The sequence below is a fragment of the Electrophorus electricus genome, chromosome 12 (assembly GCF_013358815.1).
Source record: "Electrophorus electricus isolate fEleEle1 chromosome 12, fEleEle1.pri, whole genome shotgun sequence".
NCBI lineage: Eukaryota > Metazoa > Chordata > Actinopteri > Gymnotiformes > Gymnotidae > Electrophorus > Electrophorus electricus.
In genome coordinates this window covers 11,013,384-11,083,187 of record NC_049546.1, presented here as the reverse complement: position 1 = coordinate 11,083,187, position 69,804 = coordinate 11,013,384, and the positions used below count along the sequence as shown (strand labels likewise).

Below are 69,804 nucleotides of genomic sequence, written 5' to 3'. Positions count from 1 at the left end.
CAGCGGTCTCCCTTTCCACGAACGTCCAGCAGCGGACCAGCTCACGCCCATGCGCGGCATTTGTGGACGCGTACACCTTCCAACCCCTGAGTTTGTAACCTGTAGCTGCTTTAGTGAGGTGGCACGATGTATATTTTAAAATGTGAGGTCAGGCCATCGCTGCTTCTGCAGATGGTCAGAGCGAGGAGCAGCACTGTGCAGGCCAGCAGAGAGCAAGGACAAGGGGAAGATGCACCCTTGAAACCAAGTATATATAGCCAATTAAGGCTATAACCCCTGGATCTTTTTACCCCTTTTAATATATCCTTATAAAAGCTAAGAAAATAAACAAATATTCCAAACAAAATAAACACTTTTTAAAACAAATATTAGTAAAATGAGAGAAAAAGGCGATTCCAATTTTAAAGCGCTAAGATAAATACATGTCTAAGACAATAATTACTGTGACACTGGATGTTTGAAACAAGAGCACTGAATGACAGAGAGAGAGAGCTCTCAGCGAGAGAGCGAAGGTCATGTAGGAGTTCAAACGAGCTGGTGAATGCTGATTTTAAAGTTTCTCAGATAAGGCCTGGTTCACTCTGACACTTCCGTGTGTGTGTATGAGTGTGAACATGCATTTCTGAGAATAGTAGACCCTCCTCAACTTGGGGTGAAAGGTGCACCAGCACGGTTATCAGGAAGCGTGACTGCGAAGACATTCAATCCAAAAATAGCATAGTATGTTATCCTGTATGTGTACGTGTATCCCAGTGTGCACAACACTGACAAACGGCAGTCAGATGGAACAGGGCTTTGTCTTCTCCTGATGGTGTCTGCCTGTTTTCCACAAGGAGCTGCCCCACAGAGAGAGAGAGAGAGAGAGCGCGAGTGCTTTGGACTTCACACCATACCTCCATCTCTCTAATAAGCTAAGCTAAGGTGCTAACTTGCCATAACCCTCCTTATCAAAGGCCAGAGCTCCCTGTGGTGCCTCTCCACAAAGAGCCTGTCCTACTTCCTGCACATCCTTAACAGCTGAGCCCAGATCAACTTCTCTCATCACAGTTCGAGGGTCCTGCCGAAAGAGCCATGTGAATATGCAGGTCCGGGACCAGATGTTAAGTGAACACCCGGCAGCCTAGTGGAGATCACTGGAGCCTGCTTATAGTCTATGTGTGTGTGTGTGTGTGTGTGTGTGTGTGTGTGTGTGTGTGTGTGTGTGTGTGTGTGTGTGTGTGCGTGTGTGTGTGTGTGTGTGAGAGAGAAGATGAGATGAAATGAGATTAAATAAGATGAAACCATACATGCAGATGAGAAAACAAAGTCAGAAAGAAATTCAGGACAAAAATGAAATGTTTGATATCAGTATGCAACATGCAGGAATGACAAATTCGACAGATATGGAGATAAAGAAAGATAAGCGCAAGAGAGAGAGAGAGATGTGTATTTATCTAACCGGAGAGCAGTACTTAGTTGTTATCACTTTCATTTTATCTGCTTGCCAAATTCCTAGCTGACTTCAAATGAAATAGTAGCCTTACTACAAAATCATTTCAATAATTGCACAAACCCTTACATATTTATATAGTTGTACTGCACACTCAGTAGACTTTTTATTAGAAACACCTCGTAGGTGTGCAGAGTCTATACATTGACTATACATCTATTATGCACAATTAATTAACAATGCCATCCTCCTTCATCTGTGGTCAGTTTCCATGTGTGGGACATGTTTGGAGTGTTTGAACATGCTCAACATTTACACATCGACATACACAGGTGACACGGCTGATAAACTCATAGCAGTGTGACACCTACTGCCACTACAGTGCCACTACTGCAATTCCAAAGAAAATCTGCCGGTGATATAGAGATCATCATCCATGGGCAAAAACTGACCAGCAATGATCGGATTAGGACTTGTCTTACAAAACGTGCATGACAACAAATGACCTACAGTCTGGAATTTTAAACCTGTAACATACACCTATAAAAAAGTGTACTTAATAAATGGACTAGTGAGTGTAGGTACAAGATAGGCGTTTCTAATAAAGTGCCTTGTGAGTGTAAAGTCTTTGTGTATATAGCTAGTCTTACCATGGTGTAAAAGACTGGGTTGCAGTTGCCATGGTGACAGAGTATGGTCATCCTTGCCAAATAGATCTTATTTTATTGCTGTCCTTTTAAAACATGATGTCATGCACTCTTTAAGTTGAAGTATCATGTTATCTGTTCTGCATCTTGAGGAACATTTGAAGTGTATTAACCAAAATAAGTTTATTGTTGTAGCTTTGGGGTGAGGGAAGCCCCCCCCCCGGTGCGCCTTCTGATTTTAATATATGATGGATTGTAACCCCTTAGTGTCACTCACTCTGGGTCTTGCTTGGCATGAGTTGAAAGGCAGGGCACATGGGGAAACCCTTCTGTCTGTGCAACATGAAACATGCTTTAGGGCAAAATCAAAAATAAAGCACAGTTGGCTGTTTTTTTTTTTTTTTTTCCGACATCACCCTAGTTTGGAGATTAAGGGCAGACAGACATTTTGACTCTGAGTTTTGTGATAAATGAATCTACCACACTGCCATTTGGAATTGCCTGGGATAATTATGATGGATCGCCAAAAAAGTATATGGCCACTGGTGTGTGTCCATAACAGTGCTTGACTGTATTTTGCCTGATGTAGAAAAAAATAACTGCATTTGAAGTGACTTTTTTTGAGCATTCTTTAAATATTCTTTCTTTGGTAGTGAGGGCTCTGATAAAAGAGAAAGAAGCCAGCAACAAGTCTATTTTCAGCTCCATTTTCAGGGTAGGATGAGTCACTCTCGAGCAATGTCATTTGGTCTGATTGTCCTGTGTGGATGACATCATGCTCTTTATGAATTTGTTGTTGCAGGTAAGATGTTCAAGTCCCTGGACCTGTCTCTGATAGTGGAATTTATGCTAATGTTCTACAAGGATAAGCCCATTGATTGGCTGCTGGACCACATCATGTGGGTGAAAGTGTGCAACCCAGAGAAGGATGCGGTATGCACACACACACACACAAACACTCTCTCCCTCTCTCTTTCTCTTTCTCTGTCTGTCTCTCCCCTTTTCCTCACTGACCTTCTTTTTTCCAACTATTTTTATGGTTATTGCTCATTACTATGCATAATATTCTCCCAGCCTCGAATTTACATTATAGAATCTCTATACTCTTGCTGTCTCCTCACCGTTCTTTCATCCTTTTTTTTTTGTTTGTTTTTGTTTTATTTCTGTGTTTGTTTCTTCCTTCTTCTTTTTGTAAAAAGTAAATGCCATGGGGTTGTACAGCTCCATCTGCACCTTGCCACTGTGTATCCACCCTGTGGCAGGTGTGAGCGGTTAGCGCTCCACTCTGAGTGGATCGAGGCATGTAGCAGTTTGGAGTGGGTGCAGGTCTGACGGCACTACAGCCTGCGCACATCAGCGGAGGCACCAGAGATTGATACGTGCCGCCTGCCACACTAATCGGTTGCAATGTTTCCTGAAAAGCAGCGCTGGCAAAAATTAATGGTTAAGAAACAAGTTGAAAATTGGAAATTTTCTTCAGGAAGTGCTGCTGAAGCTGTGTGTCTGAATAGATTCTGAGTCATGTGTGCTTGTGTGTCTGTGTGTGTGTCTGTTTTCCTGTGTGTGTGTGTGCGTGTGCGTGCGTGAGTGTTGTTTTTGGCATGTTTTCCACAGAAACATTGCGATAGGCAGAAAGCAAACCTTCGCATTCGCTTCAAGCCTTCTCTCTTCCAGCATGTGGGAACCCACTCCTCTCTTGCTGGAAAGATCCAGAAGCTCAAGGTATGTACATTTTTGTGCACGTATGTGTATATGTGTGTGTGTGTGACTGTGTGTGTGCGTGTGTGTGTGTGTGCGTGCGTGCGTGTGACTGTGTGTGTGTGTGTCTGTGTCTCAGAAGAGCTATACTGCTGGGTACTGCAAAAGCCTGCTTGAAGAAAAAGATAAAAAGACACTTGTGTTTTTTGTTCATGGTATCCTTGCCTTGCTTGGCAGAGAGAGGCGCTGTGGTAGTCAGTGACTGCACAACCTCGTCCGCGCCATGTAATATTGATTTCCCTTTTGTCTGCCACCTGACTGGCTGATGATCAGGAGAATCTAAACCTTGGAGGGACCTTAGTCTATGCTGCCGCTCTCCTACAGTTCTTGCCTGTCACATGCTCAGATTTTCTGTCACTCTCTTCTTATTTACCTGTTGTTGTTGTTTTTTTTGCTAGCGCTTTCCTACATGTTCCTTCCTTGTCCACCAACTTGGATTTCCGTTTTGCGCTACATGGATCTTTCTATCTGTCCCCTAATTTTTCTGTCTTGTCCACATGATGTATAAGCAGCTCTGTCTCTGTCTTTCCTGCGCTCTCGCTCTTCCTCCACAGGACAAAGACTTCGGCAAGCAGACTCTGCATAAGGGCCATGCTAACCCGTTAGCAGAGGTCACCACTAGCCTGAAGACATATCAGCACTTCACTTTGGAGAAAGCCTACCTGGGCGAGGACTTCTTCTGGGCGTTCACACCCGTGGCTGGAGACTTCATCCGCATTCGCTTCTTTACGCCCGTCCGCATAGAGAGGTGCACATTCACACGCGCGCGCGTGCGTACGCACACACACACACACACACACACACACACACACACACACACACACACACACACACACACAGGGGCCATGCTGTAGAAAAATAGATAAGATCCTCTCATTTTCCCACAAAGGAAACACCCGCCCCCTCTCAGTTGCTGTTAGCAACCCACAATATGCTGGACCTGTTGCACAGACTGTCTTGGATAACAGACTCCTGTGTGTTCGATTTAGAATCATGCAATGCCCGACTCTAACTGAACCAACTGAAGCCAATGTAGAATACAGCAATCTGTGAATCACTCTAACAGTGGACACATGAGGCCATTCAGCTTCTAGCTCTCAATGTGATTATGATGGTACAGCTGTGGAGAGAAAGTGCCACTGTCCCCTAACTGTTGCTGAACTTGTAGGAGTAGATGGGGATGACTAGGGTCAAAGACTATAAATGATGTGAAGAGCAGCTAAATGCCATGCTAGGCTAATGGCTTATTGATCACAGTCCCAGCTCAGACAAATGTTTATTAGGATGAGTATTGTCAAACGTAGACAAGATGACAGGGTTTGCTCTGGTTTTATTTGATTTTTCTGATACAATTGTCTTTGCTCTTTGGCGTGTATTTGTGTGTGTGGGGTGGGCGTGCGGGCATGTGGGTTGCAGGTATTTCTTCCGCAGTGGGAACATCGAGCACCCTGGAGACAAGCTCTTCAACACCACAGTAGAGGTGCTGCCTTTTGATGTGAGTGTGTGAGCTTCCACCTGCCCTTACAGCAGGACACACACCTGCACACACACTCATTCTCCCCACGCCTGCCATCTGTAAAACCTCTCGCCACAACAGATGGGGCCCCATTTGCTGTTGTAAGAAATTTAAGACAGGTGAGTTTGCTTCTAGTGGGTTCTAGTATTTTTGGCCGATCCGAGAACAGCTGTTTCTCTAGTTAAGACAGCGAGTAAGTTTAGAGGTTTGAATAAGTTGATAAAGTTCTACCAGTTCATATCTCATCAGCTTTAAAGGTGATATTCTCTGGGAGCCAGTCAGGAAGTGTTGGTTCTTGGCCTCCAAAGCATCACACTAGCAGACAAAGGGCATGAAATCGGCCACTGTCACGTATTACGGGTCTTGAAGACGAGAGCGTGTGACCCCAGTATTAGAAGGCACAGCATGGCCTGAGCTCCGGGCTGGGGAGCAGGTTGCCAAGGCGAGTGTGTGGGACATGGGACCTGGGCTACACGCTCCACTGAGATGGCTCAGCCAGAGCCAGCTGGACTCGTCCTGCCTCTCTGCACCTCCAACTCAACCTCTGCTGCCTACTCCACCCCTCCAACACTGCCTGCTTCGCCCCTTTAGCCCCACCACTGCTGCTTGCTCCACTCCTCTACTCCGCCTCCACTACCTACTCCACCCCTCCAATTCCCAGTCCCCTTGTGTCTGCTGCCTGCTTTGGGAAATGTGTGGGAGATCGAAATATTTTTGTGTTTTATGAAGTGGCAAAGTTATGCTGTGGAGCTCTGGTATGGGGGTTGGGTGGTGGGAGACTCCCTGTGGGGTGTGTGCGCGCGTGTGTGTGTTTTGAAGATATTTTAGTGCGGAGGGGAAGTAGAGAAGCAGGGTGTTGCACTGATTTAAGATTATATTCGGAAACAGACTTCCCTTCAAGATTAATAGTAGGACTTACAGAGAACAAACACTGCCTCACCCTCTATGAACAGAACTCTCTCTCTCTCTTTCTCTTTCCTCCTCCCTAGCCTCTACCTCTCCTTTTTTGCCTTTTCTTTCTGGCAGTCTTTATATCTGTTATTTATCATCTCCTTTTTCCTTGTTTGCCTTCATCCCTTTCATCCCTGCTTCTTCTCCCTCGAGAGACATTTAGATTTGGTGGAATTTTGCTGGAAAGACTAAATTAGTAGGGTCTGCCCCACAGGGGTTTGTGTGAGTGAGTGAGTGTGTGTGTGTTGTGGTTATCTAAAGCGGTTCAACCGTGCGTCCCACCATGTCGCTGTTGGTCCTCCACCGCAGGCTCCGACTGGTTGTTTTTGGCGGCACTTTTGGCACCAGCGCTGCTGTTCTGTCTCTGAAGATGATGGCAGCAGTGAAATGCCCCACAGCTGTTTCCACATGCTCCACAGAGTTTTCCCATCTTCGCGAGCAAAGCCGAAGATGTTTAGACACGCACATCCACACACGCACATACATTACCACAGCCACTTTTTAAAAATTACAATCATCAGACAGGCACGTCATTAAAATCATAACCCTAAAATATTCCCAAGAGTGGAATGGGAAATGCCTGGAGCATTTTCATGACTCACTACGTCCCTACGGAAAGTGTTCCGCTATGAGGCATTTAACTGCTAGATGGCGACACACTTAAAAGATACAGCCCTGAAATGTTTGCCCTTAAAGGAAGTGTAATGTTTAAGGCAGTTTTCTCTTTCACAGAACATCCAGTCCGAAAAAGAAGCCTTGAAGGAGGAAAGAGAGCGGACCCCTAAGTACCATCGCACGGAGGACGGCTTCAGCAGAATAGGTGAGGAAAACACTACAATGCAAACAAAGAAATGGCCAACACAGAAATACAAACACCCAAGCAATGACCAATGCCTTTGAAGTGTTTAGGCAGGTGTGGTACAAGCAAATAGTCGTTTGTAACACCAGTGCTTTAAGGTACCTTGTTTGTACATGAGGTTTGAGTCCCAGCTGTGCTGCGTGCAAAAAGGAATCAGATGTTTTTCATGCTAGTTTTTACATATCACATGTAGTCTTTTTCTAAGGTGAGTGACTACCACCACTGAAAAATAGCAATGAATTATAAAATAAATAAACAAACGTAAAACATGTCAACCTTTGGAGCTGTATTTGTGCTAAAACATGGAGTCCTAGTACCACAAATAAAAAGGAGAGATATTTATTGTTCTACAGTCGCACATGCACATTTATAGTTATTTGTTTTATTTTTACCATACAGTATCTCTGCGAACTTCTAGCTGATGGATGCCACTTGGAAGTGGTGTTCACAGCAGCACACTACTGTGCGGGAGAGCGAGAGAGAGGGAGAGTCCATGGTCTCCTCCCTAAATCTGTCCCCTTGTCCTAATTATATACTTTCTTCATTTGGAGAAGAATAGAGTGATAAAGCATTGACAGCAGTCTAGTTATTGAGTCTCTTGGGTTGGTCCACCAGTCCGTATTAAAGAGACCAGCACAAGGTTTGCCCTGGGCAGTCCTGTTCCGCAGCAGATAATCAATACCAAAGTTTATGACCACTGGCATGGACTGTGGCCAGTTCTTGAATACATTATAAATCATTTATGTAAAGAGAGGTACCTGGCTGGAACAAGCCCATATTGATGAAGCTCTCTTAGTAGTAATGTGTGTGTGCATGTGTGTGTGTGTGCGCGTGCGTATGTGGTGCGTATGTGGGTGCGTGCGTGCAAGTGTGTGCAGCTTCATGGGCATATCTGTATCTAAAACTTTGAGTATTTCTGTATGCATGCATATGAGGGAATATTTGTGTTTATTTTTATGACAACCTTTAGCATTTAAATTAACAGTCTCCTTCTGACAACATAAATTACAATACATACTCGAGCCCATTCATAAATTTGTCTCAGGGTCAATATTAAGCTGGCGGCGGTTCATTTTTTGACAGAATCAATTAATACAAGGATGTAGAAAGCAGCAGGGTCTGGCACTGGCTCTCATTCTTCTGTCCTCATTAGAAGTCCGATAACTCTCAGTCCTGCACAACTGTGCGTTTGGACCAGCAGCCCAAACCAACCGGTCTTGCATTAACCCTCGCACTTCCTCAAGCATGTTACAGTTCCCTCTTCTGTATGCTCTCCTAGTCCTTGTAATGCAGTGCCTCTCAGCCAGATCTTCTGGAGTTTTTTTAAATGTAAGATCTAAACAGTGCTTCATGCTTCCCATCTCCCTGCAGGAAACTTCCAGAACGGGATTGCGGAGGGCGAGGTGGACCCCTCGTTTGGGCCGTTGGAGGCCATGCGACTCTCCGTACTGACGGACTCTCCCGTGTGGGTCATTCTCAGCGAGGTAGGCATTCCCACCTATATTACTCGACCAAACACACACATCCACTCCCCTTTTTTATAGTTAAGAAGAATTATCAAAATGATTCAGTCTCTCACAGGCTTATAAGTCATCAGAAACATTTTTTAATTATACGTGTGTGTACATGCCTACATATAGGTCATCTTTAAATCTTTTGCCATTAGATTTTCATCAAGAAAGCAGAGTGAAAGATGCCTACCACAATACCTCACGATTTCATTGGGCCTTTCGATGCAGGACGGGGTCTTCGCAGCGCCTCAACCTGAGCGTCGGCTATAAGTTTCTTAAACTTGGTCCAATAGCGCCACCTGCTGGCGGCAGGCTACCGATATAGCAGGGTAAAAGTAGAGAAGGCCAGTGATTCTGAAAAGCCGGGCAGAGAGGAAGCAAATGTGCACGCACTACCCCAGCTGGCGACGAACTGACGAGGCTGTAATTTGTAAACTGTATTCATGTGTACATACTCTAAAGGTTCATTGATTTGTAATTACACTGGTATATTGTCAACAGGGCTCGCTGGGTGGTCTTGCCCTTTCGACAGTAAAAATGTTTGACATTTAAAAATGCTGCTTTTGGATTGGAAGACAATGAATAACCTGTTGAAGATATGATTTACAAGGTTGAGTTTGTATCATTGGCTAGTGGACAAATGATTATAAGTGAGAGGTTTGCTGTTCCAAACTGTATGTATTTCTTATCATGCATACACAAAGAATGCCCACGTACACGATGGTAATAAATCTGTGTGTGCAGACATTTAGTGAATGCACCAGTGTCGTTCAGAAAGATTATAGCTATGGAAGCTATAAAAGAAAATGTTTAAACGGCACACATTTTACCTTAAATTTCAGAAGGGACTATGTCCCCTTACAAGAACCAACAACCAACAGAAGCAGATCGTCAGGAGCATTTATACTCCTGATTACCCCCCCCCCCACACCCCCCCCCCCAGCATCTCTGAGTTTTCCTTAATGTGACACAAAGCCAAGTGAACATAACATGATGAGCTGCTGGTAGGTTGGGTTAGAGCAGCCACAAAGCATCATGATAACCTTAGACTAGACAAACACACATCCCACCAAAAGCAGTTAATAATGCTACATTTAGACCTCTATGCATTTTACAGTGAAACAGAGCCGTCCCTGAACAAAGCCTGTTACCCTTCAGCGGCTGTTCAAAGCTTACAGGACCTGTAGGCAAAATAGCTTTCACTATACGTCGCTGTGAGAATCCTCTTTGTATTCAGTTTTATAAGATTTTGTTCCTCATGCCTTAAATGCTACCACTTTTCACTTATCATTAATCTCCCACCAGATAATACCCATGGAAATCAGCAGTTCATAATCCCTATGCAAAAATGGAGGGGAAAAGCATCGTTCCCTTAAGTTTTGGGTGAAAATGACTTTTAATGTGGGACCACAACATGTTTAAAGAGGGATCGAAGGCAGAGTTTGCCAGGTTATTGGTTACTGTCCGGACCTCTTTAACAAATGTGTCTGCAGTCAGATAGAGATTGATTAAATGCAGGACAGGGAAACGGAGCACAGCTTGCTTGTGGATGTGTAGTCTGAGGGGGTAACACCAGATTTGATGCCAGCATATTTGCTGTAGTATGCCCTGTTAAAGCCTACTGGTCTCTGGCCAATTGTAAGAGTTGTTCACACGTTTAAAACAAAAATATGAATTTATTTGGTAATCCTGATCATTCTTGTCATTTACACAAATTTCAACCTAATGTTTAATTCAGGATGTGATGGTCACACAATACCAAGATAAAATAATATGCCTTTGAAAGTGTATGCAAATGTTTGCTTGCTCTCAGTGGGGCTTGTGCCAAAAGAGTTTGTTGTCAGAACACTGCTGTTGCTACGGAGTTGACTTATAGGTGTTGGGGAGTACAAGAGATTACTGCTAGCCAATCAAAACATACTTTAACCCTTCCCCTACCCCCACCCTTATGATTTCCCATGCAGACAAACATGACAAACATCTTTGCCTCTGTAAGATTGTAAAATGCACTGGAATGCATTGCTATTGTGTTGGTATTTTGTATCATTTAGATAAAATATATTTAATGATGTTATCTTCTATCCACTCTGTGAATTGTAATAAAGTCAAAATTTAAACATGTTCAGAATCTTGTCTTTTCTACTTTCAAAATGTAAAAGGCAAATTTTAAAGGGTTACATAGAAGTTATTTACATATACAGCATTTGGCAGGTGCTCTTGACCAGAGGAACATACAAAGGTGCTTTGTAGTCTCTATCAAAAACATATCCTATTGCTAGCACACTTATTTAAAACTTATTTTAAAACATAAAAACATGTTGCTGATGTTTATGGATAGGTTGCCGTCTCTTTTAAGTATAGACATTAAACCAGAAATGCCAAAGTGTGGATTTTGACCTTCTCTATGACAGTTCAGAATATTGTGTTTACTACTCCCTTTCTTGCTAGGGGATTGTTTGTAGGATGTGTTAACTGCTCCATTGAGAAATGTGGGGGATGGTGTTGACACAGGTGTGACCTCTCCCTCCCTTGATGTCATTGAGCTTTCAGAAATCTGCTTCTCCTTCACAGATCTACCACAATTTGACATATAAACTGGAAAATGCAGTTATTCAAGGTTTTTTTTCTTTCTGTCCCACATTATTATGCTCAAGTAATGTTTTTGCTATGTATACAAGTCCACACACTGAGGCTGGCTTGGCAGGGTACCACCTAGAGCAAAGTGTATATTACTACCACATGAAACATAATAGGTGGATGAGTAAGCAAAAAGAATATTCTGTCTTCCAGATCTCAATCTTCCAGTTAACCCAGTGATGCTAGCATTTTTCCTCAGTGGATGGAGGTTGAAAAGAAGCAAAGGAAAGGCTTAAATGGTTATTTGTCCTATGCAAATAAGTTGTTTTAAAATAAGCATTTATCCAAACCAAAAGAAGCTACCCATATATGCGTGGGCTTTAACAGTCTTATGGCTTTTCTATTATTAAATGCACCTAATGGATAATATATTTTAACTTACAATTAACCTTCATAGCCCTAAGGAGAGATTCGATGGTAGTTCAATGTTGTGGTGTTAACACACAAGAGTTATTTCTACATCAGTTATTTCTACATCATACCACAATATGACCTCACATTTCAAAACATCTCAGCTAATTCACGAGGAAATTGTGATGACATGATGTAACTGGTGGATAACAGAATTTATTAATAAATTGTCATTATACATAATTTATTAGAAACAAATGATTAGAAATAATTACTAAAAACATTAATTATTAAAAGAATTTTGAAAACGTAAGAGAGGGAAAGGTTAAGGAGGAAATCGAGCAATAGGCTAGATTTAAAAAACAAACCCGCTTTTTATAAAATTACTGGCATGGAGATAGAGTAAAGATGAAAGCAATGTGTGAGATTTTATTATTCATTTCTATCAATCATAGCAGAAGTTATTTGAGAAACTCGTCATTTAAACTCCTTTACACTGGACTTCAGAATCAGATACCCGTTCACCGAATTTGAGTCTTCTTGCTGTTCAGTATCCAATAAGAGACTATTTCCATGTGCTGGGCAGCCAATCCCTGCTGTCCACGAGGTTCAGGTTAGAGGTGGAGACGACTTTACTTGATGGACATAAAATGTAGACAATCATCATTTGACAGTTCTTGAGAGGCGTCTACAGATGGAATATTGTAACCAATCAGAGACAGCGTAAGGTGGCCCTACTAGTTCAGCATTCATTCTCCATAGTCACACGTGATCCCTTGTAGTTACAGGCGGTTTGGTACCTCAGAAAGCAGGGGTGAGTAAACTCAAGCGATCAAATTACGATCAAGTATATATATCTTAATCATATTTTAATCTCATATTGAGTTTATATTTCTGTGTATTTTGGTTATATGTGCAGAACGTATTTGTAGTTTTACTGAATGTCTCCGTGGGCGAGTTTGAAGATCTGCGTGGATTTGGAGGCCGGTTGCCTAGCTAACGCTAACTAGCTAGGTGGCTAGTTAGCTAGCTAGTTAATTAGCAGCTAAGATAACTGATACAGGTGTCATGTCAGTAAAAACAGTTACATATTCTCATAGCAAAATGCAGACCTAGCTGGGACGTCGCATGTAATTTTTACTTCTTTTTGCTCGCTATCGTGTTGCTATACCTTAAAAGTCTTAAATGGTACATCGGGGTTGTTGCAGCCCGTTGTCTAATTGGGTAGGGCTAGCGATGAATTTGAGAGATATAATTTCATATTCACTGAATCTTGGTTCACGCTAAATTCGCGCTTTAGCTTAGTGAAGAGCTTTAAATGCTTATTACGCGTATTTATAATGTAGCCATCTAATCGTGATTATTAAAGCTAGCTACGTATTCGCGGTCGAATAATATTTTAAACATGTGAGTTAGCTAGCTGTGTCATGTGGCGACAGGGCAGCTCTCCTTAAATTGTAAGTGGTAGTAGATGTGAGGGGCGGGGACATAATGGAGTAAAAACCAACCCAACTGGTGCGGCATATATCACACACACTCTCTCTCTCTCTCTCTCTCTCTCTCTCTCTCTCTCTCTCTCACACACTCACACACACGTGTGTGTGTATATATATATCTCGCCATGTCGATTTTTTTCCCCCGTTGCTCCAAGTTCTAGAGGGCACGGTCATGTGCATGGCTTCTTGTCAGTGAACGTTTTATCCGTAAACGATTAAACAGGGGGAAAAAAGTGTCACTACGTGACTCTTGAGTTTCTTCGTGTTCTTGGAGTCGAGGAACCAGCAGAGCACACACATGAAGCAGGCCGTTGGTGGTTATCTCCAGTAACGTTGTAGTGTAACTTTGGTTATAACTTTCAAGCCCTTTCTCCTTTTGTCCTCTCAAATCTGACCTCAACGGTACTCCTAACAAAAGAGTGAAAATGGGAAAACGATTGTTTCCAGAAGACGTCTTTAGCTTTCCGTCTCCTAAACTCCCCAACCGTTGCTGTTTTATCAAACTAGGTCAGGTTCGTTATCCATGTTGTCTTTTATGTTATGAGTCAAGCTACATGCGTATAGGCTGGGAGAGGGGCATGTAACCCCTCCTTCAAAAATTGTAGGCTTAGATGAAGCTCAGACCTAGCTAAGGCAGTGGTGTGGGAAGGCTTACCTCGGGGTGTGTGTGTGTGTGTGTGTGTGTGTGTGTGTGTGTGTGTGTGTGTGTGTGTGTGTGTGTGTGCGCGCAAGCGCGTGGTTAAAATGTAGTTATGTATGGGTTTTATCTGTTGGCACGTCTTCCTGCTTCCTCTAACAGAACATGTTACCACGTGATACAGCTTGACTGTGTAAAGTGAAAGTGAGTTATAATGTAGCTACACTCTTCTAGGACACTACAAAAATGGCTTAGATGGGCAAATCATAATCAAAAAGATGTTTGTTCAGGTGCATGGCACTCTCTCTTGATATTGATTTCAATAGCAGTCGAGTCCTGTCTGTGTCTCATTTGCCGGCCTGGCGGTTCTGGTGCGTAAAGCTGTGGCAGATTAGTGTCTTCTCTGATTGGATTCATGGACCTTTCTTATCTTAATCAATGAATTAGACCCTACCTCTCTCTTGTTGGCATGTTTGGGGGGGAGACTTGGTACTTTGGTGTCTGGAACACTACATGGTAAGGAAAAAAAATGTCTCCTGCTGGCTACTCAACCATACTTTATATTGCTCAACTGACTGTGCAATCAAGCTTAGTATCTGGTTTGTAATATAATGGGGCCTTAGAGCATAAGTCTGGGGTAAAACCAGGCCTAGCCGAGTTGTTAAAATATATGTGGGATCCGTTGCAGTCAGTGCTTGGACTCTCATAATCTTGTAGGCAGGAAATGCCTACTGCTCACTGCTCCCTATGTCGTGAATTTGCCGGGCACTTTTGGACATTGGCCTGTGTGTTCTTTTATAGCCTGCTAGTGCCAAATGGTGGGTTCTGCCTGAACAGTACTTGCGTGTTCTTTGCTGTAATCAGTTTTGTTACATACATGGTATATATAATGTAATGTAATATAATCTAATATAATGAAATAAATGTGTATATAATATATTTAATGTTTAACCGTTGAAAGAATTCCCCCATAATTACTTTGTCAGTTCAGTCAGTCCCGTCTATGGTTATGGTCTGTGTGTGTTTGTCCTCACATGAATATGAAACATTTAAAAAAATTTTTTATAAAGGTCATATACTGCTACAAAACTGGGGTGCAGAGGTTGGCGATGTGCATACATACCAGTCAGTGCCCACAAATAGCCGTGACGAGCACAGTCCCTGGCTGTTAGGGAGGGAGGGGGCGGCACGCCTTTACTTTAGCTCTCCTGAAACCCTGACACCCAAATTTACATGTGAGTCATCCTGAGATGGATATCTTCTATAATTCATGTAACCTCTGTGGCGATGACTTGGGGGTGAAGCTGTTAATTCACTGCTCTGTCACCAATCGGCCTTCAGGCATCAAAATGTACGAGTGTGACAGGTTCATTAGTTAATTTCAGGGACAGATGGATCTTTCCTGGGGGAGGGTATATAATGACCCCCCCCCCCCCCCCCCATATCCCATAAATGAACTTTCTCACACAATAAACAGTGCTTGTTTGCACCCTTAGCCCCATCAAGTTTCTAATTTAAATGGCTAGCTCTTCAAGCGCGGCAACATTTTGAGACAGTGATACATTTCTCAGTGCTTGGATTTTTAATGTTATTCTCTCCTAATGCAATGTCCAGTTTGCTTACAGATGGCTCTTTCCTACTTCCTGAGATGGAAGTGAAATTAAGTTAGTGTCCTCCTTATCTTGGTGTCATCTCTTTTATGCTGTTTTTATATGGAAGCTCCTTTTGTCAGACTACTGCTTTAGATGGTTTGGATTGAATTTGTTTGGAGATGCTACCATGGTGATGTGCAGTTAGCATGAGGCATTGCTACCACTGGCAAATCCTTAGCATCTTAAGCTCTTTAAAGGAACATTTCTGTGTGCACGTGAATGTGTTTAATGAGCTTCTGTTAGGCTAGTAAGGGATGTGTATAGCTTTGTTTGTTTGTGGATATCTCTTATGTGTCCTTATCAGACTTCCTGGAGTTTCTGGCCTCTCACATTCAGCAGTACTAATGTCAAATGCCCTTGTGGACTTATGGAGTCGTGCTAGAACTTTGAACAGGAAAATGTTTTGAGCCAAAATGGCCATTTCTGTCTTACTTAGACTGAAGTTAAATTGGGTTTATGCTTTTCTTTAGGGCACACATCAGTTCTGTCCCCTGTCTCAGTGGTTACTGAAGCGAGCAGAGGCAGAGCAAATTGATTTTTCTAAAGATCAGCTAGATAGAAAGCATGATTACAGCATCACAGGTGTCTCTCAAAGTTATAGGAATTGTACACAGTTTGTTAGTGTGAAATGTGCTATTTTCCCCTGCCTTTAACCACTGAACTATTATCTAACATTAAAAATATTGCTATTTAAAATGGGTGACCTGAGCAGTATGTTTATCACTTTTTCTGAGGAGGGAGAGGTATTTTTCAGAATTGCAATTGAACAGGAAAGCCCCTCAGAAATTTCATCAGGTGTTTGAAAGATTCACTGTTGGCTGGTGTCTGGATAGGTGGTTGACTAGAATGTTATTTGCATGTAGTTAGTATGCGTGTGCGTGTGAGATGCGGGAGCTGTGCTACAGCGCTGTAATCTCATTGGGTTAAATCCCCTTAAGGGAAAAAGGGCTGAGGCTGCGAAACTCCACGCCGCTGTTCCGTCACCATGGTGATAGGAGCCAAGGCAGCACTAAGATGGTAATGTCCACTGTGTGCTCGGTGGCCACACGACAGTATTGGCATTAGATAAGGGGTCATAAAAATGGATGCTCTTTGGGTGTTTTGAGCTGTCTTAGTCACAGCCTTTAGATTAGGTGTGGTCATGGAACACCTTGTCACCTCTATAATTTCCTGGATAGCAAAATATAGAATTAACCACCAAACCTCTGAAATGAATGTTTATGTTCTCTCTCTCTCTCTCTCTCTCTCTAGACTATGGAGCTGAAGGTGCGGTTGTGCATGCTGCTGCTTGCGCTGGGCCTTTGTGCGACTTTGTTCGCCACAGCTCACGAGGAGGAGGACGTGGATGCGGACGTCGAAGATGACACGGCTGGCCTTAGCGACGACGAGCTGCTGGATGAAGAGCCCGAGGAGGAGGAGCAGCCGGCCCCTGCCATGCCCTCTGTGCCCACTGTAAGATGGACACCTTTCTTTTTCTCAGCCCCACAGATTCAGTCTCTGCCAGAGCTGGTTCTAAACCCCCAGCTGCCTTCATGGCTAAGTGCTCCCCAGACGGTCTACCCAAGAGCTTCCTGGGTCTGTCCTTAAGGACTCCCAGCCAGCCCCATTTATTTAACAGTTCAACCTCTACCAGCTTTGAGCCAGGTAATTAAGGGCTGTAACGCACAGCTGATTTGACTAGGGTGTCTTGGAAGCTGAACAGGTACCAAAACATGGGCTTGGAGGGTGTCCCCATGGGCTTGTTGCGAATCTCTAGTCTCCACGAAAGACAGCCCATTTCTTTGCAAGCAGCCTTTAAGGAGGTGGTTTGGGACAAAGACAATGGTAGTTGTGGTTTTTGGCTTTTTACTCTAGATTATCTGACCTGCTGAGCCGAGCTTGTAGGTGTGTGTTTGGTGCAGGGCATGTGGGACACCACAGATAGTATGAGGGAGTGATGGTTTGTCTGTGGTGATGGCTTTTTCCCTAGTTGTTGCATTAGCAGCATGCTTTATGGATGTGGCTTTTCATATCTCCTTGACAAGGCATGACTTTATCAAGTACCGCTTATTAAGTACCGCTTTTGGTGCAGTTCGTGTCCAGGTTTTTGGTTTTGGAGCGGGCCTCTACACTAAATAAAAGCCAGCTGAGTGGAGGGGGTGATATTTGCATCTCACTGGAGTTAAATGCCTTTCGGCTTCTTGCTGTCTGGCGGTGACGTTCATGTGAACCTGGCTTCAGGATTAGCCTACTGCCCTAATTACTAACATCATGATGAAGTGTTCTACCTTTAAAGGTACAGTGCTCCTCTAAGCAGTGTTCGCTGGCCTGACGCTACTCCGAGCTTCAATAGAACAAGTGCACTGGAAAGAAGTTTGGAATTCTTTGCCTCGTTCAATGCAGACAGCCTCATTTCTTCCCATAATTCCTGTGCTCCAGGTGACGTATAAGGCCCCTGAGCCTAAGGGGGAGCACTACTTTGCTGAGTCCTTTGACAGAGGAACTCTGGATGGGTAAGATCCATGCACTCACATTGCAATGCCACCAAAAGGCTTGGGTTATTAGATTCCAAACTGTCTTCTATGCGTTTGCTTTTTTCAGATGGGTTCTGTCCCAGGCCAAGAAGGACGGCATCGATGAGGAAATCGCGAAGTATGACGGTAAGCGTCTGTTAGAACTGTAATAGGAGCAGGAGTAATTAGTGGGCTATTGACTCATACTTGATTAAATTGGAATCTAACAATGCACACATATACTTGGGTATTAAGTGGAGTATTTGTACGAGTGTGTAAATAGCAGGTTGATAGTGTTAGGGTAGGCCTAATTTCGTGTGCGTGTGTATATGTGTATGTGTATATATGTGTGTAGGGAAATGGGAGGTTGAGGAGATGAAAGACACTAAGTTACCTGGTGATAAAGGCCTTGTGCTGAAGTCCCGTGCCAAGCATTATGCCATCTCTGGACTTCTTCTGCGACCCTTCACCTTCGACACAAAACCTCTCATTGTCCAGTGAGTATATATGTAAAAATGCATGTGTTTTGCTAACTTGAGAAGATCAGAGAGAAAATCTCAGCTGTTTATATAGCGCACAGGATGCTTTTTTTAAAAACCTTTTGTGCTTAGTTACACATTAGTGTGATAAGGATGCATCCTCAGCAGTCCTGCATTGCTTGTCAGGTACGAGGTGAACTTCCAGACTGGAATCGACTGTGGTGGTGCTTACGTCAAGCTGCTCTCCCAAAGCCCCGACCTCAATTTGGTAAGAGCACGTTCTGTATTTGGTGCCACCTTATCTCACCCAGCGTTATCTGTCTAGTGCAGCCCCAATTATGGCACATTTGGAGTGAAAACTCTGGACCCCAGGCGTTGCTACGATGCAGGTTGACCTACCGGTTCCCACTGGTGCGCAGTGCTGGAACTTAGGAGTGAATCCCAGCATCAGTGCTTGCCACTGCTTCTGCGGGGTAGCTGAGTTAAGCAGATGGAGGTGGGCTCTTCTGTTGTCCCCTCTGCCATGTTGCAGAAAATGGTGATGAGGAGGGCATCAGGATTACAGCCTTTGTCTACCTTTGGCCTGCACGCTGCCCTAAATGTAGGGCTCATCACTGTGGACTAAGTCAGTGTAGCTGTAGATGTGTTCCGTCAACGCATCGTGTGCTTGTATGTCATGCTTTTTTCCTGAGTAGGTCATGCATTCCCACTCTGCATGATCTTTTTGTGTATCTTGCAAATGAGCAGATGTTAAAAACACCATTTGTCAGAGTGCGTTTGCAGGCCACGTCTTAGGCCCCTCCCTCTAAAATCTCCTCCCCCTCTCGCCCTTTCAGGACCAGTTTGTGGATAAGACCCCATACACCATCATGTTCGGGCCAGACAAGTGCGGTGAGGACTACAAGCTGCACTTCATCTTCCGTCACAGGAACCCGAAAACGGGCGAGTACGAGGAGAAGCACGCCAAGAAGCCCGAAACGGACCTCCGCACCTACTACACAGACAAGAAGACTCACCTCTACACCCTGGGTCAGTGTGGACCTCACTTATTTAGGCTATCATTCCTTCTCTCTCACTTGATGTTTAGGAACACTGTTTCCCTGGGGACTGGTTTTCCACTCAACAAAGGTTTTTAGGCTCCTGATCAAATACAAATTACATCAAATTGACAATTCATTCATTTATAAGAATGCATACACGGCTCTGACTAAAAGACTGACGGACTAAATTATTAAACACCTGCAACCTCTCAGAGCTAATGAGTAGCATTGTCTGAGAAATGATCAACACCCCAGTGTCAGAATGAATGAATACTCTAAACCATTTTGTATAAAGAATAATTACTGGAAGAAGTGCTAATGTCCCCGTCAGTGTAGGAATATCAACGTCTTAATAAATATCCACACTTTTAATATAAATAAATGCTGTGTACTAGAAGATAACAGCACTAAGGGTGCAGTATGAGTGAATGTTCTCGGGGCTTTCTGCTCCCTGCAGTGCTCAACCCTGACAACAGCTTCGAGGTCCTGATTGACCGCACGGTGGTGAACAGCGGGAACTTGCTGGCAGACATGACCCCTTCAGTTAACCCCCCGGCCGAGATTGAGGACCCCGACGACCACAAGCCTGAGGACTGGGATGAAAGGCCCAAGATCCAGGATCCAGACGCAGTCAAGCCTGAGGACTGGTGTGTATATATATATATGTGTGTGTGTGTGTGTGTGTGTGTGTGTGTGTGTGTCTCTCTCTTTTGTGTGTGAGGGAGATATGTATATGTCCTAAGCATATAACACTTGCCATCTTTTTCCTAAATGTGTCAGAGGTCTGCTACAAGTTCGTAATGGCATGTGCAAATGTACATGTGTGCATTATTGTATATTTAATGTTCTCATGAATGTGTGTGCATGAATTTATACATCCGTGTGCCCGTCTGTGGGTCTGAGTGTCTGTACGTGTTCATACATCTAAAAGGGCGTTCGATGCATCGACTTATGTGCGCGCATGCATATGTTTGCACTTATCTGTGTGTGTGTGCGCTTGTTCGTGCATGTAAGTGTGTGCATCAATGTGTATGAGTAGGAGTAGGATACCACACCCTGACTCTTCGTTTCTTTGGCAGGGACGAGGATGCCCCTGCTAAGATCCCTGATGATCACGCTGTGAAGCCCGAAGGCTGGCTGGACGACGAGCCCGAGTACATCGGCGACCCTGATGCCATCAAACCAGAGGACTGGTAACCCACACTCCACCTCCACTTCCAGCCTGACATTAGTATTAATCCAGTGTCATCATATCAATACCTGCTTACATCTGTTATTATGTAGCTTGTTTTCACCGGAGAGTCAGTTAAACTGGTATGAAGCAGAGGCAGCTAGTCTAGAGTCTTTGGTGTTTGGGTCATTGGTTTGAGAGTTCTGATGTCTGATCAGATCCCTGTTGTCTGCGCCATCACATTCCTAATGGTGTGGAAGATCAAAACTGATTCGCAGTCAGTGCTCTAATCCGCTGTATGACCCAAGCGCTTCTTGCCTGCGTGCTGCTCCAGAATGCAGAGTTTGAAATTAATTAAAGTGATCCCACTGAGAGCAGAATCAAATGACTACAGAAATGAGGTTTAGAAAGTGTGTGTGTGTGTGTGTGTGTGTGTGTGTGTGTGTGTGTGTGTATTTCATGTTCATCTTATCTCTGAAGATTAACATGTCTTCATACATTCATGTTTTGTCAATCCATTTGCATTTCACAATTATGCTCTTATCCAGACTTGCATGCAGTGACATTATTTTGTGCTCCCTGGGAATCGAACCCATGACTTTGGCATTATTAGCACCATGCCCTGCTTATGTCACGCTCATCAATTATTGTCTCTCCCTCTGTCTCCAGGGATGAGGATATGGATGGTGAGTGGGAAGCACCCCAGGTCCCTAACCCAGCCTGTGAGTCTGCCCCTGGCTGCGGAAAATGGGAGAGACCTATGATTGATAACCCCAGCTACAAGGGCAAGTGGAAGCCCCCCATGATTGACAACCCTAACTATCAGGTAACATCCCCAAATCTGTCCAGTTCTTTATCAGGTAGCTTTCAACTTCTTTGATTAAAAAGAGTTGGATTAGTGGAATTGTTTTAAACCAAAAACCAATTTGAGCTCTTGATTTTAAAAAATGAGTAGTTTTGAGTGGTCAAAAATTAGTGGTTTCAGGATTTTTTTTATTTTTTTTTCTCCCCTCTCTCCATCTATCCATCCGTCTGTCCTTCCGTCCTTAGGGAGTGTGGAAGCCCAGGAAGATCCCCAACCCTGACTTCTTCGAGGACCTGCACCCATTCCGCATGACAGCAGTTAGCGCCCTGGGCCTGGAGCTCTGGTCCATGTCCTCGGACATCTTCTTCGACAACTTCTTCATCACATCTGACCGAAACGCAGCCGACCACTGGGCCGAGGACGGCTGGGGTCTGAAGAAAGCCGCCGAGGGAGCCGCTGAGGTGCTCAACTCGGCCATTACTCTTCCTCCTCCTCTTCCTCTCCGCCCAACCCCTTGTGACGTGAGAGATTGCTTGCTTTTCTCTCCGCATCCCTTCAGCCTCTCTTTGGTGCTCTCAAGTAGCTACTCCCTTTTTTAGTTAGTTTAGAATGGGGTGGCTTATCTCAGCAGCAGTGGTTTGTAACTTCAGTCTCTGACTTCAAAGCCTCAGTATGGAAAAAGGGGTGTGGGTGTGGGGGTGGGGGTGGGTGCTGAGTGGGAGGCAGGGTTTGGTTTTGTGTGTGTGTGTGTGTGTGTGTGTGTGTGTGTGTGTGTGTGTGTGTGTGTGTGTGTGTGTGTGTGTGTGTGTGTGTGTGTGTGTGTGTGTGTGTGTGTGTGAGAGACCCAGATCCGTGAGGTTCTGATGAGTGCCTGTTTCCATTTAGCCTTGAGGCTTTTCCACATGCGACGCAGTGCAGCTCTGCTCAACCCCGAACGCCACGTTCCTGTGCAGGGCGTGGACCTCTGCTCCTGTCCCCACACCCTTATGAGAAAACTCAGCCCTTTGAATCTCTTCTCTCCTACTCACATCCCATAATGCCGCTCATCCCATCACACCACCCCATAATGCCACTGCTGGCCTCAGCGGCAACACTGCTGCCAGGCTTCCTCGCACTACTAGAATCAGGCCCCTCCCTCTTCCCCCTATGCCCCACCCCCACTGCTTTTAGAAGGAAGTGCATGTTCCAAATAGGAGTCACTTGTTTTTTTTCTGGAAAACAAGTAATGCCTTTTGAGTCATGAAGGTCAGGACCATTTCACCGTGAAATGATTCAGCAAAATTCATGCTGCCATTTTTCTACATCTGAAGCTGTAGATGAAGATGACTGGAATCTCAACCAATGCGCACACACGCATGCATGCTTGTGGAACTCTGTGTTATGCTCCCACGCTTCTCCGCTTCACCGTCTGCAGCTCTGCCTGAGGAAGCTCGGCCCCTTGGCATCATGGGAAAGAAACGGTGAAGAGCTCCCTGGGCCTGCTGCACATTTTCTGTGGACTTCAATTATCACCTTGTCATTCGAATCTGGATGCTATAAGACATCAAGGCTTATTTGAAAAATGTGCTAGAATTCCACGTTTCTTCATATCACTTCACATCGATAGAATGTTATACACAAGTGTTAAACTGCGTTATACGACATGGCGTAGAAGTCTGAGCTGTTCAAATGGAGTTCATAGCCTTGGGCTCTAGGGCTTAGCTTTTAATAGTGACAGCTTTAAGAATGAGCCACTTTTGTTGGTCTGTGCTGAATGCTACACTAGCATTGTGATAGGGTGGGGGTGGATTATTAGCAGTGAAGACATTAGTTTTGTTCTTTTGTTATGAATTAAGAGTAATGTCCTCAGAGGAGGTTTGTGTGAGAGACATGTAAACACAGCAGTAGATCAGCAGAAGCATTCCACAGTTCCGTTTATAACAGGAAGCGTTCAAAGAAAGTCGTCCTTTCTCACAATGGCTCCTTTGTGTGCCTTCGTGTGAATGGTAGCTGTCCGGAGGTGGAGGGCAAACACAGGGTGGGTGGGGGAGGTGGTGCGGGCTACACGAGTTGGTGGTGTTCCCATTCACTGGTGGGGGTGGTGGGGTGGGTGGGGTTGAGGGGGACACGCCAGGGTTGGCCCCCCTCCGCAGCCCATTTCACGTTAAGTCCTGCAGCTCGGACGCCTTCTTCCCCCAAAGGTGAATTCCGAGCATGCCAGACATGACTAGCTTAAGAGCCATCCTTGCGTTCAGAGGGGCACGCCTTGCCTTCCTTGGAGTGAAGCGCACAGAGCAGCTTCTGTGTTTTATGGAGAAAGCCTTGTTAGATATATCCCCCTGACCACGCCCCCTGCTGGCCAAGCTAAGACTGGATCCCGTTTGCTTTACCCACTGCTGTTGCGCTGGGCTTAATCAGCTGTGATGAACCTGTTCTTGGGTTTGGGCCGTGGTGTTATAATCCAGACTCCCATCGATTTGGCAGCCAGTGTTTGATCGCTTCAGCCCTGCTACCACTACCTCTTAACCCCCATTTTCTAGTGAATGGGGTGTTGATGAACCTTGACTTTATTCCTGCAAGGGTGCACTTTGTAGTGGGCTCCAAGTCCACACAGCGGAGGCCAAGGAGAAGAAGAATAGAGCAAATTCCCAGATCATTCCTGAAATGTGGAGAAGGGTTGGCTGAGGTCCAGCATATTTTCATTATTAGTAACTCATCACTTCTGTTTCAAGTGTCTGTGGATGACCGAGAGGGAAATTCTTACTTCTCTGAATGTTCGCTTTTGTCTCTTTGCAGCCGGGTCTGGTGAGCCAGATGATCTCGGCAGCTGAGGACCGCCCGTGGCTCTGGGTGGTCTACGTCCTGACCGTGGCTCTTCCGCTGGTCCTCGTCATCGTCTTCTGTTGCACCGGAAAGGTGCGCGTGTAATTAATTACCATTGGATGCACACTCTGGAGCCCTCTGAGCTGCAAGCAGCCGGTAAGGTCACGGTGAGTAACCGGACGTCTCCAGTGACTGAACGGGTGTCTCTGCCGCCGTTTGCAGAAGAAGGAGGGCCCGTCTGCCGCCGAGTACAAGAAAACAGATGAGCCACAGCCGGACGTGAAGGACGATGCCGAGGACGAGAAAGCTGAGGAAGAGGAGGCCAATGATGAAGAGTCGGGTAAGGGCAGCTTTCGGGTCAGTTCACAAGGCAGTTGAAAGTTCACCGTCACAGCTGCATTTGGGTAGCACTTTGCAGGGGCAAGCATGTTCTCATTTTCTACTCTTTGCCTTGTCTTTTTGAGATAATTGTGGTTTCACTTAAGTGTGAGAGAAACAGGAGAGAGAAGATGTCTACAAAGAGAGTCATGCCTTCCCTTCCATATGAGTCTGGTGTTTGGGGTCATTTAGATTTTGGCGATGTGTTTAAGCCTTTAGGTTATGAAGGCACATCAGTAGATTGATTACTACGTTAGCAATCAAATCTTGGGCTGGAGCTATAGTATTTAAAATGGCGCAGTAATTCACACAAGTCAAATGGAATGTGTCATATTTATTAAGAAGGCTTTTATATCTAGTCCTTTCAATCGGCCTCAGATGGAACATAGAAAAACATTTTTAATTTTGTTTTTATGTACAAGAACAGACCTGCAGAATCTATTACCTTGTCAACTACACCCCACCTCAACAAAAAAAAAAATGCTGTTTGAAATGGGCAGTTTAGTCTGCTACTTTATTTTTTTATTCAGTGCCTGTTATGTTTCATGGGCATGATGCTCATTACCAGTAGTCACGCCCTTTGCGTCCAGAACGAGTAGTTCAGCAACAAGAAATTCTGAGCCCTGACCCATCAGCAGATGAAGCTGGGTTTGAGCTGCAGTTCCCTCCTGCTCAGTACAAGGAGAGCAGAGGTGATGGTGTTCCGTTGTCCGCTAGTTTCTCACCCCTGACAGTTGAAAACATTGTTGACTCCAGAAGCAATTAATCCTTTTGACCAGGTACTAAACAAGCCCATTGTTCATCCTCAGACGAGAAGAAGGACGATGCTGAGGACAGCCCCGCCGAAATGGCCACAAAAGAGGAAGAGGAAGCAGACAAACAGGAAGAAGCTGAAGACAAATCGGATGAGGTAGGAACGTTGTTCATGCGTCATTTCCAGATTCTTCTCCACCTAGACTAGGAAGGATTTAACTGACCATTTACTTCTTCCTAATGGGATGTCAACACTAGTTGTTGTTGTTGTTTTTTTTTTTTCCCCTTTTCCCCAAGTCTCCCATGGTGACTCATGTTAAATGGCTTGCAACCAGTAATGCCAATGGCTGTGGTCAATATGAGCAAAGCCAGGCTGTGGTGTGTGGAAGAAGAGACTCAGTATTCTCTCTCTACCCCCCCCACCCCTTTTCTCCTGTGCAGAAACAAGATGATGAAGTTCTGAGAAGGTCCCCTAGAAGCAAAGCGAGAGCTAGAAAAGACTGATGGGAACTTTTTTTTGGCTTCCTGGAGCTGTCCAGCTGCAGTCCCTCTCCTCTGTGTCCCATGTCCCACCCTGTCCCCTTCCTTTGTTGGACCTCCACCCTCACACACCTTTGGTCCCTCTTTCCCCTGGTCTTCTGCCTCCTCATCCTCACTAAGTGACGCCAGACTGGGTGAAACGAAGACAGCCTATGACACGTTTGAATGAAAAAGAAGAAAACGAAAAAGTCCAAATCGGCGCTTCAGGCCGGGCTGAGGAGGACGACGATGAAGATTGCAATGTCATATAGAGTAGAAACAGTTTTTGCTTAACAAGGAAGGAAAGAAACTTTACCATTCCTCAACTGTGCTGATGCTAATGTAAAAATAATGAAATCCCCTTACTCCTCCTTCCAACTCTTGAAACACACATCTGCCAGACCCCAGCCGGCTTCTCACAATTGTGGACAGTAGTCGTAAACCATCAGGAGTGGCAACACTGCAGGCCTCCGCTTCATGGTAGGATTCGGAAGCAGACAGATTCGCACATCTGTGCATGAGAGTAGGCAAGTAGCAGAGTTGTGAGCTACACTGACTCCCTTCTGCACATTCACAAGAAAGATGCACATGTAGTCACTTCTATACTCTTGAAATGTGTGCAGCTAGGTTCCGTTAACCTAGGCTATGAGAAATGTTCCTCAAAGAGATTGGGTCCCATTATGTCCATTCCGAATTCTTCTGTTCCTTTTTTTTTTTTCCTTTTAAATTCATTACATAGTAAGAAAAGACTGGGAAGGACCCCATAAGATCTCAGTTGCACCAAGATCTGTGCTTAAACACTGATTAGTCTGTAGGGTCTAGCATGCTGCCTTATTAGTAGGACAAGGCAGAGTGATTTTTGTGAATGTACAGTGTTTTGTTTTGGGTTATCCCCCCCCCACCCCCACCGCCTGCCCTTCCCTTTGTTGTTACTAATGTATGTGGTTTCGTTTTGATTTTTTTTTTTCACTACTGATCTTTCTTTTCACTTAATCATAGTTTTTCACAGTTTTTGATTGTTTTCTGATTAACTTGGAGCAGGGGGCAAACACGTTAGGATACCTTGAGATGTTTAGTTAGTGAATAAAAGAACCACTCAGAGTATTTCTGTGCTGTTGCCCAGGATAAGACAGCCAGGCAGTACAGCTTGCATCCCTGCCTGTGGTGACCCAGTATATAAGTATATTTCTGCCCAGCCTCTGCTCTTTTTCCATTGGTGCACTGAGTCAGTCAACTGATGCTCCATTGGTGAATGACTCAGCTCCTCTCACATTTCCTGTGACATAACATCCTGTCTGAGCATCAGTAGCAGTACCAGCTTTTTCTTATTATAACACTTCCACTTATTACATGCTTTAGAGGACATGTTTTTGGCAGTGTTGCATAATGTTTGAAGATTTTCAATGTTGTTTTATTGCTGTCATTCAAGCTCAATACATGAGTGCTGTCAGCCATTCCTTCAAACATTTCAGAAACGCTCTTCCCTTTGGTATTTTCACCCAGAGACACTAATGGAACTGAACCCCCAATCAGAAGACCTAGCTGTAGTAAATCATGACCTGCTGCACTGCTCCAGTCCGGATGTTACTTGATTTTCAGGCTTCGTGGCTAACCGACCCCCACTGTCCGTGCTCCATCCGATGCAGTGAGGGAGGTGCTGTAATGTGAGCTCTGCCCTAAAGCTTAAAAAGAGTTGCCATTTTCCAGGGTAATCGACTCGAACATGCAAATTCCCACATGCATGCCAACGTGTACGTCACTGCTACTGTGCTAACAGCTTGCTCTCTCTGACTAACAACTGCAATTGCAAGTCCTCCTACTGCACTTGAGCTTTGCTCCATTAGTTTAACAGTTTTTTTTTGTTTGTTTTTTGTTTGTTTTGTTTTGTTTTTTCTTCTTTCTTTTACCGTCTTTCATCCATTGGATTGAAAGTGAATAGCCTGGATCAAGTTGTGTATAATAATGATGGGATACCATTCTTGGTAGAGTAGTCAGTTTGAGAATATTGATATGATCATCAAGTCTGAGTTTGTATATTTAAGGGAATGGGTGGGATGGGAGGGCCAAATCCATCATGTTACTCACACAATTAAAATAAACAGGTTTGATGAGAGAGTCTTTTCATTCTGTCTGATGTGTGCTCTTTTGTTGAATTTTCTTGAATACCATGTTAAAACTGTGTTAATGTAGGCAGCTAAGCTCAATCTTTAATGTACGCCAGGGGTGAAAAGTGCCCACAGTGTTTGGGAATAACTGTTGTTTTCGGGGGCAGGCGTGTGTTCTGTATTAGGACATTTTGATCTGTTTGTTTTGTCTCACTGCTTGGAAGCATGAGACTGTTCTTTGTTATTGGCTGCAGATTTATTGCCCCTACCCCTCATAAAGGCTAGTCCTTAGGGTGTGTGCTGAATGAAGAAGGTGCTGATAAGATGAGGTGAGAGTTAAGTCATTTAGCAAGAGTTTCTTGAAGATACGCTTGTGTTCCTGTGCATTTCCACGAAACATCTTATTTCAGTAATAGCAACTGTAACTTACTTTATTATTTTCTAGATCACAATCCCAGAGTGTAGACAGCAGACTGTGTCAATACTATTGTGTAAGACATGAAGAAAATCAGCTGTCACTTTTATTTTGTCAAAATGCCTGTAATTTAGTAGAAATTAACTAGCAAACATTTCAATTCTGTCGTCACTAGAAAACAGTGTTTGGACAGAGGTGACGAATGCCCCCCACCCATGTAGGCTACCTAAAACATCTCTGAATGCATATGCTAATTGTTTTGATGAATGGAAATAAATGATCTTATGCAAATATTGTCTTGTCTACAAAGATATGGGGCATTTGTTAAAAAAACCCAAAACATTAGCTTGTCATGCTTAAGCAGACTTTTATTTTTGTTCAGACTTTTGTTGTTGCCATTTTAGGTTATTTTAAAGATCTAATTATAAGGGCAGGTAATAAGGACATAATACCGATAAATATGTGGTACTTTTATGTAGAAAGTCTCTCCATCTAAACTGAAGTATTGATTTATATAACGTAATGCTTTTTTTTTGCAAGTTAAGCATACACCAATCACCAAATACATGGATATCATTGTCTTTGATGTTTTGAATGATTTAGAAACAGCTCCAAGAGTAGTTAATATTTAAGTTCAAACAATGCTGGCCTCATGAAGCAAAGCTACTAGGAGGAACTACAAAAAAAAGAGCATGTTTGAGTTGTATAATTTAGTTTTGCATAATCTGGGTCAGGCAAGGCCTTGGCCAGGAACTTGTGGTGCCGAATCAACACTGGTCAAAGCTCATGTGCAATGGAAGCTTCACTCACTGTGGTCGGTAGATGTCATATAAAACAATTCAAAGTTAAATAATTTTATAAAATAACTTAATCACATCACCAAAACTAGGCATTAATTTTCTGGCACAAAAGCTTTTCGTTGCATTCACATAAGAATCAGTCGCTATAATATGGCTACAAAAAGTTAACTTTCAAAATGAACAATCAGCAATGAGAAGTGTTAAACTGCGTGACTGCCAGCCAAACATTTTCTACAGATAGTGGAATGTTTTTTCAAGAATTCCCTACGTCACATCTTGGCCTGGTTCTCTTTGGCTGGTTTGTACTGTCGATCACAAAGGAGGTGGGGACAACGTACGGCTCGTGACGCTTTTCTGTGATGCAAAGGTTAGAAAAAGGAGAGAGGAAAAAAAAAAAAAAAAAAAAAAACTTGTTACAAGATGGCGACGAAGAACTGCCAGTGCACTAGAAAACAATAGAAATAGCAAAGAAGAGCAGAGTTTGTTTGTTTGATGTTGCGTTTTCTTTTCCGTTGCTTACTAAGCGGGGGCACTGGATCGGTTGTTATTGTTCGCAGCGCGAGTAACTTTTAAAATACATACCAGTTAAACTGATTTCATTATGCTTTGTTATAAGGCTAGTTAGCTAGCGGCTAGCTACATCCGTAGCTTTGCACAGTAGCTAGCTATTACCTATCTAGCTAGCTAACTATCTAGGTTTAATACACAAGATCAGCTGTTAGCGAGCTAGCTATTTTCAAAAGTTGTAAAAGTAACGACTCTTTTGTTTTAGTCCGGCCGATTATAATATTCGGGAGTTTTGCTTATCGGCTTTTACGTAGTCACAGTTTGTGCCTCAAAAATGTTCATCGTCTCAAACTTTGATTGAGTGAGTACAAGTCTATTCGTAAGTAAGTCGCTAGCTGGTTAGCCCGCAAGCTAGTTTGGTTTTTACAAGCCTATCTTCCAAAAAACTTAGAAGTGGAAACCATTTTTGTTTGTTTCTTACAAGCTACATAGCTGCCTAGCTGGGTTCCTTATGTTTATAACCCAGTAAACGCGTGGGAAATACCACTCGAACCATAGTCAGGTGGTTAAATGTATTAAAAAACGAAGTTTCATACTTCTTGGCTGGCAAACCGATTACACTTGAGGAGAATGCTCGTGGCGGTTAGCTTGCGATTTCCTTGAGTGAAAGTTTTAACGTACAAGTCCTGTTGTACGAACGTAAGTTTTTGAAGTCACAGTTTCAAGCTTTTATGTGAAGTTACGCAGCAGCTTGCTTGCTAGCCACATTACACACGGTTATATTTGTCGTCTTAAATGAAGCATATTTATTGTTGCTGAACGGTTGCTTAACTTTTACATTCATGATGCCCTAGTTGTTAGCTAGTTCGGTTTGCCTCGGGGCCTTAGCGCTTGATTAATTTCTTTCCAAGTAGCTACCTAGCTAACTAATTATCGTAACCAGCTGAACTGGCGAATTTGGTAGATAAGTTCGTTTCTTGTTCTCTTGCATTAGAGTTTCTGCTGTTAACATTCGTGGTTTATCGACAAAAACCCAACTTTGATTTCCGATTTTTTTTTCTGCATGGACAGCTGTGATTTACATAGCTGGTTAGCTAAATAATATATAGAGGTGCATGCAAATAAACTGTCCAATATTTAACGAAGGGTTGCTAAACTAGCTAGAGATGTTAGGGTTCTTTTGTTGTGATGGGGCATCAGTAGGCAAATATTGACAAAAATGGAGGCAGTCGAGTGTGTTTTGTAGAGGCAAGGGGTATAGTCGCCCACACACCGAAGAAGCAGCAGAATCAGCATTATAAGTTGCTCGTATCCGGAGCAGCGAAATCCGAGCTCTGCTGACTTTAAAAAACACGCTCCTTATTAACGATGGCGGATTTTGTCGTGCCGCGGCATAGTGCGGTGATGGAGCGCCTTCGCCGACGTATAGAGTTGTTCAGGCGGCATCACAACAGCTGCGAGAAGCGCTACGATAACACGACAATGGAGCGGCTGGAGTTGGAAAGACAGCAGACCTTTGCACTGCACCAACGCTGCCTGCAAACCAAGGCCAAACGCTCGAATAAGCACAGGCAACCGCAGTCGGCAACGGACCAGGCGGCACAGAGAGTGTCGGGAACCGGGGCCAGTAGCGCGGACCTTGCGGACAGTGGAGCGCCTGGAGAGCAAAGCAGGAACAGCACTTTGATTGCGGTAAGTGACTGCTTGCGACGGGGAGTAAAAATTATCTACATGTGGTATACTTTATTTACTCCCGTTTCTGATCCACAGATTGATAACTGTCACATGACATGCACACATGTTTGTGCCCATACCGCGTTTGCTCATGGACAGAGAAAGTCGCAGGTTCTTGGGCCGTTGAGTTTTTACATGCTAGAACCAGCAGCCAGTGTGTAGACTCGTGAGCTTGGTGGTCGCCGTCATATGATCTCAGTGTTCTCGGTAGTGCAACACGCTCTTTAGCTGTTCCGTGTCTTTTTCGAACAGTGGTTAGACACTCAGGCACCACTTCACAGTAAATTGATAACCAGTTGCTTTATCAGGAAAAAAAAACGGCTCACCAACACTCACCAGTGTTGGTGAGTTTCTTGTGAGAGGATTTCAGATGCACAAAAGGGATTCTTTCACGGCAGGGGCAGCCCTCTGATGTCGGCTCGCGAAAACGTGAGAAGTGCGGTTTCCTTTCCTTGTATTGCGATAGAGCGCAATACTGCCTATAATGAATGGCTTCAACAACTGCCCTATGGGGACACCTCATGCTTGTTAGGAGAACGACTAATAAATAACATGTGACATCAGGGAGTTTTGCTTTGCCATTGTAGTAGAGCAGTACAACAGCTTGATGTGCAATGCTTGTACACACCTGCAGGCTGGATTACAGCGTGGTCTGACGCTTTCTCTGCTTGGACACACCTAATTCAACTCATTACTTAATTGCCAGGTTTAGTAGGTCTGTTTTAGACCAGGGAACTGGCTGGGCTGTGCTCAATGCTATCTCTGTAGGACTGAATTGTGGCGCGTCTTTTGCAGTTATCACTCGTTTATTGAATGAGTAGGACACCTCCACATGTTTGATTTGAACATTAAGCAGGATTCTAGAACAGACTATTCGATTGGCCACATGAAGCTCTGGGAAAACCTCAGAAATCCCCCTCCCTGTTCATCTATTAAAGGAAAACTCCACCTTGTAAAATAAATGTTTCCCAGTGATTTAAAATGTTAGTCTTTTTCATAACATGTCCTTTGTGCTTCTAAAATAAGAAGAAAGCAATTAAAAATGTAGGTTTCTTTAGTTCAAAGTATTGCATCCTATTGCAAAAAACAACCCCCCCCCAACCCCCCCCCCCCCCCAAATAACGAGTTTACGGCATGTGAATTGCGATTTAAATATTTTTACTTGTTCTCTAAAACCTTGTGGTCTGTTTGCTGTTTAATCTACCCAAAATGATGACCAGTTTTCCAGTAGCTTCAGTTAACTATGTTCTGTTACCTGAGAGTGAGGCGCTGTGGTCAACAGACATTATAAATTGTTAGAATCGAATTGTTAAAACAGATATTTGATTGTGAAAATTAATATTCAATTTTGGGGGGGCAAAAGCAGCACTATGCTGGCCGTCTGTCCTGCTAGTTCCTGTGAGGGCTTTGGCTGCTGTGCTGAATATGCTGCTTGATGGACAGGAATCACACCTCACTTTAATTGAATGAAATGTAGGTTAAGATGAAATTAGAAAATAATTCAACCATGTGGGAACAAAGGTCAGTAGACAGCGAAATTGTGGAACCTTGTGATAAGGTTGTATGTAAGCTACAATTACCCTGCCATTCCAGCACTAGCAACCCGAGGGCATGTCTCAAATATATGCGCCCAAATGTGTACGGCCTGATCCACTAGCATTTTTATGCTAGCTAGAGTTTTGGGAGTTGTAGTGTCAAAAATGTATGTAGCTATTTTTTTCTGTTTTTAATAGAACTTTACTGTAAATTATCCCTTTTGTATTAAAATTGCTCTGAATTGTGTGCCTTCATTTTATTTAAACAAAACCACAAATGCTGGAGATGGATGCGTCATACCCTGTAATTCCCCAGTTGTTGGATTATTTCCTGTTTCATGTCAAGGAAAAATTGACGTTTATGGTGAAATAAATATACCTGTCCAAGTAGTTGTCTCACTGTATTGGTTTGCCCTTTTATAGACATAATGCATAAAAGTAGATATTTGAATGGTTCAGACTTGGGTTTTTTTTGTACAATAGGAATAATCACAATTTTGGCCAATTTTGATGCTAGAGAGAGGCAGTGAAGTTAAGATTACTTCTATTTGATGGATCCTGTCGTGAAACTTTTGCTATTGGCACACTTTTTGAGAAGGAGAAAAAAAAAATCTGTGGCATCTTTGAGCTAATTATCAACCTTGGATTTTTGGTGTTATTGTATAGCACAGGAGGCTTTAAATTACATACAACAGAAGGGCTAAGACCAGGTTAATGTGTTGTAGAATGCAGGTCAGTGTTATGCAGTTCAATATCATGAGCCTGGAATGGACAGCTTTTCAGTGTTTAAAATCTCCACTGAGGACAGATTTCAGATTAGTTAAGATTTATGGAACTTCATTGAGAATCCCACTTGTGCATGAGTTCCACTGTTCTAGAAACGCCTACAGAAATGAGCTCTGCAAACGTGTGTTCTGGACTTAAACAGGCCAGTAAACTTTCATTTTTATTTTGATTTCCTGTGTTATGACCAGTTAAAGGCCATCCAGAGGCTTAAAAAAAATCAGGAATTTCAATGTTGCACGTTTAGAATTTATGCTGACCTGTTGGTACAGCTGAATTATTATTTTTGTTACTTCACATAGACAGCCATGTTAGCATGATCTCTCTTGTGGTTTACCAAAGTTTGTGAACAACCAAGATTGTCTTAACAAACCAAATCTTTGTGAAATGCAGCCTAACATTTTAAGCATGGTAAGTATGCTTGTGTGTTATGTTTTCCAGGTTTTTTGGTTCGCAAGTAATAAGCGATTGGGAAATCACCAGAACTTGGAACCAAACCCTGTTTTTCTTTACTCATTTACGATGCAGATCTATATTGGGTGAACCAGATAGGAGTCAGTGCTTTTTATATAGCAGCACCCCCCACCCGCACATACTTCAGAAAACCATAAGCAACTGAACAGTTGGTTGTTCAGTTGTTTCTTGACCAACTGTGTTTTTGAATCATTAGCTAATGCACAAGCGAGATAGCAAAGGGTTAAGTGTATTGTCATGTGTGCTTTGAGAGCCTACACCCAAAACATTACGTGTGTCATTGTTGGTAAGCAATAACGTATTAATGAGCTGAGTAATTGAAAAGATCCTGGCAGACCACAGGTGACTAGTAGTGGCTGACTGAAATATACTTTGTCATGAAAAAGCTGTTAAACAGCTCAAGAAACTGCCCACAACATAGGAGTCAGGTTGTCAAAGACTACCATGAGCAGAATATAGCAGTGTGACCTCAGAGGCTTTACCACAAGATACAAATGTCTGAAGAACAAAAAGGTCAGGTTTCAGATTACCAAAAAGCACACGCAAAGCCTATAGAGTTCAAGAGTTCATATGGACAGGCGAGATGGAAATGAACATGCACTGGGATGATGGAGTGAGGAAAGGAGAAAAAAAGCTCCTTACACAGTGCCTCCAGCGTCCCCCATCTGAGACACGCTGCCACACAGGCGGGTATGGCCATTGACTCACTCTTCTGTCTTCATACGCATGCTGACACTGAAGTGAAGGGCACAGCAGTGTCTCGCTGCCCTCAGACCTCAAGTCTCTGATGAATGTGCTTCTGAAGCCAATGTGCAGATTGCACTTCCTAAAGATAAGGTGGCAGGTGGAAGGCCCCAGCGACACCTGCTAGAGTACAGGTCCGAATGCGCCACCAGGGAAGATGGCCAATATCTGGTGATGTCTGTGAGGTGAGACCATTTCAGGCAATCATTGATTACAGTTATATAAGAACAGAGTACTTGCCCATCGTATGACCTCCTGTCTTTGAGTGTTTTGTTCAATATCATTAATTTCTTCAAATTTGATCACAAATTGTAGGGCTATGAATAAAAAAGGCTGTGATTTTGTACAGGGTGTCCACTCAGGTTTCATATAGTAATTAGTCCTCAATAAGTTGACCAATCACCCTGCTCCAGACTCATGGATGATAAACCTGCATAAATAGAAAATTACTCTGTTGGCAATAGTTTTGGACCATAAATGGAAGCTTTTATTTGGATACCATATAACTTATGATGTTGATAGTTTTTAGTTTACAGCTTTTATGTGGTAAATCGGAGCATTAATAGTCAAGTTGTAGTCAATAGGCAAGTTGTAGAAGGAGAAATGTAGCCATGTTGGTTGTCATTTTTTTAGTGTTAAGAGAGCTGGATTTTAAGTGACCTTGTCAGATAACTGGAGGTTGACCAGACATGATATGCAGCTGTGTAATGCATAGTTTAAACTGTTAAACAAATGAGTTGAATAATGTTACGTTGCAAATCTTGAGAGTGGCAGCAGGGGTTAAGAGGGAAACAGCTCTGTGGGCTGCCACTGAGTGCCCAAGCTGGAAAGTTTCACCAGTGGAGTACACCCTGCTGGATATTCAGATGTGCTGAGGAAAACTGCTAGATGCAACAGGGTTTTCTCGAATGTTTTTGTGCATCATCTGTAGTGGTCAGTACATTGGTTTAAGTTCTCATCATTTGGTGAAATGTAATGGTTCCTAAACTTCAATTTTTGGACATTACTGCAGGTTTAATGCTGTATAAATGTATATTTAGATGCATTGTGGATTAATAAATGTTTGGTTAATTGATTTGAGACATACAACTTTGTCATCTTTCTGGCTTAGATGGTGCTACCTAGCACTGCACCCTCATGTTCTCGAACGAGAATACCAACAGCTCAGCTGCAGCTCTGCCACGTGCCTATTCCAATACCCACAAGTTTCTTGGTTCCCCAAGCAGTTCCTTTTAGCTGCAGATAAATCAGTGGGCCCCTGCTATAAGATAGGAAGACTGGAGTTGGAGAGGAGGTGAATGTGCACAGCATTGAGGATGACTCAGGTCTGAGCTCCCCCTCCCCCAGCTCCTCAGCTCGCCCACACGGTTGACTCACCATTGTTTCTGGTACCCCCAGGACATCTCTCTCCATTTTGTGTGTGTGTGTGTGTGTGTGTGTTTGCATGCATGTATGCCACCATATTTTTGCTTGACCCTTACCCTGAAACAGGAAGTATTTGTGTACTGAACAAATTAGACTTTTTGTCATATTTACAGTCTTTCACATTTGACCACAGATTTCACAGATTCTCCCTGTTCATTTTTTAGAGGAGCAAGCGAAGGAGTTGAGATCCCTCTGCTTTGTGGCGATTTCAGCCCAGTAGATCAGTAGCACTTGTGACTCCCTTCCCTCTGCGGATGACTCAGAACTCCTCCGCCCCGCTGAGTGCAGGGCCTGCATTTGCACCCTCTCAGCTACTGTTGTGCTCATCCAGTGTCAGAATTAACCTAATAACCTCCCCCTCATATCGCAAGTTTCTGGTCTTTACAGTATGAGCAGACATCAAGGCACTTCCAGCAGATGAAAATTTCTCATCTGGCATGAAACAATCCAGCCCTACCTGACCTGTGGCAGAAGTCAGCCCATTACCGTGCCAGCAGCAGCGGCATCAAACTGCCTGGCGCTCTGCCAGGGTGTGGTGCGCAGCAGGCCTCAAGCACCATCTGCCCAGCCTGGTGGCCCTCGGCTGGCCCTCCTGGCTCCTGCGCTGGCCCCTGGGAGGGTATCTGAGTGAGTGAGTGGGGGGAGGGGGCGGCGCCACAGCCTGCCTGCCCAGGATCTCAGGCCATCCACGGCCCCGCAACCGCCCCTTCAGTTGTGGGCTGCGCGTCCATACATATGGTAATCAGCCCCATGTGGCCCGCGCCTGTGGTGGCAATGGTTGGGAAGAGGGGGAGTCATAAAGGCGGAGGAGGAGAGGAGAGCAGGAGTGAAAGAGCAGGGGATGGCGAGAGAGAGATTAAGAGGCAGAGGAACAGTTTGGGAATAGTCTGAGGCATGTGAAGAAAAAGAGCCGGCTCATGTGGGCGTGCGTGCGTAACTTGAGGGAGCGGGAAAAAAAGTGCGAAAAGACAGACCGGTTTTTCTGGTTTTCTTTCTCTTCCTCTGTCTCGCTCTCTTTCTCTGTCTCTGTTGGGCGTGAGTAAGAAGAGCGCGTTAAGATCAGACAAGCCGCCTGAATTTACACATAGCAAGTCCCTAGCATGGCTCAACTCTTGTTTAGATGAAACCACCATCTTAGCTAGCCAGTGTAAATATGGTGGAAGGAACAATGTTTACTAGATGACCCTTTCTCCAATATGTCACTTGGGACATATTGCATTACTGTGTGATCTTTCAGTTAGTTCATTCGTATAGCAATACATGGGATTTCCATTTACAAAGTCATAAATCACAGCCTTTTTAATACGTCTCTAGCTGACCAAGGAAAAATAACTCAAAATGTGTAGAGGGATTTTGTCATTTTAATGCTTCATGGATCTAGACAACCGTTAGTCATCAACTGTGTGTCTTTTTATATGTACTTTCTGAAGACCAGTGGCTTTACTGGCTTTTTGTCACAGCAATGGCTGTCCCTTTTGCATTCTGCCCAGTTCTTGAGGTGGTGGGGAGGAGGGGGGGATGTCGGTCAAAAAGTGTCAAGACAAATCCTTTTTGAGACACGAATATCTGTTTGCGCTGTTAAAACGGGGTTGCTAACTGTGTCTTTTAACCATCTAGTTACAGGAGACGGTGAAGAGGAAACTGGAGAATGCAGGTTCTCCCCTCGGTCGCGAGCAGGTGAACGGCTTCGGCGATGCCTACCCCCCGTCCAAGAAGTCCTGCTTGGAGGAATCGCTGGGCGGCATGAACGGGGCGTCGAATGGGGCTGTGCCGCCACTCTCACCCTTGGAGAGCAAGCACGGAGTGACGGCCGATGCACGGGTGCTGAACGGCTCTCGCGCACCCGAGGCCAATGGGGCGGGTCGCCCAGATGTACGCGGCGCCGAGCCCGATCTGCGCCTGAAGCAGGAAATGAAACAGGAGCCCATGGACGACATCCTGCCGACAGGCGGCGGCAATGGCAACATCATCCTTCCGGATCTGAACCTGAACGAGCAGGAGTGGACCGAGCTCATGGAGGAGTTCAACCGCTCTGTGCCGTACGAAGAGATTCAGGAGCTCTTCAACGATGGCTTTGACGATCGAAAGGACAGTGAGGGTACGCCCAGCGGCACGGCCGCAGTGGCAGCCACGGGCTTGCTCCCACCAGACCTCGTGAAGGCTGAGTTCTCGCCGGTGGCGGCGGCCTCGTTCGAGCAGGACTCTCGCACGGGCTCACCGCAGGTGCCGTCCGGAGCGGCCGGCCCACAGCTGCACGCCGGCTCGCCCGCAGCAGCGCCTTCCGCCGCCTCCTCACCGGCGCTGCCTGTGCCCCAGGCCGTCCAGACATCCCGGCAGGGTCAAGTTCCCCAGGCTGGCCAGACTCCTCGGCCCCTCCAGAGCCACCTGCTGCCCGGGCCGCCCAAGGACCTGTCGCCAGCGCAGCAGCTGCAGCAGCTGGCCGCGCGGGAGCAGCAGAGGACGCAGCGCATGCAGAGCCAGCAGAAGCAGCAGAAACAACAACAACAACAGCAGCAGCAGCAGCAGCAACCACCACCCAAGTTCCACCAGCAGCCTAGCCACCCCTCAGCCTGGCCTCAAAGTGCCCCCGCCCAGAGCCCACTGGGCGGCGCCTTCGCCCTGGAGAAGCCTGCCAGTCCTTCCCTCTACCCCCAGGACTTCCAGAACCCCAAGTCACTACTCATGGCTGGCCAGCAGCCCAGCAAAGGCTCTCCCAAAGCGGGCGCACCAGGCGGCTTCATGCAACCCGGTGGGCACCCTATGCTCGCCCACCCGACAGCGCCCTCAGGTGCCCTTGGCCACCCACCAGGTGCAGGTGGCCAGTCCGCCATGTTGGACTACAGCAACACTAAACCCCTGAGCCACTTTGAAGCCGGAGCTCCGGGTCAACCCAGAGGGCCTGCAGCACCGGCGCCTCAGAACAAAGCAGCCCTCCTCACCATCCTTCGACAGCAGCAGATGAAACAGAGGCCGACTGCCATGCCCTTCAGACCCCCGGCACACATGGCACACGCGCAGGTAAGACCTGGCAACCCACCTGTGCTTGGAGAGCTGAAATCCCTCAGCACCCACCAGGCGGTCCCCACACAAACCAGCTCGTGGCCCAGGCCCACCTGCTCCACCTGCATGTCCTCAGGTGTACCACTTATGGTTCTCCGTGGTTTAGATGCATCATCTTTCCTGGCTAAATGTTGAAACTGTTCACATTTGAAAACAGATAGTCGATCTTGAAATATTATGTTTTGCATTATGGTTGCTGTAGCAAATGTCTGGTTTGTTTGTATAAAGAAATTTTTTTTTTTTTTTTTTGCATGCGCATTTGTCTACAGTAATTCATGTTAGTTCATACTTGAGAGAGTGAGGGATGAACTGGGGATGAAGAGAGTTTGTCTGGGTCAGGCAGCTAGTTGCTAAGGAGCAGATCGCTGGAAGGCTCACACATGTATGCACGCAAGCGCACAGGACTGGGGGCTGGGCCAGGCCGTGAGGTTGCAGCCCTGTGACAGAGTAATCAGTAGAGAAAGGGAGGACCGGAGAGGGAGGGAGGAAGGGAGAGACATGGCGACGACAAAGCGCCCTTTCATGCACTGGTTCTCCCCTCCCCTGGCTGCTGTCCTGTACAGAGTATTTTGGGATGCCCCCCACCACCACCACCATCCCTATTTAAATATAGCTGCCTAACCCACTTGTGTGGTTTTGTTTGTTTGTTTGTTTGTTTGGTTTTTTTCCATCTCGCGAGATGAACTTTCTCTCTTTCTTGCTATCCTGTCCTCTGTGCGCCGGGTTACACGTCTCTTCTCGCAGTCAACGTGCGCGCTGACCTGCTGCAACTGTAAATCGCCCAATCTGATGCCTCGCTTTTCAAACGTCGCTTGGCTCCCACCACTTTTCCATGCAGGGATGGTGACCTTGTGTGTCTGGGGGAGAAAGAGAAAGTGCATGAGTGGAAAGTGGCCAGGGACGGCATGTTTGGTTTATTTTTGAAGCAGATCTCCGGCACTGGGCTGTCATATTTATCCGTGGTTAGCTCAGAATGCTGAGGCAGTGTTTTGCCTGTCCAGCGTTGACTGCAGAAGCTCCAGAATCAAACCTAGATTACAAATTCATATTGGCTGCGCTCTTTTCCCCTGTAGTTGGGTCATCACTCTTGCATAAACTCGGTGTCGTAAAGAGTTGTGTAATATGATGCACTAGTCCAGTGTAGGCTCACCTAATTTATGCATTTCCCTGACTCACACACCCAGTTGTACTCACTAGCAAGCCCTTGGTGGGCAATGTAGGCAGTTGGAAAACTGCTTCCTTCGGCTTGTTCAGCCTGCCCGATGCATGTATTCTGTTCAGCGTTCATGCCTGCCCCGTGTAGCTGCAGTCACTTTGCTAGTGCTTTAGATTGACAGGTTTCATTTTCTTTTTTTCTTTTTTTTCCTCTGGTTGCCGTTTTTTTTCTCATCAGTGTGCTTACGCTACTGGGTTAAGTCATGGTTCGCCTTCAGATGTTGAGACTAGAGTTTTGCTACTCTGCCCTCTGGTGGGAAGAGTGTGTGTTACAGCACTGAGCAGTGTGTTAACATAATTTTTTAGTGTCCTAAAACATTAAGATTTTACAGTTTGTTCTTGGTTATAGCACTTTGGCACTTTATTGCAGAAGCTTTTCACCTATTGCCTGAAAACCAGTCCTGGGTTTTGCAATCACTAGTAATTGGATCATGTTAGAGAATGTTGGTATTCAAACCCCAGCCCTTGATATTCACATGCTGCTTGTGTTCCTCCCTGCCTTTACCTTAGTGCCAGGTGTGACTACATCAGCTCAGCTGTTCAATGTCAGTGGTGATGAAATCCAGGCAGGAACTTGGTTTAAAATCTCAGATTGAAGACAATTTGATTTATAGCATATGACTGAGGACGCAAGAACTGCTGCTGGCATGCCGTATTGTAAAATTTTGTCTCGGCTGGCTTTTTATTCCACATTTCCCATGTCTTTCAGCAGGAGCCGGGGACCTACCCATCAGCCCCCCACGTCCCTGGCAACGGCAATGCCATGGCAACGCAGCCAGGAGCCGGCGGCGGCAGCATGGGGGCTAGCCACAGTAATGCGGCATACCTGAGTGGCCTGCAGAAGCAGCAGCAGATGCAGATGATGAGTTCACAGCAGAAACAGTTCATCCTGAACCAACACAGGCAGATGATGGCTGAGCAGGTCAGAGGGCAAAGGCCACGTTCGGGTGCCTGTTTGTCTCAAGCCAAAATTCAGAATGAATTGAGTTCTGTGCACTGACGCATTCTCAGGAATCCCTGGGCAAAAGCTCTTGCGTTTAGAACGCTTAACATGATACCTGTTAAGTATGAATTATTGTTTGCAAGTTTGTGCATTAAAGATGCATTAGTTAGAGGAGGAGAAATAAAACTGATTTAACTTTTTTTCCCATCATAAAACACGCACGCAAAGGCACGTTATTCAACTAGTACTATGAGTGAGCAAATCTTCAGCAGCGGTTTACAAGTCCTCTGGGGGGTGCCAATGTCGCGTTATCCTCTGCCTGTAATGAAGGGTGCCAGTATCGAGTTGGTTTGTAGTTTCCCAGTGTTTAGTGACACTCAAAACTAAACAAGTGTGCCTCTCTTTCATGCTCTCTTTCCTTTCTCACGCACACACACAGGAGAAACAACGACAGCAGCAGGAGCAGCAGCTGCAGAGGCACCTGACCCGCCCACCGCCCCAGTACCAGGACCAGCAGAACCCATCTGCTCCGCAGAACCCATTCCAGCCCCAGCCGCAGGTCTCCCAGTTCTCAGGTACCCATGGAAACCTTAAAGGCACACTACCGTCCTTCCACCCCGGACGCTTGGCCCCTCCAATTAATTGCCTGAAAGTCAAAATTCCCCTTTCTCTCCCTCCCTGCCTCTGATCTAAAAGGGCCTGTCTGTGAAATTCCTTATTCCACCCAGACACGGCTTTGTTCCCTGTAAACAACCCACCTGATTTGCAAAGTGTGCGTTTTGACTGATTCATTTGAATGGCAAACAAACAGCAAGGTTTGCGAATGGAAAGTGCTGGCATCTTAATGGGTGGTCATTAAACTTCAGGCAAGGTTGCTGGGGAAAAAGTATTTTTGACGTGTTGCATTGTCTATAGAGAGAGCAAAAACGGCCATATTGTGGCTAATTTGCCCTTCACTTGTTTTGGATTGAGCCTTTAGTTGGCATCTTGAGTGATGCAATGATATACGGAAGTTCTGGGCCAGTAACAATAATCAGTTGGCCAATAGGCACGACTGATGGCTTTTTCAGCAACCAGTTCTTTTTCTTCAACAAGTTCATGTACTAGACTTAATCCATATCTGAATGGATAAAGTATAAAAAGATATAGTAAATGTTTTTACATAATTTATGGAGTCATATGGAGAATGATTTGCAAAAGTTGTTGAGGCACTTCTAAAGGCCTGTAAGCAGGATTAATCAGCAGGAGATGGTAATCACTCCGATGGGCTTCTTAAAGCAGAAGGGTTTCACACTTTTTTACCGCCCCAACAGCTTTTTTTTTTTTTTTCACACTTTTTGCAGTTGCAAGAGAAGCTTTTCAAGAACATTGCACCTTTTCGTTATACGCATGACAGATGCAGTTAGGAAACCATATTCACTTCTGTATGTGACAAATGAAAGGCAAACATTACATTTCTTAATAAGATGTTGGCAGTTCACAAGCCGCCTAAAGAGTCACTGCATCTGCCTCTGCATTGGTACTGGAGAGATGGAACACTGTTTGTTCATCAATCATAGGAGTCAGGCATTCATGCTACAGGTTATACATGTGTACAGCGTGTGGAGTGGCTCACCCACTTGTCAGGTAAACAAAAACTAAAGGGTATCTTATTTGGCCAGCTATGTAGCCCAGTGGCTATGCTTATGCATCACTGAAATGTTGAATGTGCACTTGACTTTGTAACGATGGCTTTATGCACTGCAACAACATTGTAAAAACCTCTCTGCAGTCGATAAGACTGTTCTTATTGCCAGTCTGATAACGTCATGCATTTCTAGTCACCTGAAAAACAATTGCTCTTCTGTTTTCCATTATGTCGCGCTACAGTCAGAAAGCAGGGCCTTTCTTCTCTTTCCAGCCCTATTTACTCAAGTCTCTTTCCAAAGATCTGAATGCAGATACCACTTGAATCATTGTTATTGAAACACTAGTTATTTTATGCAGAATATGAAACTGAAGTTCCATCCATCTAAGCCAAAATAATAAACCCCTGAGCTTTTCCTCATTCCGCCTTGATCCAAAATGGTTGTGCACATTTTAAATAAATTTTTTCTAATTCAGTAATTTAACAAATTCATAAATATTGAGTTGAAAGTTTCACTTGATAACTAGTTTGCAAAGGCTATTCCACAAGCAGTAACTATGTGGAAGGTGAAGCAATTATGAGAAGGTAGACTTCACAAAAAAAAAAAAATCAAATTGCCATGCTTTTGATCTGTTGTAGCTGGCTAGCTAAACTAGAACTAATGGCATAAAACCTACCAGCCAAGCTTGTTTTAAACTGTCAAATCAGGACACTTCTGGGTCAGAAAAAAAACAATTTGCAGAGTTTTCCCTTTATCGCAATCTCAGAATGTACTTGATCAGCCAAGACTTTTGTTCTGCAGTGTTTAGTTCCTTCATTTTGCATTGCAGCTATGAGGCTAATCTTGCAAGTATTGGAAGCATTTTCACCCCAATTGCACAAGTACTTTCCCAAGTCTTCACTTGCCTCACACCACATTCAGTCTTAAGTGGTGTTACAATTTTGACAGTGGGAGTTCGTACCTTATCCGACTTATTTACGGTTCAAACTGAAACCATGGCTTTTATTTTTTTAAAAATTATGTAAAATCTTACATAGCTTTACTTTGTTGCTAAAGCAAACTATTCTTGTAGTTCAATGAGTTTAAAAATGTTAGAGCAGTTTATTTTAAACTGTTAAACAGGTAAAAGCTATGTCCTTATTTTTATATTTGTTTCATAAGGATCATAATCCTAAATTTGGCCTTCATGCCTTTTCATGATTGCTAATTCATTGGCTAATTTTCTCTCTTTGTCTGGTAGGTTCATCACAGCCAATCGGCGGGGTGAACTCCCTTGGTGGCCCTTCCCCTGCCGCTCAGCGCATGTTCACGCAAACGCAAGGCATGATGGGCCTGAGCCAGGGCGGCGGGCCTGCCACCGGTGCCCAGTCTGCTGCCAGTCAAGCTGACATGAGCCTGCCATCCTGCGCGGGCGGGCTAGATGTGCAACAGGTCCTCTACGGCAACATGCCCATGCATCCGTCCCACCCCAACCAGCAGAGGATGCCCATGTCTGCTTCCTACAGGCAGAATGTGCTAGCACAGCAGGCTCACCTGAAGAGCCAACCCAATGCTGCCCTGCTCAAACAGCAGCAGCAGTTGGCACGCCTGCCAAACAGCATGCCCAATTCCCTGGTTAACATAAGTGCTGCCATGCCCAGCTCCATGACTGGAAGTATCCAGGGAGCCATGCCACCCCAGGCCCAATCCTGGCAGCAGCAGCAGCCGCCACACCCGGGGCTCCAGCAGGGCATGGGTGGCCAGCCAAACCCCAGCAACGGCTTCCCTGGCTCCAGCTTCCACATGCAAGCGCGGATGCCCAAGCTGCCCGGCAGCGGCCCGTTCGCCCAGGCAGGCATGGGGAATGGAGCGGCCGCCCGCGCCATGCCGTCCATGAACCCTGGGCAGATGATGTCCAGCATGGCCCAGCAAAGAACCAGCAACGCGGGCATGGGCCAGCAACTTCCCCCGCCCAACCAGCAGCAGGCCCCACAAGGGCAGCCGCCGCCGCAGCCACAGCAGGTTCTGCCCGACCTGGGGCCGTTTGGGCAGCCACAGGGTGGTCAGGTCCCCAACCGTACTGCAAGCATGCAGTGCAACCAGGCCTACCAGGTCAACCGGCCACCCAGCCAGCAACTACCATTTGGATACAGTACCCAACCGGCTGGCAGCATGTCCGGCTTTCCTGGGGAGACTGACCTAGTGGACTCGCTGCTGAAGAACCAGACGACGCAGGAATGGATGGACGACCTGGATGAGTTGCTAGCCAGTCATCAGTGATTGGCACTCAGGCTGGCCCATCACAGTTGTGCCATGGGACAGGGACCCCGCCGATGAAAGTTGACTGGATATTTTCGGAGTGCAGGATGAAATTACTGGTCAGAACTGCTGTTTTTTGTGTTGTGTATGTATACATGATGTATATAATACAAGAAAATGTGGGGCACAGGACCAAAAGCCTGTGTGTATTGGGTATTCCAAGGGCTGGAATGAAAAATGTGTAGAGATGTAGAGAAACATTCTACTACTGAACCTGTGGCTCAGTACTAAAACCACTGAATCATACCCAAATGTGATGGGTGACACACAACATACACACTGACACAAACACTGCTTTTTTTGCCTTCTTGCTGTTGAACTTCAGCTAGACTACCTACATTTCCCAAATGGGTGCTTCATTGCTTTTGTGTCCTTGAATGCTACTCTGTGGAGGGCCAGCATGAAAGAGGTCTGAATATTCCGGGTGACATGGTGGAAATGAACTTGGACTATATTTGATGTCAGACTGTTAAATTGAGGAGAGTCTCCTCTACCTTTACACATAGTCCAACAAGCCTTAGTCCAGTACACATGGCCTTGAGCATATGATATCATTCTTGTACACGTTTGTGACTGGTTTAACGATGATGGTGGAAAAGGAGAGGGGGGTAAGCAAGATTACCCCTCCCCTTATATGAAGTGCTTTGCCTTGGCTTTCGGAGAGCCAAGTCTGCGATTCATCGCTGGTTCTAATGGTTCATCGCTGGCCAGACTGTTCTGTGGATCACCGTCACTCAAAAGCCCTGAGTGGAGCAAACCGGGAGGGGTGAGCGCTCTGAGGAGGCGAGGCCGAAGGCTTTTCGCATTACACTACAACACTAATGTCAAAACGCATGTGAACTCCCTCAGCACGTCTCTGTTATGTTAAATTAATACATTACCTTCTGCCCTGAAATCTAGTCTGGTCTCCCTCCAATGGGGGTATTCAAGAAGTAGAGACTGTTACCGCTTTCTATCAATTTCCCCTAGCACAAGCTTCCCTTCATGTGTTTGTTGATCAAAAGACCCAGCCTGAGAAGTGAGCGTGTATGCGTGTTTGGGTTTCAGCTGAAATGTGGCTTCTCTGTATTTAGGAGTGAGTTCAGATCAGTATCTGACAGGGCTTCTTGTTTATTTATATCTATTTTTTGTATGCTTTTCCTAATGTTCTGGAGAAGACAGATGTTATTTTTATATGTACATTGTTGCGAATTTTTGTAAGTATTTTATACTTTTTATTATTGTTCTCTGCAAAACAAGAGTATTATGTAAATATAGTTCTCTAGAAACAGTCTGTGTGTGGAGTGTTTTTGCATGGACTGCTAGTTATGTAATGCCTTGCATCAATGAGCATTGTGTGCTTGATTGTTGGAGCTATATTGATGTATACATCATGGTGCTATACACATGAAATTTTGCTACATGGAAAAATCATCAGTTATAGTTGTCCTTCCTCAAGCCTCCTCTTGTTTCTGTGCAAAAGTTTTAAACCTCTTTAGTAGCATTCCATTAGCAGTGAGCCTCTTCCTGTATCTGTGGGCGGGTGTGGTTATGAATAATCACATTTCTGTGCTCGTGAACCTGTTCGCCTGTGACCTTCCCAAAGATGAGGCAAATCTAGAATGACGTTCTTGCTTATAAGGTTGGAGGAGGTGATGGAGTAGGTCATTTTTAACTGGGTGGGTGCTTGTTTGCTGAACCATGCTTGATCAGGTGGTCTTTGTAGCTGCTGTCACACTGCTTGGTCTACTAGAACAAGGTAGGAAAACCCCTGTTGCATTTTAACCAAAGCGTGCCTTACTTATGCTGTTATGTATTACCTTAAAGCAGAGGTGTGGATAATTTGTGGATTAGTGCAAATAATAACTTGTGTTCCTGCAATTGCATTTTCAGTTCAGTCCTAAGAATTCATTTCTCTCAATGCATTTCTCTCTGCTTTGGTCCTCGAGAAGAAACTTAGTCCTGCCTGTCCGTCTCTGTCAGCATACTTCTCTCTGCAGGTTATCTATGCTCGCCGCAAGTTCTCCATCTCTCCTCCGGCCACCACGGGACACCCAGAGTTTGAGAGGATTTTCAGAGCACAGTGAGTTGTTTTCCATGAACAGTTGAATCCAGAAGTCTATGCATATAGTATATAGATGTCTGTGAGATTTTTGCATGTTAATTTGAAAACAGATTTGTGGATTGTACCGGGTCATTCTTAGAAACCAAGTAATGGGAGATGCATTTTTCTATGTTACTTGCACATTATATATTTTGTGTTTTTCATCTGTTAGAGCGAACTGTTCAGAATACTTCCCCTTGTTTATCATTTCACTTTGGTTGGCTGCACTTTTCTTCGGCCAAGGTAAGCAACCAAAACGTCTGTAAGAAAAAACAAGAAAAATCATATATTTCCATACCAACAAAACCTTGCCTGTGTGCAATGCAAAATAGTACAACCATTACTAGCTCACTAAACATGTGAATTTATCTTGCACTTACTTATCGAATGACTCATCGCTGATGAGCTGCACACAACAGATGGTATCGTAATCTTGGTTTATATGGTAAATGTTTCGTGTTCTGAATCATAAAGTTGCATCTTTTGTTGCTGATGAGCTTTCAAAACTGCACAATGGAAAAGATTTTGTTGCAGCAATGCTGATCTTTGGATGAATTGAGGTTGCATGTCTGCAACACTGAACCTATGTTGAGATGGTTTAGATGATCGCTGATATAGGGAGCTATTTTTCATAAACAGGAAAGCTCATTTTGATAGCTATCACTAATATAGATGCTCAAACAAATTGTAATTGTCAAAGGCATTGAAATTAGCATCTATGATGTAATAAATTGGGAAGGAGTTCTCCAAGGATGTAGTGTTCCCTGTCAGTTATTTTTAGCTTCCCTTCTAACGATGAATTAACTGCTTCTTTCAAGTGCTGTCTGCTTTCTTGGGCCTCCTATATCTCTTTGGACGATATCGGTACTTCCATGGATATGCACAGTCTGCAACAGGAAGGTAAGGGAGATTAGTCCACTGTGTACAAATTTTATGTACATGTGCAAAATTAAATTAATATCTCTCTCTCTCCCTCTCTCCCCCTCTCTCAGACTGGCACCTCTGTATTTCACTGCCAAGGTGCAGTGGGTGCTGATTATTGTGGCAGCAGTGGGCGTGCTCTGCTATCTGAGTCGGCTGTACCTAGGGCTGGACCCGCTCACTGCTCTGAGTCAGCTCAAATAAACTCTGCATACAGCATTGATGCTAATGAATACCAAGCCACAGCGTTTTCAGTTTTCTGAATAGGTTCATGGAGTAGTTTTATTAAACTTTTATTTTGTCAGTGGCAGGTGAGAAGCCTTCATGCAAACGTGTCTCAAGCACTCTGGAATTAAAGGTGTATGTTTATTCTGGCTGTTTTTTATATACGAGAATAAAGGATTAAAGATTTAATTCATTTATCAAATCAGAATATTGGGCTTAGTAAAATATGAGGGTTTTGCAAGCGTTTGAGTTCACTAAGCAAGTGTCACTGTTATGGAAATATGAGCATTTTAGATATTCAGTTAAATGATCTGTATTTCATTTTATGCAAAGCCAATTAAACATTAAACATTGTGTTGTTCTTTGGTGCCCTTCACTTGGCCAATTGTAAGGTTTCTCTGTTGGTCTGTATTTTCATGCCCACAAACGCACCATTTTCACTGGAAGGCTTTACATACCGTTTCATGGTTCTGAGACCGGATTCATCTAGGATCAGCAACACACTTCCATACTCTTAACAGATTTGCAAAAGCCCAGTTTAAGTAAATAAAGCAGTTTAAGTGTTTTCACCACTAAGGGGTGCTACAGGACAAATTTACTGGATCTTTTGATTCTTGTACTCCCAGACCATGGTATTTTATGGCTTAGGGTATTTTTGCATACTCAGGAAGGCCAGGAACACTGAACATCCTCTTGTGGTGTAATTCAGAGCTCTAAAGACAAATATTGTACTTTGCAGACACACCAACAGTATATGAGCACAGTGTAGACTTCAGTAGAAATTGTGTGAATCCAGTCTAAACCAAGATTTAAAAAAAAATTTTTTTACATTAAAAAAGGAAATAATTATCATAAATTGACATGGATGGAGCTATAGATTATATAGTACACTGAACAAAGTAATTTCAACAACGCACGTGTGTTCTTTACTCAAAAATCAGATGCAGGAGGATGGAACATCTGGCTGATTTTAAGGAGGAACTTGGTGAAATTAAGAGCTTCCATATGTGATGAAAGCAAAATTGCCCCACATCTGTGACTGGGTGCACACTGTTCAGTCCATCAACAGAAAAAAGTCATGTTATCCTTCCCAGGTCATTTTGATATGGAACATGAGATGTTTCATTATGGTCATGAATGTATGCTGTTACTATGGTAACCCAATGTTTAGTCTTGAAAAGAATGATTCAACAAAGCTCACTTTAGGTAGCCAATTAAGACATTAGGCTCTCTTCTACTTGTAAAGTATTAGATGAGCAAAACTAGTGATAAGATTTTTTTTTTTAAAGTTTTATTACAGTGTGTAATTTACTTTGCTGTTACATCTCTGACATGTTTCTTGCAGATTTCTGCCAGCTGTCTGGGCAATTTGAATCTAGCCACAGATTCCCCAGAAGAGAACATCAACAGAATGAGAGGCAGTATAAGTGAGAGAACCAGGCAAAGCCAAGAAGTAATGCATCAATATTTGAGCATCACAAGCATTAAATGAAATCATGTTTAAGTGCAGCTGGGTTGAATCACAACCTCACTTGGCATTTGTCAGACCTGGCAGGTCTAATCTTGAGAGCCATAGCCACAGCTATACAATGAGTGTTTATTTGGTAACAAAGTATGTTAGGAAAAACCAATGGATTTCTTCCATTGTATTTGATACTGAAATCAAACAAAATTGAACTCAACCTAAATCCCTTTTAAAGAAGATGCAATTTGGAAGACATTCATTTTTGCTTATCAAGTTAGAAGAGACTCTCAGATGGCCATCTATTAGGCTTACTTGAATCGTTTCTGGGACATGTGGAAATGTTTCGACTACGTAGTTTGCGCTAGGATGAGCAAAGGATGCCCTAGAATGGGTCAATTTACCTGGAATGTACCCTGCATAGCTTACAAAGTGGGACTTTCCCAGTTACAATATGAATTAAAAACTCGCCCTCTATTTCTCTCTGAAAATATTTACAATGCGCTGATATTTGATCCTTTAATGTAATAACCCCACCATGTGTTGTATGCTTGCTTCTCAACGAGCAGAACTGAACCCTTCAAGCTTGCAGCTCTCTGTGTGTACACATGCAGTCGGGGGGTAGCTGTCATGGTCAAAACAATCCCCTCAGTGATGACCATGTCCGTTATGCGCGAGGCTCCACGTACATGGTCTATGTTAAGACTTGTGCGTGTATTTGTCTTCCTCTGATGCTTGTTGACTAATCTGCAAATAAGCTATTGCTTTCTTTAATGAAGGGAAGATTCTTGGAGGAAGGGAAAAGCTTGGAGGAAGTCTGTGCTTCCTCTTGACCACACTGCTGACAGCATCACCTATTCACCGTCTAGGCCACCCAATACCTTGGCTACGGTATACAAAAAAAGGTTCGTGTATCCACTTACTCCCATGTGCCAAGGTCCTGTATTCTCCTGTATTTAGTTTGACTTTGTCTAATTTATGAAACGGGGAAGAAAGTGTTGTAAGGGCGGTGTTCTTACTACAGTGCTGCTATTGTTCTGCTCAAGGATGAGCTGTCTAGGTCAGCAGCGTGGTGATGTAGTAGATGAACACTGTTACTTTATATTACTTTGGCTAATTTGACTGTGTAGGTGTATGTGAGAGGTTTGTGTGTTCGGTCTCTGGTCAAACGTTCTCAGGAACTGAGTGAACCCAGTGATCATAAAGTTGAAATATAAATTAAGTGAGCCGTGCATTGTAAGGACATTTGAGCCCTAAAGTCTAGATTTTTGAGTTGAGTGACTCGTATTGCTGTTCAGACATCTACTGACTGCAAAGTGCAGTGGTTTTAATCTACCAACCTCCATTCCCTTTTGTTCACAGGTAAATTATTGTCCTCCCTTTGTCCATTTGCATATGCAGTTGATAAAAGTCATGTCAGCAAGAAAAATAATGATTAATAACAAATGTGTGGTCAGACAACACATTTTGCTGACTTCCTCTGTCTCTTTACACACTTTCACACTTTTATCTCCCTCTTCTTCCTGTCTCTAACACTCAATTACTTCACACTCAATTACTTCCTATCTGTCTCATTACTACAGTCCTTCGAATTTGTCCTGTGCTTCTTATTGGTAAATTACAATAATTCCCCAGAGTGTGTGGTGTGTGTGTGTGTGTGTGTGTGTGTGTGTGTGTGTATGTAGCATGATGGTGTCTTTTCAGTGTGTAGGGTGTCCCTTTTTAGTTTTGTTGTGAAACAATGAGTCCTACGCTCTGACCAGTTAAGGCCAACGTTATGCATATTATGATTTGTTGATCATGCGGATATCCGCTGAAATCTAAGGTGGTTTTGCACTCCTCAGTGGAAACCAAGCAGGTCAGATCTCCAGGAGAGTGATATGAATATAAAGATATTGCCTCTCTCGCACGCACGCACTCACTTACTCATTCACTCACCAACACTCGATGTTGATTTCAAGGCTGATCTGTACTGGACAGGAACTTGAGTTTTTTGCCATTAAAATGAAATGGCCTACCATATGGACTTTTCCTTTCCTGCTGCAGGAAACTCATTGAAGGAAGCACAAGGTGTGGAGGAGGGTGTGTGTGTGTGTGTGTGTGTGTGTGTGTGTGTGTGTGTGTGTGTGTGTGTGTGTGTGTGTGTGTGTGTGTGTGTGTGTGTGGCAATGCATACAGGGGCCTGTAAGGTCAGCCTAACTCATTGAATCTGCCCATGTCGCAGAGTTGTGTGCTGTAAACCTTACACCATCACCCCTTGTTAAGATCCTATAGGGTCAGTGTGGGCAGAGATTAGTACAGAGTTGAGAGCTTCGCTATGGGTATCAGTCATTCCTGGGTGACTTGGATGGAGCACTGGTTCGTTTTCAACACAGAGTCCATTATGTCATATGAGCTGAGGCTTCAGGTAAACAATAAAGTGTTGCAGGGCTCTTAAAGACCTACCTAAACTAAAGACCTTCTGCTAACTCCCTGCACATTTTTATGAAACATGGTCTATAGCTCTGCCACCCTGCAGATGTCCAAAACTTGGACATCTGCTCTAGTGCATATTTTAATCGTACTTCAATCACATGTTCATTTTGTTAGAGAAAAATATCACTTGGTGGTTGAAGGCTTTCAAAGGATTACGGTACATGTATATTTGATGTGTTTCATTGGTGGTGCACATGTGTCAGGCCTCCAGTGGCAAAGATCACTTAAACAAAGGAAATAAATGAGAAAGGAAGAACGGTATGTCTGTCTGGGTGTGTGTCTGTCATGCATCCACACCCCCCACACCTCTGTCCCTCCATCTCTGGTGATCATTCATCCTGTAAAAGCCCAGATCTTTATCTTGCTGTTAACGCACAGGTCAGCAGTCCTGCCATATCCTTCCTTCGCGCACACTCTCAGACTATTAACCCGTCCAATGCATACACTGACCTTAACAACCACTCACTCACTTCTACGAAGCCCACAGTACAGCAGGCAAAGATATACCGTGAATACATACTGCAGTTTTCCTGCCTCTGAGTGTGTTAAGGATTATTCTCTAAATGAGGTGAAGATTGTGTTAATGGGTTCTGTTTGTTTTCACCACAGGCTTAGAGACACACACACACTCCCACTCCCACGTGGAGATGGATTTAAGAGGCCTAGCTGATGTCCCACAGCTAGGGTTCCTGAGTAGACAAAAGGATTGCATTAAGCGTGTGTGTGTGTGTGTGTGTCTTCAGTCTCCCTTCACCCAAATAAAGAAGGAAAGGTTGTAGCACAGCTGCTGACAACCATGCGCGGTTTCAGAGCTCTTTATCTCTGTTTTATCTTGGCACAATTTCATTTTTTTAAATAACCAGAACAAAGATTCTGTAGAACATGATGGTATAAGACAACAGGATGGGTTTGATGCACACTGAGAAATGTACTGTGGTCCACCATAGACGTGACGGTCAGCTCTACACTTGCTTTGTTTCACTGCATTCGACTCATCTACCTTTTATCTCTCCTTCTCTCTCTCTCACTCTTTGTTATGTGTGCTCATTTACTGTAGGAAAAAAAGGTTTGTCTTCATTACAACATGACATTGCGAAGCTCGAGTCATTGTACCGTAACTATATATCTGGATAAGATCAGCAGCAGCAGAGAGAGTCCATCCAGAGGAAAAGCACTGTGTGTGCCACCTATCCTGGCCAGCTGTCAATTTACTACATATTCCTGGTTTTGACTTGTTATTGACATAAAGACATGTTATTGACATAAAGTAATTAGAAAGATCATGTTGGGGTGGCACAGTACCCAGAGTAGCAAACATGAACAGATGGGGCAAATGGGGTGTGTCTGATTCTGTCTTCTCACTGGGTTTCCTTTCATTTTTTTCATTCTTTCTGAATCCTTACCCTTCCACCCTGCCCCTTAAGATACTCTCTTCCCCCTCACTCCAGTGTGCCTCCTTTTAGGTCTTCCTGAAAGGTTAGGCCTCTGGGACGGTTCAAACGAACAAAATATTTCACTTCTTCATGACACCTTATCCTATATAGCTGCTTAATTAATGTTATCATTTATTTATTATATATCATTTATTCTTAATGTGCATACAACAGTGGGACAGGAGATTGATCCTGAAGGACTGGTCACTTTGAACCAGTTTCTTACAAAACAGTACTGGGTCTCTCTCTGATGACTGTCCCACACTGAGGCATGGATGATGGGGAAGGCTTATCAGATGTGCATAGTTTGGGTGAGTATCCATCCGGAGATAAGCCTTTGCCGTCCAAGAGGAATGCGCTGTCTTGTTTTCTCCGTTGGCTTTCTCGCTGTCTCGCCATTTATGCACCTCGCCATGTCCTCTCCCTCCAACGGCACCACCAGTAAACAGTCAACAACCAGTCAACGTTCACAAATGCCAAGATTCACCTGCAAGGCATGCACACTTCCTTGTTTTTATTTCTTTCTGTATCACAGCTTATTGTTTAAGCCCCGTTCACCCGGAAAAGGATCAGATGGAAGTCGTTTTAGAGGGAAGAGTGGGGTTAATGGGGTGAGGGATGCTGGAGTTGGGGGAGGGATTGCGGAGTTCAGGGAGCCAGATAAAAAAGCAGTGCACACGCACTGCGTCTGGACTGCAGTGCAGTTTGACTCACACATGTAGTTTTAAAGGCAACCTCAGAAATGTGGCAAGCAAACTCTGAAGACCATGGGATACAAATGAGAGAGATAGAGAGAGGATGGGTTGTCCTCAGGAAAATCAGACCAGACCATATATAGAGTTAGGGAGTGTAGGTCTTGCATCTAGCAACCGTAACTTGGTTTACTGAGCTTGGTTCGCTTTGCTTAGAATGAAAACAAGTTTACTTGCTTTTTGTTGTCTGATTCTCACTTTCCTATAGTTGCATTTTGGAATGTCTCCATCTGCTTTTTTGCATGGTCTTTTGGAATTTTATCCTTAAGTGTACTAGTTGTACTTGAAAATGGTTAGTCTTATGGTTTCATGTATTCTGTATGGCAGCACTAATAAAGAACCTGTCACAGACTTTGAGTACTTTGGCAGCCTTTCCACCTATGTCTGCAGAGGTTGGGCAATCAAAGTGAAATGTGCATCCTACAAAATCTTTTTCTCATTCCACCCATCACCTTGTGTTAGCTGACCTGTGTTGTCTTGAAGTGCAAGAGTGCTTAGGCATTTTCTTGGCCTGCTTGAGATCACCTCAGGCCTGCTATCTTTCAAGTGTCTTTTTGCAGATTCTGCTAAAGCAGAGGAGGCTTTTTTTTCTGGGGTAACGCTAGTCTGTATTACACATTCGACTGGTGACGTGTCTGAGGGCAGCCAGTGTTTAGAAATCCTCTCATGACGAGGTCCATCTTTTTCTTCTTTTTTTTTTTTTTTTAATGCTTCTTGTACCAACTAGCAGCAATGTTTTATCAAAAAGGCAGAAGGAGGAAGATGGAAAGGGAGAATTCTGAGTGAGTGTGTGAAGCGGGGGTGGGCAAAAAGGAGAAGTGGAACATGAGAATGCAAGTGACTGAACTAGAGTTCTTCACAAATGGAGTTAATTAGAGGGAGGCTTTGTGTGAAAAGGAATTTGTTAATTTGTTTGTTTTGGAGATGGAGCCTGATCACATTAAGTGACCTTTGCACTCCGAAACACGTACACAACCTCTAAGGTAAGTAACCCCCTCCCCCTCCAATTTATGATGAGCATCGCGCGCACACACACACACAGACCCTTCTACCCGTGTCTCTAAATGCACACAAACGTAAAAGCTTGCCATCAGGGTCACCAGTCCTCTTGAGATATGATCCTGCCCTGTGTCATTATGCTGGGAAAGAGACTATTTGGCTTGTGAGTTAACAGGATGGTTTATGTTAATGGATTCCTGCATAGAGGGATGCGGAGGGGTACTGGCCTTCTCCTCCATCCTGATCTTACTGTGCCAGGGCCCTTAACAATTGGACCAGCCATTCCCTTCTGGTTCTTGCAACCAAACTTTGCAGAAATACTGCAGACTACTTCTCAAAACTTAAAAAATAAATAAATAAATATAAATATAAATATATATATATAAAAGTAAAACTAGCAACAAACATTGCAGAGATGAAGTGGTTTGGAGAATCATTTGTGGAATGTTATCTGATCCACCTTGTTAGATATTCAAATCCTAAGGGTTAAAGCTTTTGTTGTGGTTGTATAATACATTTTTGCTAGTATCTTATTTCCATTTTTGATAATATAACAGTTGACAAACTGCGAGACTTGCATGTCACAGGTTGCCAATGTATCTATCTGTACTGGCTATCTATGTTTGTGATAACAGCGGCAGGTCCACACAATACATCATCACCCATAGCGGATGGAGGATTGGATCAGGGTCTAATTTCAGTTCTTGGGAGTCCTGCAGAGTTCTACTTTAGGCAGTGCTCTGATTACTGGTGACAGCAGCCACAGTGCACTGCTCTTAATGTGTTTATATAAACGGAGAAAAAGGTAAAAAATGCAAAGACGGATGAAGAGCTAGAGGCAGTGAATAGGAGGAGTAGGATCATATTTCTTTAAAAGCGTCACACTGTTTTTTTTAAACTCTTGTCCAGTTTCCTCAGGGCACACTTTTTCTTCAAGGGTGGAGTTTAGGGCCCACGCTCTGTCTGTGCGTCATTCGATTGGTCCACAGGCTACCCCCCTCAAATGATCTTCCCAGCTACACTAGTTCCACACTTCCACACTAAGCAAAGTTTTCGGAAGCCTGAGAGCAGGATCTGTGTGTGAGTGAATACTGCTTTTGGATAGAACTGACTTGTCTGAGAGAGGCTGTTGGATACTGGGATTTTTGGCTATGCAGGCTTGTTTATAGTACCTTACTATATATGTTGTTTCATATGTGGCTCATGTTTGCTCAATTTTTTGTTTGTGATAGAATCTATTAGAAATTGTATTGTGGGTTGTGTATCATGAGATTAGTGTATTTGTATTAGAACTTGTATTGAGGGTAATGTTTTATTAATTTATTCTATTACTCAAGAAATATATTTGCTGTTAGTTGGTGTTAAATATCCACCCAATTCTTAATTAGAATTTCTGCACAAAGCCTTCTACTCTTGATAATTAATATTTTCTATTATTGTCAAAAGCCTTGTAATTAACTATATATTTAAACATGTTTCTTTAATAGTTTCCTTCCCATGTTTTCTTAATATTTTAGTTTAAGTCTTTTTGGGTTTTTTTAAGGGTAATGTGAATACACATACACTGTCTCAGTTGACAATTTCTCATAGCTGTTGAATAGCTAAATTTTAGTTTCATGCATGGATATTAGAACACTTATCTGAAGACATAACAGAGACGGCTAGAAAGAAGCTCACACACAGCCATGCTTCAGTTTTGGCTCCTGTTTGCGGTCAATTTAACTGTGTGCCTCATTAGTGAGGCACATGTCCCTGCAATTGTTCGGTATCATATTTGGGAGGAGCAGCCAGCAGGCACAAAGGTGGGTCGCCTGTTGGATGAACTACGTCAGAGGGGTGAGACCGGGTCATTGGAGGACTTCCGGGTTGTGGAGCATGGACAGGCTCTGCCATTCATAGTAGCCACAAGAGATGGGGAGGTGTCAACACTGAGCCAGCTGGACCGGGAGAATCTGTGCCATGGGGATGACCACTGCGAACTGGAATTTAACGTGCTCTTTAGGAAGGGTGGAGCTGTGCACTTCCTTCGTGTGAGAGTGGAGGTGATGGATCTAAATGACCACAGCCCTGCCTTCTCCAATCCTGTGCAGGAGGTGGAGATCTCGGAAACAGTGGGACTGAGGATGCGGATTCTGCTTGATCGTGCTGAGGATCCAGATGCAGGTCCCAATGGCCTGCAGACTTACTCTCTTTCTCCCAACCAGCACTTTGCTCTGGATGTTCGTCCTTCTGGAGGTACCAAACAGCCAGAGTTGGTAGTTATCAAAGAACTGGACAGAGAGAGACAATCATTTTTTGAGTTAACACTTGTAGCCTGGGATAAAGGGAATCCACCCAAGTCTGGGAGCACCAAGGTCCAAGTTATAATCCTGGACTCCAATGATAACAGCCCTGTGTTTGAGGAGAGTGCTCTGAAAGTGGAGCTTCCTGAGGATACAGTGCGTGGCACAGTAATTGTCAACCTTCATGCTACTGACCCTGACCAAGGAGCTAACGGGGAGGTTGAATACTCACTCAGTAAACATGCTCCGTTAGAGGTGCAAAGGCTTTTTACTGTTGATCCTCAAACAGGTTCAGTGGCCATAAAAGGCCCCTTGGATTTTGAGGAGAAACAAACCTATGAGGTAGACATCCAAGCCAAGGATCGGGGGCACAATGCTATACCATCTCACTGCAAACTGCAAATTAGGCTTCAAGATATTAATGACAATGCCCCTCGGATACACGTTACGTGGACACCTCCAGATTCCTCTATGGCTACTGTCTCAGAGGGAGCCTCAGATGAGACCTTTCTGGCTCTTGTGATGGTGTCTGATGCTGACTCGGGGTCAAATGGGGAAGTGCAGGCCTATATTCAGCATGGATCAGGCCCATTCCTTCTCAAGCAAATCCATGGAGACAACTACATGATTGTTACTAATGGGAGCCTAGATCGGGAGCAGCAGATGGAGTACAACATCACTCTTTTAGCGCGAGACAATGGAGTTCCTTCTCTCTCTTGTGTCAGGCACCTGACTGTTCGTGTACTGGATGAGAATGACAATGCACCAGTATTTTCAAAGACTCACTACAAGGGTGTCTTCAAAGAGAATAATGTACCTGGATACCATGTCTTGACTTTAAAGGCTCATGATGCTGACCTAGACCTCAGTGGAAGGGTGTCATACTCAATTAGAGAGTCTAATGAACTGGGAACTGCAACTGCATCATTCTCTGTCCACCCCACCAGTGGGGCTGTTATTGCCCAAAAGTCATTAGACTATGAAGAATCACCCACATACTCCTTTATAGTGGAGGCGATAGATCATGGCTACCCTCCACTGACCAGCAGTGCCACAGTAATTATTGAGGTTCTGGATGTTAATGACAACCATCCTGTCATCAATGAACCACTTCCTAAAAAGGGTATTGCAGTGGTTAGTGTACCAGTTAACGCTGAAAAGGGTGAAATTGTGGCTGAAATTGGTGTCAAATTTCATGGAACCCTGCATCCAAAGAGAAATCATTCTTCTCACCACAGGCCTGAGGGTTTTCTGGCCACGACAATTCTGGCCAGTGATCCTGACTCTGGTCTCAATGGAAGGCTCTGTTTCAGAATTGCAGATGGAAACCCCTCCAGGCTGTTTTGGTTGGATGAAACGACAGGTCAGTTATATGTGAACACCACTAATGCCACAGAATTGATAGGCAAAGCTTTTAAATTGGCCATTGAAGTATCAGACATGGGAACACCCACACTTGTCACGAGGACAACCCTGGAGGTCACATTCATAAATCTTCGTGACCACCTTAAAAATTCTTCTCCTGGACATCATGCTCAGTTCAGCTTCACAGTGCTTTTAGCTATCTGCTTAGGAGGAACTTGCTTGCTATTGCTCTTAACTGTGGCTCTGGTTACCACCTTCTGTCGCCCAGAAAAACGAGACAACCATGCTTACAACTGCAGACAAGCTGAATCGTCTTACACCAGCCACCCCCGCAGACCACAGAAGCACATTCACAAAACTGACATACAGCTGGTACCTGTCCTAAGGGGTCGGAGAGATGACCCACCCAACGATGAGGCCCAGCCCCTCACAGCTGAGCCGCCTCTGCCGGAAGACGCTCGTCCACAGGGCCAGCTGAGTCTTTCGCCCCTGCTTGCGCGCATGGCACAAAGCCAGGCTCGTCAAGAGAATGATGGGACCCTTTCATTCACACAGAGCAAGACACTAAGGAAACCTGGGAGTATAGACTTAGACTGTTCCCATACTCCTGCATCACCCTACCGAACCCTACGCAAAGCCCGAAATCCTTCTGCCTCCTCATCCTCACACTCTCAGACCAGCACACTGAGACGCAACAAGCCTGAAGAGGTCATCACCCCCACTGTCCCCTTACAAGTTAGTGCCTCTGAGCCTTTTTCACAGGCCACCCTGCGGAGGCAAAAGAACTCAGAAAGAAATGGAAGGCTAGAAGAACAAGACCACAGACAGATACTGAGGAACCTGGTGCGGTTGTCCATGGCTGCTCTTGGAGATAATTCAATCGAGCTCTCTTCTGCTTCACCTGAAGTGCAGGTAAGATATGTTTATATATAATGTGTGTAATTAATTTTCAGATTAAATATCTTTTGAAAGTTCATTGAATTGTTTTTGCATAGTTTTTGCTTTAATTGAATTAGTTTTGTGAACCTCAAAGCAAATATACATTCAAAATTATAGTAACATAGGAGTCTGGCTTACTATGTTTTCCCACTGCTGCTATCTTACCAGAGGACAGGTCTATAGCTATACCTGCTTCAGGGGACAGCTGACAGATGATGCTGGCATTAAAGTACTGAGTTTACTCAGGCATGTCTCAGTCACAGACTGTAACCCAAACATCTAATATGCCTCAAGGGAAAATTTAAACAATTCTCCATATCACATGACACACACTTACTGAATGAAAGGGGGAAAAAAACAGATTGTCAAGGTCTACTTGCTAAGGGAAAAATGTACTTTATTTAAACTCATATGTCTACATCCTAAGATTGTATGCCTTTGATATACAATACTTCAGCTGCAGGCAGCTCGTGAAAAGCTGTGTTCTGAACAAAGCAAGAAAATTGACCACTAGACAATTCTCGTCTCAAAAAGCCAAAAGTGCTGCGCTGGACATGCGGGGCCTGCATCCACACCCATGTACTTCATGTGTTTAGCAGAACAAAAAGGTCTTGCATGGGTTCAAGCCCTCACGTGAACAGTGTAGTCAGACAGGAAGTGTGTGGATTCTGCCCCCAATCGTCCCTCTTCCCCTCTGCCCTCCCTACCACACCTACTTGGCCCGGCTGGCAGTTTGACTTAAGGAGAGGCCACAGAGGAAAAAGGCTGCTGAAATATCACAGGGTCTTTATCCCTTTGGCTGAAACTGGATTTTTAAGGTGCATCCTGGAAGGAAGCAGGGTGTAGAAGAATAGGCTTCCCGCACACCCCTCTGCTCGCCCAAGCTCAACGCAGAAATGCCTTCTAATGTATGCTTCTCCTCTCACAATGGTCCAACGCTTCCTCTCCCTTCTCCATCTTGTACTATATCCGGTCCCATAACAAAGAGAGAAATTCTAATTAGTTTTTACTGTGGCATGAAAGGGCCATTATGTGAGTAGATTTCAATAACAGGTGCAGTGGTGTCACAGATTAGGGCTCCTTGTACACTATCTGACTGTTAGAGATGGAAATTTACTTTTTTTTTTTAATACCTCCACCCCCCACCCCCCCAAGTTTTGCCGTTTTCAATTCAGTTTTTAGAAAGACTGTAATACAATTATGAACAACACTAAATTCACTCATAATGACATTTTTCTTATTTGACAGCAGGTGTCACAGCTGTTGTCTCTTCTGCATCAGGGGCAGCTTCAACCTCGACCAAATTTCCGTGGAAACAAATATTTCCACCGATCTGGCCGGTAAGTGTGGCTACACAGACTATTGATAGGAATATTTTTAAAAATTTGTTTTGTAATGAAAACCAAATGCACATAAACCATAACCAGCTGCACATAAAAACAAAAAGGATACACTGAAGGAGTTTTCAGTCACAAATTGCCAGGTTTGTGAGGCCGGGCAAGGGTGGAGGAGAGCTGTGTAGGAGATTTTTGGAAATGCCAGTCAGCGAGTTCCAGAAAATTGTTTCATAGCCGTTGTTGGTCCCCTTGGCACCAGTAAATTATGGGCAAGGCATGCTGGAGCAGGACGAGTGTCTGCCTCGCTCACCTGACTAACACAGACGTGGCAGTGATGGATACAATCAGCTCGCCATTCATTCTTCAGCCATTTTGTGGCTTTTATTAAACCCCATTCCTGTGGACTTTTATAAATGTTATCTATGCTGATCTCATATAGAAGTGGCTCAAAAACTCTTCTTGATTCATTGCAGTGTAAGACTTAACTAGTTCAAAGACTACACGACCATCATAACAAACGGTCGTATAGCTACGTTCCACATTTTGTGAGAACAAGAAAGACTACATAGTGTCTATATAGTATAGTGATTTAATTGCTGAGTGAAATCTGAGTCTATTATCAACATGTAGATGATGGTAAGATTAAGATTACATCCAAGATCTAATATTAAGGACTTATATTATCTTTATCATCATCTTCAAAGTCTTAGTCTTATGGTCTTCAAAGTGTTATAGTCTTAAATGTATAGGATTACAGCTGTTCTTTCATGTTTGAGGTATATCTAAGTTTTATCCCTTGTGCTAATCATGTGTGTGTATATGCACTTAGGTTTGAGCATGTGTGTGGGTAACCTTGATCCATGTCATCACTTGCTGATTAAGGAACAGACTTTGTTGACCTCTTTGTACTGTCAGTCTTTTAAGGCACATGATGCTCTTATTGTCACAGGTGCTCCCCATAACTGCCTGAGTGCGCTCAGCGTCGATGTGCCCCTTGAACTAACAGTCGTTGATGGTTTCTTCTAACACTGCTCCTGCACTGTTCCTCAGTTTTGAAATACTCCACAAATGTCATTTACTTGTGTGCTACCCATCCCAAGTCCAAACCGGGACACATTTACCAGGGTGATTCCGGTACACGTTCAGTGGCCTTGTTGATTTGCTCTTCCTAAAGTATTCTCTCCTTTCTTGGCTCCCCTTGGAGGTCTGGAGTGCAGGATGCTGATTGGCTGAGTACCAAGGACAGTGGGCATGGGGAGAGTGAGCCCGGGGACGTGGACTGGGAGGCAGGCAGGGAGTCTCCCGTTGACCCGCTCCTGGAGGAAGGCCTCAAGAGCCTGCTCAATAACCCTGGTGAGAGACCTTCACTGTTTAGAGCAGGAGTTTTAATCACATGCTTGGGCCAGTGTTCGTGCTGGTTGGATTTGTGAGAGCATGGTTATACGCAGCAGGGAGTGAGCACAATAAGAGGCCTGAATGATGGAGCCCCTGCAAAGAACAGGGTGTTTTTAAATCTCTACCAGGTGGCATTCATTTGATACGCTTTGGAATTACAAGACTTCAGAACTGTAAGGATCTAATTGGCATAATGAAAATGGAATTGGTGTGTCTTTTAGAGGAGTGTAATGTTGCACTGAAATATTTTTGCTTTTGAGTGCTATGGCAGGGGTTCTCTGTTGTAGTCTGGGGGGGGGTGTGGGTTCTGATCTGATCTGATCTGAGCTGTTTTCCTTGTAATAAAATCCATAACTCAGACTCATGAACTAAATGCTTTGTAGGTGCAGGGGAAATGGGGCTCGGAGGCAGCCACTGCCTTGCAGGACTGAAGCTCTGAGGTTAATTAGCTTTGAGTGACACTTCAAACTGTCATTCAATGATGTCATTTCTATGAAAAGTCCCCTCTCGAGGGCATGATGGCAGCACTGAAAATTGAAACCAGTGAGCTTTTGGCTTTGTCTCATTTACGCGCTGAATTTCCAGGCTAAACTTCGTGAAACAGGCCAATTGTTGAGCCTTAACTATCCCACTATGATGGAAAGGAATGTTACCAGGAATTTGTATGTAAAATTCATAATGAATTGTTAACTATTTTGGTGGAAGTCGAAGATAGTAAACAGCCTAAGCAGGAAATACCGTTTCAGGCAAACTTCACCAGCAGTTCTGAAAACACTGTGTGGCTTTTTCCTGTTTTGTGGCTTGGCCATTGTTATGTGTCAAAATGTAAATGACAAATATTTATGTTCAAGCCATAAAATATCACTTATTATTCATATTTTCCTCATGGGAGTGTTACAGAAGTCACTTTTAAATATAAAAAAAAGAGGCTTGGACACTATTTCTCCTAGCTTAATGAATATATGTATGTTTGTTTAAAATTGTTCTATTGGAAAAATGGGAAAGCCATTTTAATGATCTGTGTGTAAACAATGTTTTTACTCTGGCTGCAATTAGTCACATAAGCATTCTTGCATATCTTTCTTAAAGTTAAATAATGTATGTCTTACAAATGTTTTATGAAAACCTTAACCTTTAAAATGTATCCATTTTACCTTTCCTTTTAACCTTTTTTGAAACCTACCTTTTACTCAACCATTCTCCACATACTCAACACAGGGCAAACCTTAAAAGGCCATTTCTTCTATAGCTCTACACATAGTATATAATGCATATACAGTATTCTATACACTGTGTAGCACGCGGTAGGTGGACAGTTCGTTTATGGCCCCTGCAAAGGCCTATGTATAGAGTGTTTGTAAACGACTGTGTGAGGTTCCTTCCTCATATTGTTCCGGATTTCATCACATTCTGACTTCAAGGCGTTGCTTTTGTTACTGAAAATCAAAGGTGCTCAGCTTGCTATCTCTTTCATTACCGCTCAGAGGACTCTGGGCACCTCCGGCTCAGAGTGGGAGATGTTCCTTTTTACGCTGAGTGTCTTTCAAAGATTCGCCGGTGGTAATAGGCACTCTGATCTCAGAGATGAGCATGTACGTGTTGAGTTGAGTCAGACTGTCACTCAAGGGTGTCACCTGTTGTCATGGTTGCTCATGCTGCAGAGCAGGGCTGGGGAGATGGGTTAGCTGGGTGGGTTAGTCTTCTAGAGGAGAGAGGGCTTATTGCACAGGTGTGTTTCTGAGGCCTGCAGCTACATAGTGCTTTTGTCTCCTTCTGCTGAGTTCTGGGACCCTTATGAAGTACAAATTCACATCTGCTGAGGTGGTAATACCATCCTCTAGTAATGGGATTCCCCTCGACGACCCCCCCCCCCCTCCAGGCTACTCTCTTATAACAACTCTTGTTATACATCCTTTGCATCCAACAGAGCGGTGAGAAAAATAGGTGTGTGTGTGTGCACACAGTATGAGCGAGTGAGTGTATCTGTTTGAATACAATGCGTCTCTGGTGTGTGCATCTCCTTGCAGCACCCTTCTCTGTACTGTGCACTCTCCTCCATGCTCTCGGTCATAGCACTGACCACACACAACTCCCCTATGAGAGGAGGCTCTCCAACCCACACACTGCTGCCCTGTGTTTCAGTACACACATACAGACATAGCTAGTGCAAAAGTAACACGCTCATGTCTGCAGATGCTTCATTCATTTATTCATTACATTTATTTTTCTTTTTGGTTTAAATGACCTGCGAATGACCCACCCTACCTGTAGGCATTATCTTGAGTTTAATAGTATAAATATATTAATCATTTTATTTTTTTGCTAAATGTACCTTTTCCCCAATTCTTTTAGGAATAATTAATTAAAAATGCAAAATGATGTTATTAATGTATGTAGTGCATAGTTTGGTTTGTGGTCAGACTTTTGTAGGAGATCTGAGAGCAGTTTCTGGTTTTGATCAGAATTATTTTTTTTCTCAGAGATGAATGAGATTCCCCACTGTTTTATTGTGTAATTTACTTTTAACAAGGAGCAACAGAAAGAGACAGATAAAGAAAGAGAGAGTCATGCATTTCTTTCCAAATAATTTAGTAGTAGAACAGCAGATGGAGTTTGTATGTTTGATCGTTTTAGAAAAAGGAAGAAAGACCAACGTAACGGAGAAAGATTAAAATATTGAGATGGAGAGAGAGAGATATGTGGAGAACGTAAGGAGATGTAGACAAAGAGAGACAGGTATGGCGAAAGAGAGAAGGGAGAAACAAAGACAGCAAAATGGAGATGGAGAGAGGGAGAGAAGTGCATCTGCTCCACTGATGTGAGTGAACTCAAGTGTTTAGAGATTGCGTGTGTGTGTTCACTGATGTGGCCTATGTGGGTTTGTTTGATCACATCCTACCATGTCTGAGCACACACGTGCTCTCCAGCAGCTCTGGTGCAAAGCCGAGCACGTCTCCTTTGTTTTCCGAGCTGCTTTAATCTGGTCGGCGACTTCTCTGACACTGCTCTCGCTTTTGAGTTTGGGAGGGAGGAAACGAAAAAGGTTAAAACGAGCGGGAATAAAAGCTGGTCTGTGAGCAGGTCAGGACAGCTGCCTGCTACGGCGGTGTCCCGTTTGATGATTCACGTGTGGTTCAGAGCTGCAGAAATCCTGCCAGCGTCCTCGCTAACCTCTTGCACGCGTTCAAAAACAAATGGATCAGAAGCTAAGATGAAGCAAATGCAGCACTGAAGCCTCCACTTCCTTTAAGATAATCTCCTGTTTTGCATGTCAGGAGAGGCTGATAAGGGTTTTTTTTTTTTTTTAATCCAGTCTGAAATGATATGAAGATTCAGCTTGTTTGAATGGAGTTTATGCTGCTTGGCTCCTAAATGCTGTTAAAATTCCCAGATTTCTCCCATTGGGGTGTGTGTGTGTGTGTGTGTGTGTGTGTGTGTGTGTGTGTGTGTGTGTGCGCACGCGCATGCGTATGCATGCAAGGCTGCAGGTTTCCGTCGGCCATGATCCTTAGTAGTTCTGCTGAGAGGAAAGCAGTTTGCAAAGCCCAGCTGCTTGCGCTCTGTCTCTCTCGCACACCACAAACACCCCCCCCCCCTCCTCTTCTACTGGTTAAGGTCAAAGCACAGCTGCATTTAAGGTCATTCACTCATCAGTTAATTTCCTCCCTTATTCTGAACGTAGCTCTTTCTTGCCTTGTTAACATGTAGACCCTGTAGTTGGAAGCATGCTTTAGCAGACAGAATTCTTGGAATGTCTTCTTGCAGATGGGCACAAAAACCACATCTGAAACAAGCGACAATGTGTGGTATCTGATATGCATTTATCTATACAGCAAAGATGCTTGGTTTGATGAAGCATTTCTGATAAATTACTAAAACTGCATGAATTGTGTGTGTGCTTTTTTTTTTTTTGGAAACCCCAAGTGCAGTAAACAAATGAAGTCTGACTGAATCAGCGGTCTGAAGGAAATGCCTTCAAACTAAATAAAGATAAATTGCTCCTCCTGTGGCCATTTCCTCTTATCCTGTTATTCCTCCACATTCGCCTGTTTGCTTCGAGGGGGAAGAGGATGAATATTTCAGTCTTTGTCATTTGCAGCTTTAAATAGTTTTTGCATACACACACGTGCTGTGGGTGAAAGCATGTGTCCATTATTTGCTGCCCTTACACCTAAGAAAGTAGTGATACTATTCTGACAATGCATAGTGATGCCAAGACCTCAAAAATGAGTGGTAAGCCACAGTGTAAACAAATTTAGAGTTTTAGCATTCATCAGTGGAAAAACCCTAAACCACGTTTTTCTCTCTTGTCCAGATGATGTGTTCACAGACGTCCCTGACCCTGCGTGGATGGCACGACTCTCACTTCCACTCACCAGTGACTATCATGAAAACCTTTATGTCCCTGATGGGCTGCCATCCCCAGATGGCCAGGGCCCTACCTTGGGCAGCCCTGATGACTCAGCCTCCTTCTCCACCTTTGGTAAGACACCCGAAAATAGTAGCCCATTGGGAGGTGAAGCCCTGCTGTCTGAAGTGAGCACTCTGTTCGAGATGCTGCTGACCCAGAAGGCTGATGCCCAGCCCCGTCCACCAGCCGACATTCTCTACAGACTCTCCACAGCCTATCGCCGATCCCTTGGCCTGGACATGCCCCCTGGTGGGGGCTCCTCGTCCATGCATCATCCAGGCCCAAATGAAAAACAGCACACAATGCACTATGCAACTCTAAACCATTAAAACCTTGGCAACATATGTACAGTGTGAACTTAGTGCTTCCCTTTCTGTTGCCAGTGTAATTTCTTACACTGATCATCTCTGTGTTCTGCACACTGATAAGCTTGGACTTCCAAACTGCTCAAAGCCATTGTTGGGGTTTGTGAACAGCTCTTTTGAATACATGACCATCAGTCACTCAGCCAGGACTGGCTAGCCCTGGCTAATGTCAAGACAGCACACAATAATCCCTGTCACATTGGCCATAAACTTTATGCACTATGAGCAGCAGACATACACTGAGATGGGGGAGGAGTGACCCACATGGACAAGGAAATGGGCCTTTGTGCCCTTTTAAGACTAAACACAAACAGAACGAGTCCTGTCTCTAAGGAGGAATGTGTGAAACTTTGCTACCACAATGGACCATAAGCAACACCACTTCCTGTGACCAGACTCTCAGAGGCCAGACTCTGTAACCTATCGATTATTATTCCTTGTCTTTTGTAAATATACCAATAAACAAAAAAGACAATATATGGAGATTCCAGGGGGATTCTAAGCAATATATTTACTACAGACTTAATACAATTTATTTTTTATTTTTTGTCAGGGCTGGCATAAATCTATCCCTGAACATTTTGAAGAACACATTCAAGTTGCTGCAGCTATAATTTAACTGGCAATTTCCTGTTGTTTGTAGGGAAAGGAGGGACAGGGATGGGGCGGCACAGGGACACACACACACACACACACACACACACACACACACAGACGACACACAGACATCAAAACATTAATTTTCCAGATTAAATATGTGAACTAATTAGGAAAGGTGCTATAAGTTATTGATTATGAAACCTCAAGACTTAAGATGTAGTTTTTTTTCAGTATACATTACTTAGGAAATGTTCGTTTTTTTTTTTTACCTGTGAAAAACAATAGCACTTTGTATATAACTTTTTCTATATCATATCAATGAAATAAATATTTCTTAAGTCTTTCTATTTATTGAAGGCTAACAAGATAAGTGTGATTTAAGAAATCTGAAGAAAAGAACTAAAACGTGCTGCTGAAAGAGGGACTCTTGGTGCCATTTGTACCACATTTTGTAGAGGCAAAGCAAGTTGATTTGCATAGCACTTTTCATATGGTGGTGGTGTGTTATTTTCAAAAATTTTAAATTAATTAATTAATTAAAAAAAAAAGTTTATTATTTTTTTACGAGGAAATATAAACACTGCACCCTAGCGGTGATCACAAATATAGCCACTTGAGCAACCAATCATGTAGCGCAGTCATGAGGCAGTTTCCTATACATTCCATGAGCACGAGAAGCTGAGAGTTTAGATGTTTTACTACACATTTTTACTACATATCTTGTAAAATACAATGTAATGATTGTGAAAGAGGTAACCTTTAAACTTTACATTATTTACATATTGCATTGTAATATTTCACTAGTATATTCAGTGAAATGTTCAGTATAACCTAAAACCACTGCCTTGAGTGTGGGACTATATGGGAGTGGATCATCACTATGTCTTTGTTGCCTGCCCGCGATGTAGTTCTGAGACCTGGCAGGGCTTGAGCTCCATGTTCCTGAGTGCTGTTGAGCAGGAATACGGAGTGGGTTGACCTCAAACGGAGTGGGTTGACCTCTGCAGAGCCAGCAGATGTACTCAGGGTGGTGGTCCCTCATTAACAGGTCTAGATGTCCCCCCACCCAGCTGAGATGTTATCATGGGGATGGCTTTGTCCAAGGTGCAGGCCAGTACCCTGAACTAAGGCAGGTGAACTGCCCTTAACACTGATCTACTTTATCCACACATAGCATTTCAAGTGATGCTTAGTGAGATGTGTACAAAAAC

General features: G+C 44.0%; 5 protein-coding genes across 7 annotated transcripts in view; all 5 read left to right on the top strand.

Annotated features, from left to right (window-relative positions):
• Positions 1-9,588, top strand: part of mgat4b (alpha-1,3-mannosyl-glycoprotein 4-beta-N-acetylglucosaminyltransferase B) — a 73,619-nt gene extending 64,031 nt beyond the window's left edge. Inside the window, exons 9-15 of the mRNA XM_027021987.2 lie at positions 2,879-3,009; positions 3,691-3,798; positions 4,389-4,582; positions 5,251-5,329; positions 7,034-7,121; positions 8,532-8,644; positions 8,827-9,588. Of these exons, the coding sequence (XP_026877788.1) occupies positions 2,879-3,009; positions 3,691-3,798; positions 4,389-4,582; positions 5,251-5,329; positions 7,034-7,121; positions 8,532-8,644; positions 8,827-8,850 (737 nt within the window). The 3' untranslated portion in view covers positions 8,851-9,588. The remainder of the gene's footprint in view (positions 1-2,878; positions 3,010-3,690; positions 3,799-4,388; positions 4,583-5,250; positions 5,330-7,033; positions 7,122-8,531; positions 8,645-8,826) is intronic.
• Positions 9,589-12,372: 2,784 nt separating this feature from the next.
• On the top strand, positions 12,373-28,694 carry canx (calnexin). Its single transcript, XM_027021982.2, has 15 exons — positions 12,373-12,473; positions 16,696-16,896; positions 17,863-17,936; positions 18,025-18,083; positions 18,292-18,433; positions 18,602-18,683; positions 19,252-19,444; positions 19,913-20,102; positions 20,535-20,648; positions 21,296-21,452; positions 21,677-21,892; positions 24,207-24,326; positions 24,456-24,573; positions 25,421-25,521; positions 25,806-28,694. The coding sequence occupies exons 2-15, from the start codon at positions 16,699-16,701 to the stop codon at positions 25,866-25,868; spliced, it is 1,827 nt and encodes a 608-aa protein (XP_026877783.2). The 5' UTR covers positions 12,373-12,473; positions 16,696-16,698; the 3' UTR covers positions 25,869-28,694.
• Positions 28,695-29,624: 930 nt separating this feature from the next.
• maml1 (mastermind-like transcriptional coactivator 1) lies at positions 29,625-46,820 on the top strand. 2 transcript variants are annotated; one of them, XM_027021990.2, is made up of 5 exons: positions 29,625-31,402; positions 38,023-39,423; positions 41,393-41,602; positions 42,063-42,198; positions 44,492-46,820. In XM_027021990.2, exons 1-5 carry the CDS (start codon positions 31,079-31,081, stop codon positions 45,508-45,510), a joined length of 3,090 nt encoding a protein of 1,029 aa, XP_026877791.2. In that variant the 5' UTR covers positions 29,625-31,078; the 3' UTR covers positions 45,511-46,820. The 2 variants fall into 2 exon arrangements, with proteins under 2 accessions (XP_026877791.2, XP_026877790.2); XM_027021989.2 differs by having other exon boundaries at positions 41,390-41,602.
• Positions 46,821-46,915: 95 nt separating this feature from the next.
• ltc4s (leukotriene C4 synthase) lies at positions 46,916-49,154 on the top strand. Its single transcript, XM_027021991.2, has 5 exons — positions 46,916-47,287; positions 47,512-47,611; positions 47,805-47,875; positions 48,451-48,532; positions 48,625-49,154. The coding sequence occupies exons 1-5, from the start codon at positions 47,230-47,232 to the stop codon at positions 48,755-48,757; spliced, it is 444 nt and encodes a 147-aa protein (XP_026877792.1). The 5' UTR covers positions 46,916-47,229; the 3' UTR covers positions 48,758-49,154.
• A 7,800-nt stretch (positions 49,155-56,954) lies between these two features.
• pcdh12 (protocadherin 12) lies at positions 56,955-68,863 on the top strand. Of its 2 annotated transcripts, none has more exons than XM_035532460.1 (4): positions 56,955-60,458; positions 61,737-61,825; positions 63,027-63,175; positions 67,533-68,863. In XM_035532460.1, the coding sequence occupies exons 1-4, from the start codon at positions 57,585-57,587 to the stop codon at positions 67,955-67,957; spliced, it is 3,537 nt and encodes a 1,178-aa protein (XP_035388353.1). In that variant the 5' UTR covers positions 56,955-57,584; the 3' UTR covers positions 67,958-68,863. The 2 variants fall into 2 exon arrangements, with proteins under 2 accessions (XP_035388353.1, XP_026877781.2); XM_027021980.2 differs by having other exon boundaries at positions 61,734-61,825.
• Positions 68,864-69,804: the final 941 nt, after the last annotated feature.

Bases quoted from the DNA above. Each gene is read 5' to 3' on its own strand.
- canx (XM_027021982.2), top strand. From the start codon at position 16,699: ATGGAGCTGAAGGTGCGGTTGTGCATGCTGCTGCTTGCGCTGGGCCTT. The intron at 18,434-18,601 runs GTGAGTATATAT...ATTGCTTGTCAG, and splicing joins ACAAAACCTCTCATTGTCCA to GTACGAGGTGAACTTCCAGA. The intron at 25,522-25,805 runs GTAGGAACGTTG...TCTCCTGTGCAG, and splicing joins CTGAAGACAAATCGGATGAG to AAACAAGATGATGAAGTTCT.
- maml1 (XM_027021989.2), top strand. From the start codon at position 31,079: ATGGCGGATTTTGTCGTGCCGCGGCATAGTGCGGTGATGGAGCGCCTT. The intron at 31,403-38,022 runs GTAAGTGACTGC...TTAACCATCTAG, and splicing joins GGAACAGCACTTTGATTGCG to TTACAGGAGACGGTGAAGAG. The intron at 39,424-41,389 runs GTAAGACCTGGC...CATGTCTTTCAG, and splicing joins CACACATGGCACACGCGCAG to CAGGAGCCGGGGACCTACCC.
- pcdh12 (XM_027021980.2), top strand. From the start codon at position 57,585: ATGCTTCAGTTTTGGCTCCTGTTTGCGGTCAATTTAACTGTGTGCCTC. The intron at 60,459-61,733 runs GTAAGATATGTT...CTTATTTGACAG, and splicing joins CTGCTTCACCTGAAGTGCAG to CAGGTGTCACAGCTGTTGTC. The intron at 63,176-67,532 runs GTGAGAGACCTT...TCTCTTGTCCAG, and splicing joins GAGCCTGCTCAATAACCCTG to ATGATGTGTTCACAGACGTC.
- ltc4s (XM_027021991.2), top strand. From the start codon at position 47,230: ATGCTTGATCAGGTGGTCTTTGTAGCTGCTGTCACACTGCTTGGTCTA. The intron at 47,612-47,804 runs GTGAGTTGTTTT...TTCATCTGTTAG, and splicing joins GAGAGGATTTTCAGAGCACA to AGCGAACTGTTCAGAATACT. The intron at 47,876-48,450 runs GTAAGCAACCAA...GCTTCTTTCAAG, and splicing joins TGCACTTTTCTTCGGCCAAG to TGCTGTCTGCTTTCTTGGGC.